The following is a 72089-nucleotide window of genomic DNA, read 5'->3' as shown; positions in this document are numbered from 1 at the left end:
CTTTTAAAATCATTCCCTCACTAGAATGTAGAGTTCGACCTCATAAAGTTCATTCTGATTATTTATTTTTATTAACCTTTTAAAAATATTTCTTTATTTCTATATTTATATTACACATATTTTATATTTATTTCTTTTTAGTGACTGTTTTTAAATTAAAAAGGTAAAAGAGGTCTCTATTTCATTTTTTCCTACTTGTAGTATTATATTCTGATTTCCTCTTTTGAAATATTCCCTTCCACATTATTCATGTGCAATAAAGCTGGTAAGTTTTTTGTGATCCTGGTTATGCTTCCTCAATATTTGAATTCTTTATTTGTGGATGCTTTACCTTTTTTTTTTTTTTTGGACTATTTTTCTGGAAACACTGAATTTTAGTAATGATATTCTGTGAAGTTTTAATTTGGGACTTTCTTTTAAGAGGGTAATTCATGGATTCTTTCTGTTTTCAAAATATTTCTTATTCTAATATGCCTGTTTAATTTTGTTTAAAGATTTCATTCAGAGTAACTAGGTAGCACAGTGTATAGAGTATCAGTCCTGAAGTCAAGAGGATCTGAGTTCAAATCTGATCTCAGACACAACACTTCCTGGCTGTGTGACCTTGAGCAAGTCACTTAATCCCAATTGCCTCAGGAAAAAAAAAATCAATATAATATCCAGGTTCTTGTGCTTGTTGTTCATAGTTTCAAGTTTGTTTCCTACTTGTTACCTCTCCTTTATCTCTTCTCTGGATTAATTGTGTTTAAATGAGAAATTTTGTTTTCTTCTTTTATTCATTTTTTTTACTTTGTTTTAAGAATTTTTATTGTCACCAGAGTTCATTAATTTCTCTTTCTTCTCTTCTGTTTTTAAAAATATTTTCTTTTTTCTTTTACAAAGGGTAAGATTTGGTACCTCTTTTGATAAGCTATTGATTCTCCTTTCAAGTTTTTCTCCCATTGCTCTCATTTCTTATATCATTTTTTTCAAAATGATCTAATTTCAATAGTTCTTGTAAGTCAGCTATTTTTCTTTCCTATGAGGTTTTGATTATCGATATTGTTTAGTTATTCTCCTCTTCTAAGAATAATTTTCCTTATTCATAGAAAACCTCTGCATCACAAAAATCCTTAATTTTTGTTGCTTTTTACTCTTTTTTAAAAAAAGCCTTTCAGGAGTTGATTTTTAATTCTCACATAGTTTGTAAATCACATCAAGTTGAAGACTTATCCTTTGTTATGGAGGTATTTCTTTCAGGATAACCAGGATAACCCTTTCAATGGCTTGGGTTCCAATCCATGGGCTGTGCTTCCTAAAGGAAACCAAAGTTCTCCTTTCTTATAATCAATTTTAGTTGAAGCACATTTTCTTTTGGAAAAACTCTTTTTTTCTTTTATCCTTAGTTAAATCTATAGTTCTTTTCCTCTGGGGGAACATACCTATTTCAGGATTTTACTTGAAGGAGTAAAGGAGAAAAGAAGAATCTTTCTATTTACTTCGGTATGGTAAGATCCTTTTTTCCCTCAATGGGCTAATTTATCCTCCTTCCTTCCCTTCCTCCTTCCCCTTTTTCTCCCCTCTAAAAGCAAGACCTATAAGGAGATTTTTTTTAAAATCCATACTGAAGTAAGCACCAATACCACCAGGTCTCCCTTAGTACACAGATTTTTTTCAAGTGAATAGGATTTTATTTCATTTTTTTTACCTTGATACTGGTCTTTCATTTTCATTTTAGTCCTTTCTTAATTCTCTTTGATTCTAATGCCTTCATTTTGTTAATTATTTTGAATTTATCTTGTATATGACTTGCAGATATATATATATATATGTAGTTATTTGCATATTGTCTTTCCTTTATACTATAAGTTTCTTGGGAAGGGTGCCTGCTTTTTTCCTTCTTTTGTATCCTTATCACTTACCATCATACTTGGCACATTGATGCTTAATATTCAACTGACTAATCCCTCAAAGTTCTTTTTTCTTTCACTTTCATTTCTTAAGGCATCTGGGAAATATTTTCTTCTTTCTTAAGGGGGCGAATATTTGGTAATAAAATTATTTATCAGTAGGATAGACCTGAACTTCCCCATTTCCTTTCTACTCTGCCATCTTGGTTCAGTTCATACAAGTCTTTCTAGTTTTTCCTCAGAAGCTTTTCCTTCATCATTTCTTATAGCTTAACAATATATAACATATCATTCACATTATTGTTTGTCCTTTGTTCTCAAATAGAAACATGATGTCAAGGAAGTGATGCCATAACATGCAAGTGAATTGAATTTAAGTGAGGGAGGACTGTGCAAGGTCATCTGCCTCACTTTTCCCTCATCAGGGTCCAGTGGCAAGATATAGATCAAGACAACTGGAGATGGATGGCCCTAAATGAAGTGGAAGACCTTGGCCTTTTTACAATAAGGTCTTCAACAGATCTCAATTTGACTCAAACCATACCCATTCAATGATTAAGGCTAGATAACAATTGAGGCAAGAATCTCCTCTTTAGCTAAGTTCCCAAAATCCTAGCACCTTCTGATTTTCTTTCCATTATCCTGCTCCTCTCATTGAAGGAAAAAAAAAAAACAAAAAAACCATCCATATAGATTATTTTGTATTTACCTTTGTGAAGAATTAACTGGAGAATTTGATCATTCTACATGTTGCTCTTTCGAGACATTTTCTAATTGTATACATTGCTAGTCAATGAAATTGCTAGCACTAAGAATCACTGAAAATAAAATCTGTTTATGAACACTTAAAGGTAAATTGCCCAAACTATGTAGTTGGATTGTTATTTCAACAGTACATATATCTTGGTCAGATATGTAAAATATCTGAACAATGAACTAAGCCCTGAGGCTTTCATCCCCTGCTGAGTGCAGTTGTCCTCTGAAGAAAGCCTATCAGAAGCTAAGTTAGGTGCCTTCCATCTGTCCCAAAGCATTTGTCCTTTATCTGTACTAGCACAAACCATCTTCCACCTCCTGCAGGCAGCCCAATCTCCCAAGTAACATGTAGAAAAACCACAATGCAAAAACAAATGACCTTTGCCTTGATTTCAGGACTCCTATCTCCTACTTTATCTGTCCTTTAGGGCAGAAAAATGATGCTCTCCACTCAATGATGAACATCCTCATACTTGATTATTCCATTCAGATTTCACTATTTTAGAACTCCTCACTCACTAACACCTGATTCTTCATTCCAATTCCCCTCAACTGCCCCACCAAATAGTTTCATTCTAACTTCACCTAGATCTTTCACTACGCTCTCTGGAATGCCTATACCAAAGGAAACAAACTTCCTTCAATTTTAACCTTTTCTGTACACATTCTTTTCAATTTCTAGTTCTTACTGAAACCTATCTTCTCTCTGATGATAGCTTCCCTTCTGACTTTTTCCAATATTGACTGCATATTCACTTACTCTCCTCAACTCAATATTGGTCAACGTGACAGAGTTAGAATAGTCTATGCTGCTCATTGCCACTTTCAAGAGCTCCTCCTTCCTTTATTTTCAGTAATCTCTCTTCTTTTGAAATTCATGCTCTTCATATCTATCATTAATCGGCATACACTTTCTCCCAGATTACTCTCCTTTCTTCCTCGATGAGTAATAATGATTTAAATTTTTCTCTTCAAAAGCTTTTGGCAAATATAGGATTCATTCCTATCAAAAAAAATAATAAAAAGCATAGAAATAAATGTAGTTTTCCTTAAAATGATAACCAATATCATATGCAATGAGAAGAAACTAGATGCACTCCCAGTTAGATCAGGGTGAAACAAGGATGCCCATTATCATCATTATTATTCAACATTGTACTAGAAATGTTAGCTTTAGCAATAAGAGAAGAAAAGGAAATGAAAATAATTAGAGTAAGCAACGGGAAATAAAACCATCATTGTTTGCAGATGATATGCTGATATATTTAAAGAATCATAGGGAATCTGTTTAAAAGCTATTTAAAACAAAAATTGCAGAATGTAAAATAAAGTCAAACAAATAACTGGCATTTCTATGTTACCAATAAAGCCCAACAGATGGAAAGAGATAGAAAGAGAAATCCCATTTAAAATAACTATATTCAAAATCAAATAGTTGGGAGTCTATTTGCCAAGATAAACCCAGAGACTATATGAACACAATTACAAAACACTTTTCACACAAATGAAGTCATACCTAAACAATTGGAAAAATATCAAATGCTCGTGGATAGGCCAATTTACTATAATAAAAAGGACAATTCTACCTAAATTAAGTTATTTACTCAGTGCTATACCCATCAAACTGCCAAAAAATATTTTATGCAGTCAGAAAAATAATAAGAAAATAATCTGGAAGAACAAAAGATCAAGAATGTCAAGGGAATTAATCAAAAAAATTACAAAGGAAGATCATCTAAAACTGTATTATAACATGGCACTCATCAAAACCATTTGATATTAGCTAAGAAATAGTGATGGATCAATGGAATACATTAAGTACACAAGACACAATAATCAATGACTATAGTAATTTACTGTTTGATAAACTCAGACTCCAGCTTCTGGGACAAGAACTCACTATTTGCCAAAAATTTCTAGGAACACTAGAAAATAGTAAGAAACTAGGCATAGACCAACAATTCACTCCCTATACCAAGATAAGATCAAAATGTGTACACAATTTAGGTTTAAAAGATGATACCATAAGCAAATTACAAAAGCAAGGGATAGTTAGTTACCTGTCACTTCTTTGGAGAAGGGAGGAATTTGTCACCAAACGAAAATTATAGAACATTGTGAAATGCAAAATGGACAATTTTGATTACATTAAATTAAAAAGTTCTTGCACACACAAAGCCAATGGAGCCAAAATGAGAAGGGAAATAGAAAGCTGAGAAACAATTTTTATAGCCAGTGTTTCCTAATAAAGGTTTCATTTCTCAAATGTATAGAGAAGTGATCAAATTTGTAAAAATATAAGTCATTTCCCAATTGATAAATGGTCAAAGAATATGAACAATTTTCAGATGAAGAAATTAAAGCCATCTAAAGTCATATGGAAAAATGCTCTAAAGCACTGTCAACTAGAGAAATGCAAATTACAATGATTATGAGATATCACCTCACACCTCCCAGATTGATTAAGATGATGATAATGATAAAAAGCTAATGATAAATGTTGGAGAGAATGTAGGAAAACTAGAACACTAATGCATTGTTGATGGAATTGTGGAGAGCAATTTGGAATTGTGCCCAAAGGGTTATAAAAATGTGCAACCCCTCTGATCTAGTGGTGCTACTACTGGGTCTGTATCCCAAAGAAATCACAAAAAGGGGGAAAGGATCCACATGTACAAAAATGTTTGAAGCAGCTCTATTTGTGGTGGCAAAGAATTGGAAAATGAGTTGCTACCCATCAATTGGGGAATGGCTGAAAAAATTGCAGTATATGAATTAATGGAATATCATTAACAGGCTAAATTCAGAAAAGCCTAGAAAGACTTACATAAACTGATCCTCTTTTCAGTAATTCAGTGATCTAAGACAATTCCCTTAAACTTTGGATGAAAAATGCCATCTATACCAAGAGAAAACTAGACAGACTGAATGCAGATGTTTTGGATGAAAAATGCCATCTATACCGAGAGAAAACTAGACAGACTGAATGCAGATGTTTTCATCTCTTTTTTCTGTTTTTTTTTTCTCTTTTGGCTTTTCCTTTTTGTTCTGATTTTTCTCTCCTAACATGACTCATATGAAAATATGTAAAAAAAAAAAAAATGAATGCACACATGTAACCTAAAAAATAAAATTTAAAAAATGCTCTTTCTTCCTCAACTTTTGCTCTATTATTAGGCACTTCAACATACATATATATTCCCTTACAAGTACCCTCAGTTTCTCAGCCCCCTTCTCAATTCCCTTAAGCTCTCCCTCCACTTCACCTTACCCATCTACAAAGACAATAATACCTTGGTTTTGCCATTATTATCTCTATGTTCAAAATTTCTGAAATCTCCTTATTCCTGTTGGCTTTTTATCATCCCCTCTAGTATCCCTTACAAATTTGATTCTTTATCAATATCATAATTTGATCCCTTGATCCCTCAATTCTCTTCCAGGTCATCTTTCTTGCTTTAGCCACTCTTCTTTTTCCCATCTTGACCCTTAGTGAGCTCATTCAATTTTGTACTCTCCTCTCTTGAAATTCTATCCACTTTACCATGTATTTGATTATTCCTAGCCAAGATACAGTTTTAGACATTGCTATCATCCATGATATGGTGCTTCTGAATGAATGTGAAGAAAATCATGAAACCTTTTTGACTACAAATTTACATTATATAATCTCAACTGGGCCTTCACTACTTTTAGGGATGCTACTATATAAGGTATATCAACTCATTATCACATTCTCAATAGAAACTCTTTCAAAGTTTGTCCTCATTTAAATCTCCCATACACAGCTCTTCTTTTAGCTGACAACTCTGCCTCATGTTTTACCAAAAAAATGAAGCAATTCATTGTGAGTATCATCTTCTTCCTTTTCCTTATCTCCTCTCACTCAGTGCCTCCTGGCACTTTCTCCCTCTTCACCCTTGTTTCATATGGCAAAATAGTCTTATTCCTTACCAAAGTTATCTTCTTTACTTGTTTAAATGATTCCATTCCATCCCATCGTATCTCTCCACTGAGGTAATTAGGTTAAGTGACTTGCCAGGGTCATACAGCTAGGAAATGTTAAGTGTCTGTGGTCAGATTTGAACTCAGGGCCTCCTGACTTCAGGGCTAGTGCCCTAACTACTGCACCACCTACCTGCCCCTCCATCTCATTTTCTCAAATAAAATGCCCCCTATCACTCCAGTTCCATCAACTATTTTCGGTCTCTCCCTCTCTACTAGTTTATTTCTTATTGCTTACAAATATGTTCATGTTTTTCTTATTCTGAAAAAAAAAAAACTCGCTTGATCTTTCCATTCCTTGAAAGTATCATCTTATATATATTCTGACCTTTATATCTAAATTCCTCAAAAAAGCTATGTATAATAGATACCTCCACTTTCTCTTTTCTCCCTCCCTTTTTAACTTCTTATTGTCTAGTTTTTTATCTCATTCCACCAAAACTATTCTCTCTAAAGGCACTAATGATCTTTTTAAGTTCCCAATTCCAATAGACTTTTCTGAATCCCCAATAATACCACATATATTCTTACCCAGAAACAAATATAAAACACTTTTTTGATATTCAAAAAAAATCTGTGACATATACTCTTCAATTTAGTGACACTGCCCTCCTATCTATACCATGAACAAGACACTTCATCTCTTATTTTAGACATTTTCTCTGACAAGTCCCTATAATTGGATTACCCATTTTTATGTGTTCTGACTATTAACCTCCCCAGATTCCTATTAGCTACAACTATCTTTTATAGGAAACCTTCTCCAACCTCCCTTAATTTCAGCACTTTCTTTCTGTTAATTATTCCCTATTTATGATATATATGTGTATATAAATATACATGTGTATGTTTATACCTTCTTCATTATGTTCCAAGCTTTTTGAAGCTAGAGAACGTCTTTTGTCTCTTTGTATCCCTAGGGCTCAGCACAATGACTAATATGTATAGGACACAATAAAAATTGATTGACTGATAATTAACTTCAAAAATAAAGAGGAAAAGAATGGGATGTTTCACATTTGAGAAACTGCAATAATCCCAAACTGTATCTTCACACACACACACACACACACACACACACACAATCTTTTAAGAACAATATTCTTCTAGTAATGGTGTATACATAGAGGGAAATAATATTCAATAAAACTGGAAAGGTAGAGAGAAACCAGTGTGTAAAGAAAGGATTTTGCATTCCAAATAGAGCTCTTCATATTTTATCCTAGAAGTAACAGAGAGTTGCTATTGACAGAATAGAGGTATAAAACAGCTTTCCCAAGATCACATAGCTATTAAGTGTCTGAAGCAGGATCCTAATTCACATCTTTTAACTCCAAGCTTAGAACTCAATCTGTTCTTAAATTCTTAAAAACTAACTTCTTCAGATTTTTGCTTCAGGAAAATTACTTTGACAGATTTATGAAGGATGAATTAGAGAGGGGAGAAGTATATCAAGGAAATCCATTAGGAAGTTGTTGCAATGATTCACCCAAGAGTTTATAAAGCCTAAACTAAAAAAAAAAAAAAAAAAACTCTGTTCATGAAGAAATGGAGATAGTTATGAGAGATCTTTTGGATTTAGAATTGACAAGATTTGGCAACTGATTGGATATGCACTATTGAGAAGATCTCTCAGATATGAACCTATGTAACTATGGAAGGATTGGTGTTTTTAAAAAAATGTGTGCAAAAAAGGATCTTGTTAATAAAATGGTTTTGATTTAAGATAGTTCAGTTTTTTAACATAAGGAGTTGTAGATAGTTATAGGACATCTGACTCAAAATGTCTATAGATATTTGACAATCTGGAGCTAGAAAGGCCAGTGAAATCAGAAGCCAGATTGTGGAGAGTTTAGTGAGAAGAAATATAGACACTGAGCATAAATATCTTTTTAGAAAACTTGGCTGAGAATTATAAAAGATGAATTGGATTATAAAGATGATAGGATATGGGGGTGGGGGGGAGTTTCCTCTAAAGAAAGCAAAAATTTGGATGTATGAAACAGGAAAGGAAGAATTGATAAGAAGAGTTTAGGAATAAATAGACAAAAAGTGATAATAGAAGCAATATGCTTAAGACCTACATTGTCAAAGGTTTGGATATCAACAAATGAGGCTTGACTGGGTTGGACTTATCTCAGAACAACTCCATAGAGACCACCAGTCTTGGCCCACATCTGCTGCTGGTGATGTGACACCTCTACAAACACTCTAGCTCATGCTGTGAAAAGTAAGTCACAAATCAACATGTAACTGACTATATGTTGGACCCCAGGACATGCCAAATAATTCAGCTAATTTAATCCTGATCACCAATAGTACAAAATTCAATAGGTTGGGTTTTATATTCTTACTGGAAGGAGCAGTAATTAAATCATGCTCATCACCCAAGGGCTTATTATAAACTATAAAATATTTAAATAGAATATACTTTTTTTTAAAAAATCTTCTTAGAATTGGTTGTATTTGAAAGCTAAAGTGTACTTACTATTCGTATCATTTATAAAATATATTAGAGCTAGCCATTATGCTTCATATCTAAGAATGGCATCATAGAGAAAAATAACTTGTTATGAGCCAGAATCAATCTTATATCCCTGTTCGGGCACCAAAATGTAATGTTCTCTTCTTTTTTTATAATATATGATCATTTTCTCTGGGAGCAGGTTTCTTAGGGGAGGTTCTCTGGAGGCAGCCTTAGTTTCAGTTCAATGTAATAATCACTTCAAATGCAGCCAACTGATAAAATCCAAACATTTATTTTCTCCTTCCAAGTCTTATCTCTTTCCTTGGGCCTGGTTAGCTTTCTTGGTGGCCTATCTCTCTGCTTGGTTCCAAGAGCTCTTGCAGCTTGTGCTTCTAGCTTAACTCCAACTCGTGGATTCTTAATCTCCAACTGATGCTCCCCTCTCCATCTTTTCAACTGACCCTGCTGACTGAGCTCAGCTGTTTTTATGCTTTCTCAAAGGTTGACTCTTCCTCTGAGAGTGGGATTATGGGAGATGTGAATTCACAAAGTTACAAAGTTAACTTTGTGAATCTCCCATACTTGTGAACTCCAATGTGTGACCTCTAATGTGTAAACTCTTAAAGGTGGAAACCCAAGCACACAAGCATTGCTTCCATCAATTCCATTGAGTTATCACCTTGTTTCAAGTTCTGGCTCATAACATCTCCTGCTTTCTTTTGATTTAAACATAAGGTGGTCATGACTTCCCTGACTTCTCAAGGAGGTGAGAACCCCAAAAAGAAGGTGATTATGCCTTCCCTGATTGCTCAAAAAAGAAGTGAAAACTCCATAAAAAGAAGGTGATCACACCCTCCCTGACATCTCAGAAAGGAAGATGAAGACACCAAAGGAAATGGGAAATCAAATCAGATTAGCAGGTTTCTAAAGGGGCTCATTCGAAACACGTATACATAAATCCATCAATATGGGAGGCATTACACATAATTAAGCACATAGCAATATAACACAGGCTAGTAGTAATGTAACAAATAACATGAATCAACATGAGAATTTATACATGTCCATAAGTTCTAGAAATAGTCCAAAAGGAATTCATTGTCCATTAGTTCATGTGCCATGCAACCAATAATTCCTGAAAGCTTTGAAGTACTGCAATAGTCTCATCAACAATTTTTCATCTCAAGAAATCCAATGATTCTTGCTAGTTTTCTACAATTGAAATAGTCTCATCTTGTGTTAGGGAATCCAATGATTCCTGAAGATTTTCAAGTTCTTTAAACAGTCTCATTGTCAGCCATGCTCTTTCAGTGTCAGATGTTTCTTAAATCTTCTCCTTTGTTTCCAGATTTTTCTCTTTTTCTGTTTCTCTGTGATGGACAAGGCAAATACGGCTCGTTGGCACCCATCTGATTCCTTTTCCATCTGTAGAAATACAAGCAAACCTTCTTCCCCAAGCAGTTAACTTATCTGGTACCTTCCATTTACCACTTTCTGGATCTCTCCACATCACTTGGTGGTTATCTAAGAATAGTGGAGCTGCTCGCACTGGATATTGCTCTTCTGATGGGTTATAAAACCTGTCTTCTGGAGTCAGTGCATCTTTATCAAAAATTAAAAAATTAATGGTATAGAGAACTAAATTTAGAAGTTCTCTAGGGTTACCCACGGCTCCCCCTTTCTTTTGTTTTTGAAGGAGTGTCTTAATGTCTCTGTTTCTTCTCTCTAGGATTGCTTAACCTTGAGAATTAAAGGGTATGTCAGTAGTGTGTAAAATCTTATACTCCTCTGAGAAACCTGGTCCCAGAGAAAACGATCATATATTATAAAAAAGAAGAGAACATTACAATAACTCTCCTGGTTCTCTTTTGGAAGAAGAGAGAGAGAGAAGGAGGGAAGGAAGGAAAAAGGGAGGAAGAATGTTTCCAGTCCTTTTAGTGTAGATTTTAATCTAATTTGTGGGTGTCACAATGGTCAGAAAATCTCTCTTTCTCTCTCTCTTTCTGTCTCTCTTCTCTCTCTCTCTCTCTCTCTCTCTCTCTCTCTCTCTCTTTCTCTCTCTCCTTATCTCTCTCATAGCTCTCTCTCTGACATGTGGATTAAATGACATTTTTCTTCACTATAAATGTGATTTGTCTGCTTGTTGCTTCCTAGCAACCAGTAACTGTATCTTCAAGATGTGCTTTATGGTGTCCTTCATAGCATATCATTTCTGTAGTCCATGGCTGCCCTTCTTCATCTTACCATCCTTATAAAGATAAGTTTAGTTAAAAGCACTTTGTTATTATCGAGCATAGTGATTATAACAATGATATAGTCTAGGGATTGTTATAATGCTATGATGAGGTCTGCCAGAGTTAGCAAAAATAATTCAAGAAGAGAAAAAAAAGAAATTCATATCTTTTACTTCATCAACTGATTCACACAGGCAAAAGCTGGAGAAGTGATGTTGTTGGAATTGTCCCTATAATTGTATAATCTTCCTTTTCCCTCATTATGTGTAATTTGGACTTTCAGGTTTATTCCCCTTTGTCTGATGGCAGAACTCCCAACCCAGTGATTGGAATTGGATGTCCCATAGGATAGTAAGTATCCCCATCAATACAATATTCTTCCATAACATAATGTGGAATTCATTTCAATTTTTAGGTAATTTGAGTGAAAGAAATCTGTAGTAAAAGTCTATTCTTTCAATTACTCAAGTCTCCTAATTGAATATTGATGCAACTTGGAGAGAAAAATATTTATTCAGAAATGGAATGTGTGCTGCTGAAATTAACAAAAAATTATTTTAAACAAGAATGGAATGGGTTCCTAAAAATAGACTGAGGGAGTATTGTTCCTTAGTAGAAGTGGAAATTAAGACAAAATCAAAACATAGATTAGCTCTAACTGCAAATATTTATTTACTTACTTGGCAGAGGAATTGTTCTTTCAGTAGCTTATAGAGTAATGCTTTAAAAAATCATCAGTGCCCACCAGAATCTGCTCTGTGATGTCTATTATTAGATAGTTTCCTGAAGAACAGAAAAGTTAAGTAACTTCCCTAATCACACTGCTAGTAAGTGTCTGAAAAATCAAACCAAGGTCCTGTTGACTAAATGTAGCTCTTCATTCGCTGTGCTATGACCAACTTTCAATCCATAAATTGATAACATTTTAATATAAGCCTCAATTATAGTTTCTTTTCTCCTCTGAAATGTATCCTCATGCAATATATATTTTTATTACCCTTCCCCTAATAACTCAAAACTAACAGCATGGGGAGAACTAAATCAAATTGAAATGTTGATATCAAAAAGGAATAGTATTTCCCTTGATTGAGCAGATAGGTAATACAGTAAATGTTGTTTGTTCTTCATTCTTGAAGAAGACAATAACATTAGGGAGGTGATGTATGACATGCAAGTGAATTGGATTTATGTGAGGGAGGGCTGTTTGAGGTTACCTGCTTCACTTTCCCCTCCAGAGCCATCTGGGGCCAGTGGCCAAATATAGATCAAGACAACTGAAGGTGGCCTTGGATGAAATGGGAGACCTTGGAAAGTGGTAGAAAAAGAGTCAGGAAGACATCACTTTAAATCCTGCTTAAACTTTTTCTTGAGTAACACTTGGAAAATCAATTAATCTCTGTTTGCCTTAGAGACAGCTCAATGGCTCAGTGAATAGAGTGCCCAGAGTTAGGAAGCCCTGAGTTCAAATGTGACCTCAGACCCTGGGTAAATCATGTAATCTTTATATGCCTTAATCCACTGGAGAAGGAAATGGCAAATTACTATAGTATGTTTGCCAAGAAAACAATATGAACAGCATTGGCATGCTATAGTCTATGGGGTCATGAAGAGTCAAATATGAATCACAACCATCTTTTAGACTCATTTTTTTTCTTCAAAGATTCACTCAGGTTTCCCCCTGTTTTATCTCCTATCTGGGACCTCTCTTCCTTCATCATATTACCTTTTAATATTACTTATCAGTTTATATATTGTATTCCCTAGTAGAATACAAACGCTAAGGGCAGGGACCATTTCTCATTTTTGTCTTTATGTCCTCACTGCCCAACATAGTATCTTGCCTATAGCAAATGCTTATAGATCTTTTGCTGTGAAGATTTGAAATAATATCCATCTAATTCACAAAAGAAAGCTATTTCTTTTGTTTTTCTGAGGTACCTGGGATTAAGTAACTTGCCCAGGGTCATGCAGCTAGGAAGTGTTAAGTGTCTGAGACCAGATTTGAACTCAGGTCCTCCTGACTTCAGGACTGGTACTCTACCTACTGCCCCACCTAGCTGCCCCAAAACCCATTCCTTAAAACCCAGTCTATCAAAAACATTCAAGGCTCACAGGATATTAGGATACATGGTAGGGAATGCATAGTGATTATCCAGTCCAGTCCCCTCATTTGATAGATAAAGAAACTGAAACCCAGAAAAGTGAAATAACTTACCTAAGTCACAAAGTAGTTAGTGGCAAAGTCAGGATTATTATCCTCATCTTGAGACTTTTCAGACTGCACATTCTCTACTACATGAGGCTATCTCTCTTCAAAAATATTGTTGCTGTTATTGTTCAGTCATATCTGATCCTTTATATAACCCCATGGCCTAGAGTATGGCAGACCATTCTGTGCTTCACTATGTCGTGAAGTCTGTCCAAGTTCATGAGTGTTGATTCTGTAATAGTATCCATCTCATGCTCTGAAATCCTTTCTCTTTTAGCTTTCAATCTTGGGAGTTGGAAAAGGGTATTCATCAATAATGTTTAAGAATATAAAGATGCCATAAGATCAAAGTTTTAGAATTGCTGCCTCAGCCATATCTTTGAGGCTCAGTTTCTTCATTGGTAAAATGAGAGCGCACAGGAAATATACATGTGGAAGAAAGCAAGATATAAAGTTTTGTAGACCATTCTAATCTTGTGTTTAACTTAAAGAGTACTATAATTATAACATATTAGATCCCAAAATAATTTATATTGTTCAATCTTAACATCACAGTCAGGAAAATAGAATTTTAACACCAACACCCCCATAATATTTATGCTTCTATAAAAATTATCTTCAGTTATTTCAGAAATATGCAGTGCTGCCACATATTAATGATCAAAATTTAGACTAGATATATGAGATGGTAAGGTCATCATTAGTCCCAATGTTTCTTCTGACTGTATTCTAATTAAATCTTTTGAATTTAGGACCCATCTAGACATTTATCACTCATAAGTTCTCTCTCTTTCCCCTGACCCATTCAGTTGGCACAGTCTTAATAATTATTTAAAGTATGTTTTTCATCAGAAAAAAAAAACAAAAATTAAAATGAAATTATTTTATTTTTACAAAATGTATTCTATATTTTCCCTGGTCCCACTTAGAAACTATGAACTCATTGAATTCAGAGTCTCGGAAGTTTTTTTTTTTCTTTTTAATATCTCCCTAGCATGTAACTCAGGACTTTGTACATGGCTTATGTTAAACCATATGTTATTTGTTTAAATAAATGAAGACTGACACTTATCTGATGGGTGTACACATATGTATGTATATATGCATATGTGTTTATATATGTACACATTGTGTGTATGTATGTTTGCATGTGCACATACATCAGATTTCAGATAAACTAGGAAGCAGCTAGAATTGTGAAAAAAGCACCTATAATTAGTTATAAGGAATTTAAATATTCTTTCATTATCCAAGCAAAATGAGACTATAGATTTTTAAAAATGAAAATCTAGCAGGATATATTTTATCTAGCTTGGGGGGGAGGGAGTAATTTGACATGACCTGGTGTTTCAGTGACTCATTTCTTCCACCATAGTCACAGCTTCCAAAAATTGTCTCTTGAATCCATACATGAACAATGAAAGATTATTAGGAAATAAATATTATCTTTGTTATAACTTACTTCATGATTTTTTTACAAGTATGTTATGGTCCCTCTCTACTTAGAAATCTACCCATTTAAATTCAAAGAACCTTTTAAGAAGATGTAAAACAAACTGAAATATTTATATTTCATAAGAAGTCAATAAGTAATGCAAATGTTTTTACAAGGAAAATAAATAAATATTACTGGGTCATTGTAAGATAGTCTATTTTTAAATGGATTATTGATTAGATACTTTTTTATTAAAACTTTTTATTTACAAAGCATATGCATGGGTAATCTTTCCAATATTGACCCTTGCAAAACCTTTTGTTCCAAATTTCCCCCCGCCTTCCCTCCACCCCTCTCCTAGCTGGCAGGTAGTCCAATACATGTTAAATATGTTGAAATATATGTTAAATCCAATATATGTATACATATTTAGACAGTTGTTTGCTGCACAAGAAAAATCAGATCAAGAAGGAAGAAAAAGAAAAACTGAGAAAGAAAACAAAATTCAAGCAAACAACAACAGAAAGAATGAAAATGCTATGTTGTGTGCCACACAGTTCCCAAAGTCCTCTACCTGGGTATAGATGTCTCTCTTCATCATTAAACAAGTGGAACTGATTTGAATCATCTCATTGTTGAAGAAAGCCACGTCCATCAGAATTGATCGCCATATAATCTTGTTGTTGATGTGTATAATGATCTCCTGCTTCTGCTCATTTCACTTAGCATCAGTTCATGTAAGTCTCTCCAAGCCTCTCTGAAATCATCCTGCTGGCTATTTCTTATAGAACAATAGTATTTCATAGTATTCATATATCATATTTATTCAGCCATTCTCCAATTGATGGGCATCCACTCAGATTCTAGTATCTTGCCACTACCAAGAGGGCTGCCACAAACATTTTTTCACATGTGGGTCCCTTTCCCTCCTTTAAGATATCTTTGGGATATAATCTCAGTAAAAACACTTTTCATAGTCATGGAACAGGCAGCTTCCTCCTAGTATTCTCTGTTTAGAACTAATATCACTAACGACTCTGATGGTATTCTAATTAATTCTCTGAATTTAGGACCCATCTAGACATCCATCACTTATTAGCTATCTCTCCTTCCCCCGTCCCATTCGATTAAAGCAATTATTCATTTCTTAGAGTATGTTGCTCAACAAGATAACAAAATTCATCCTATATTTTGCCTTGATCCCTGTCACTTAAATATATACATAAAGATGACAGATGTATGTACTAATTTATGCTTCAATCAAGAACAAAGGTTCTTAATTTTCACATGTGTGTCATAGACCACTGTAGTCATTCATTGAAAACTAATTTTTTCCTCTTAAAATCTTCATTTATGCAGATATTTTTCATTTACAAAATAAAATACATAGCATTACAAATAATGATAATTATATTTAAATATGTGTGTATATCACAGACCCCAGATTAAAAATCTTCTTTTTGTATGATAGAATGGAGAGATAGAGGGGCTTTAGAGATCACAAAGTCCAACTTCATTGTTTTATAAGGTGTAGTCAGAGTGAAATAACTGGCTGATGATCACAACAGAGTAAAAGGAAGAGTCTGGACTTGAACCCATGTCACCTGACTCTGAAGCCAATACATTTATATTCTTTACTATGCTCTCAGAAAAGTAATCTGAATGTATATAAAATGTATGTACATATGTATATATGCATATATATGTGTGTACACACAGTTAAAATGAAGCATTAAGTGACCGTGACAATGAAATTCAGTTATCATCAAAAAAGTTTTTTTTAATCTAGTGTTTTACCCTTTAAATGAGAGATCAAGACAAGTAAAGGAAGAGTCTGGGTGCTCATGAGAGTATATTGAACTGTAATTCAATGTGCTGCAAAAACTTCATATAGTTCATATAGATTCATGCATACACATATAAGGAAAGTTGGAATTCAATACAACATGGGGTAAACCTCAAGGGAACTTGATCCATACTAGTATGGCATGAAACACTCTTTTAATGCCAATAAGTTAACTTAATTCATTTCCCTATCTTGCAATAACTTGCTAGTTTGATTGAATGATATTAAAGAAAAAAAAACTATCATTTTGTAGTGTGGACAGCAATGGAAAAGCACTATCTGTGAGGAATCAGGAGCAGAAATCAAAATAGCAAAAGCAAGGCTGCTATTAAGGCAAGTCTTAGCAGGTAAAAGAAGTCAGCTAAGACCAAAAAGCTGAAGGATGGAAGGTGAGAAGGAATATAACAAATACACACACATATATGTATTGTATTATGCATCTCTGTGTGTATCATGTAAAACGGGTTTTTACTTACTTCTTCTTCCTCATCTTCCAAATCAGTTAACTAAAAATACTAAAAATCATGTCTTTACATGTCATTTGAAATTCTATACACACACACACGCCAGCCAGCTTTGGAAAAGGGAACATTTCAGATCAAGTCCTATCTATGACACATACTAACCATATCACTGTAGACATTAAGACTCTCAGTATTACAGGCACTCTCTAAATCTATGAATTACAAATGAATGAGATCCCTCAGTGAAGGGTGTTTGTTTGTCTGTTTTCCATATTACTATGAGTAGAGATTCAAGGAAACAATCAATTAACAAGCATTTGTTAAGCATCTACTATATAACAAGCGCAGCTAGATGGCACAGTGGATAGAGCATCAAACTTGGAATCAGAAAGACTCATGAATTCAAATCTAGTATCAGACACTTGTTGCATAACCCTAGGCAAGGCACTTAACTGTTTTTTCCTCAGTTTTCTCATCTGTAAAATGAACTAAAGAAGGGATGGCAAACTACTCCAGTGTTTTTGCCAAGAAACCCCAATGAGATCACAAAAAATCATTACTGAACAACTGAACAACTATATAATAGGTACCATCCTAACTGTTAGAGATACAAATCCAAATAACAATAACATTAGCTATTCTTTATAAAGCATTTTAAGGTTTGTAAAGCACTCTGTACAAATATATTAACTCATTTTATCCTTACATCAACCCTGACAATTAGACGTTATTAATATCTTCATTTTACAGAAGAGGAAACTGAGGCAGAAATTTAAAGGCCTTGCCCAAGGTCAGAAAGATAAGTAAACATGTGAGAGATAATCAAAACTGAGGTCTTCCTTACTCCCATCCCAGCACTTTATATATTTTACCATTCCATTGCCTCAAATAATGTCAAATCTCAAGAGGCTTTCAGTCTATCAGGTGTGTGTGTGTGTGTGTGTGTGTGTGTGTAATACAAAATAAATGCAAAGCAATTCTGGAAGGATGACACTATCCACGGGGAAGATCAGGACAGATTGTATATAGATACCTTGAATTTTCCTACATCTTGAAGGCAGAAAGGAATTCTATGAGAAAGATGGCAGGAAGCAGTATATTCCCAGTACAGGGAATAGATAGTGCAAAAAAAAAAAATGGAGATGAAAAATGGAGTTTTTTGTATGAGGCACAGAGAGAAAGTTAGTTTGGCTGGATCGTAGAGTGTGGCAAAAGAAGCAATGTATTTAGACTAGGAAACTAAAGTTGTGATAGACCACAAAGTTTGAAAAGTGAAATAAGTGTATATGTAATTCTACTTACAAATGGGAGCCACTGAAAATTAGGGAAGTAACATGGTAAGATCTTGTTCTTAAGGAAAAGCACTTGAGCAGCTGTGTTGAGGACAGATTGGAGTGGAGAAAGGCTGGATACAGACATCCATCATAAGACCATTGCAACAGAATACTTGAGAGATACAGAGGACCTGAACTGTAGTTGTGGCCATATAAGTAGAGAGAAGGGGTCAGATGCATGAAATATGGTAGAGCTTGAAATGATAAGAATTGGTACTTGATTGCAAATGTACTATGAAGATGAGTGAGAAGTTGATAAATCCAAGATTACAAGCTTGAAGGACCAGAAGTAGGATGGTCCCTTGTATAGAAAGTTTGAAAGAAATATGGGATTTGTTGGGGAAATATAATGAGTGAAAGATAAAAAAGACTAAACTATCATATATTTAGCACTTATGTTCCAGATACTATGTAAAAGTAACTTAGCATATCATTTTTTTTCATTCAGCTTTTTTAATGACAAATTTTGACTACTAACTCTTTTCATAGTGGAGAGTTCAAATTAAAATGTCAGCTTTGATTCAATGAAGATACTTTTCTTTCAAAATATTTAAGGAAAATATTTTCATTAATACCAAGATGATTGGAGGTTAGAGTATATAAATGTCATGATAAGTTCCTTCATCCAGTTAAAAGATTTTAGACTTCATTATATCCTAGTCAAATATTGAAACATAAAATATATTTAAAGTTTAGTCTCATTTTTGAAAAATCAAATTCATATATATTTAAAACACATGGAGAAAGTTGGAGTTCACTGTGCTATGCTTTATGGAGTATAGTATGACAAAAAAAAATTGAATCTATTGATAAATGTCCTTAAAACTAACATTTGCTGTCAATCATAAATAGTCAAAAGTAGCAGCACTGAACTTGTTGAGTTTTCATCCCTGAATCTCTAAATATTGATTTGGATACATTCTTCCCAAGTACACTGGTTGATTTGATTGGTATTAATAACAATATTAGCTAGATTTATGTAGTTTTTCCTATATGCCATGTACTATATGCTAAGTGCTTTACTTAATTTACTTATTTCATGTAATCCTCACAACAATCCTTCAACATAAGTGCTTATATCCCTATTTTACTGAGGAGAAAACTGAGGGAAAATAAGATTAAATTCCTTGTTTGAGCTCTCACAGCTACTTAATTTCTGACATTGGATTTGAATTCAGCTCTTCCTGTCTCCAGACCCAGTATTCTATTCACCTGTCTGCTTCCTATTAATCTCTTTCAATTTTCCACAGTGGATTGTTAGGTATTAAGTGGCTACTTTACAAGCAGCTAGGTATCAGAGTGGATAGAGCACTTAGCTTAGAATCTGGAAGACTCATCTTCATGAGTTTAAATCTGGTCTCAGATATTTAGTAGCCATGTGATCCTGGGCAAGTCATTTACCCCTGTTTGCTTCAGTTCCTCATCTATAAAATTCAGTAATTCCAGAAATTACTTCATGTCCAGAAAAACTGGACATGCCTGAGAAATGACTGAACAACATATGACAGGAACTCTGCTAAACTTTTAATGTACACAAACAAAAGTAAAATAAACCTTGCCCTCAATGATCTATGATCATTCATCCTGTTATGTAAGACAAGTATATATATATATATATATATATATATGCATATTCAAAATAAATATAAAGATTGTTTTTAGGAAAGCAGGAATGTGCTAGTAAAATTTTAACAACTAACCCTTGGGGGAGAAAATGTAGTTATGTTTTTTTTTTAATTTAATTAGAATTATTAAAACTTTCTCCATCATTTTCTTAAATTTTAATGATCCACAAAACAATAAATCAATCTCTAATTTGTAACATTTGCTGATTTCTGAAGTGTAAATGTGTGAACTGGCACTGGGATACTTCTAGGAGAAACATTAAATGGGGAATCAGGAAAGTTCTCACATTGAAAGTAGCACCTGAGTTGAGGTATGTAGGAAACTAGAGATCGTAAGAAATAGAAGTGAAATGGAAGGCTTGGAAAGGCATGAAAACAAGATATGAAAAATATGTATTAGTAACAGCAAGAAGACCACTTTGGCTCAAAAAGAGAGTGTGTAAAGATGAGGAATGTTTAGTGAATCATGAAAAGTAAACCAGGGCCAGGTCATGAAGCATTTCGAACATCAAACAGGAATTTATTTTTAATTATAAAAATGATGGAGAGCAACAGGTTTTTTGAGTGGAGAAGTGACATAAAATTGCAGTTAAGGAAAATCATTTTTGTAGCTATTTGTAAAATAGATCAGAGATTCAGGGAAACCAATTAGGTGACTATTCAGTGGTCCAGACAGAGATGATGACTGCCTAAATTAGAATGGTGGATGTTTAGATGGAAAGATGTGGTTGAAATAAAAATGACAAAAATTGGTCATTGATTGATTGTGGCATATGAGAGAGATGACTCAAGGTAAACCCCAAGATTGTAAAATTGAGTGATTTTGTGGTTCGTTCTACTTTAAATGGCAGTCTTCAGAGAAAATTAACACTATTAGAAACATGCATTTACCTGGACAAGTCTAGATTTTAGTCCAAAGATAAGAAAAGTTCTGGATTTTCAGAAATAATATATAATGTTCAAAGCTTAGAAAGAATCTTTTCATTTGAATTGAGTCTAGTGCAAGTCAGATAAAATGATCTCCAAAATGTAAATTAAGGAAGAAGCCTCTAAACACAATTTTCATACTCGATGCTAAAGCATGGGATTTAACCTCTTTTTAGTCAGATTGCCTGCCTCTCTTCTCACCTCCACTTCTAAAGTGAAACATCTTGAAACTTTCACTAGGGATTATATTGGAGAGAAGTCCAACTACTTCCAATCTCCTGGTCTGAAACTAGAATTATAAATAAGGTCCTATTCTTTCCACTCTTTGTTCTCAAAATGCTAAGTCCGGGATCATCTGGAATCACATCAAGACCAGAGGCAATGGAAAGGAAAGAGAGGGAGGAGTGACAATGCTGTTTATCTCTTACCTTTTCCTTTCAATGCTCTCATTCTTAATTCCCTCCATCTTCTTCACAAATATCCTGCCCCCTCCCCTGAGATTTTCTCCCAAGCAGGAGTGGTCCTACCTGCAGGGAATAGCCACTCAAAAGCACAATTTCTGATTAGGCATAGACTCACACTTAATACCATATACCAAGAGAAGATCAAAATGGGTCCATGGTTTAGGCATAAAGAACAGGATCATAAATAAATTAGAGGAGCATAGGATAGTTTACCTCTCAGACTTGTGGAGGAGGAAGAAATTTGTGACCAAAGAAGAACTAGATATCATTATTGATTACAAAATAGAAAATTTTGATTACATCAAATTAAAAGGCCTTTGTACTAACAAAACTAATGCAAACAAAATTAGAAGGGAAGCAACAAACTGGGAAAACATTTTTGCAGTTAAAGGTTCTGATAAAGGCCTCATTTCCAAAATATATGGAGAATTGACTCTAATTTATAAGAAATCAATCCATTCTCCAATTGATAAATGGTCAAAGGATATGAACAGACAATTTTCAGATGATGAAATTGAAATTATTTCCACTCATATGAAAGAGTGTCCAAATCACTATTGATCAAAGAAATGCAAATTAAGACAACTCTGAGATACCACTACACATCTGTCAGAGTGGCTAAGATGACAGGAAATATAATGATGAATGTTGGAAGGGATGCGGGAAAACTGAGACACTGATGCATTATTGGTGGATTTATAAACGAATCCAGCCATTCTGGAGAGCAATCTGGAATTATATCCCAAAAGTTATCAAACTGTGCATACCCTTTGATCCAGCAGTGCTACTACTGGGCTTTTACCCCAAAGATATACTAAAGAAGGGAAAGGGACCTGTATGTGCCAAAATGTTTGTGGTAGCCGTTTTTGTGGTGACCAGAAACAGAAAATGAATGCATTCTCCATCAATTGGAGAATGGTTGGGTAAATTGTGGTATATGAATGTTATGGAATATTATTGTTCTGTAAGAAATGACCAGCAGGATGAAAACAGAGAGGCTTGGAGAGACTTACATGAACTGATACTAAGTGAAATGAGCAGAACCAGGAGATCATTATATACTTCAACAACGATACTGTATGAGGATGTATTCTGATGGAAGTAGATATCTTAAACAAAGAGAAGATCTAACTCAGTTCCAATTGATCAATGACAGACAGAAGCAGCTACACCCAGAGAAGGAACACTGGGAAATGAGTGTGAACTATTTGCATTTTGGTTTTTCTTCTCAGGTTATTTTTATCTTCTGAATCCAATTCTCCCTGTGCAACAAGAGAACTGTTCACTTCTGCACACATATATTGTTTCTAGGATATACTGTGACATATTTAACATGTATAAGACTGCTTGCTATTGAGGGGAGGGAGTGGAGGAAGGGAAGGGAAAAGTCGGAATAGAAGTGAGTGCAAGGGATAATGTTGTAAAAAAATTACCCAAGCATATGTTCTGTCAATAAAAAGTTATTTTTAAAAAAGCACGATTTCTGTAATGAGGATATACAATGATGCTTCCATCCTCTGTACTAATTGACAACTGTGATGAATAAATTAATTATTGTTTGCATTGTCTCTTGGGTTTTTCTGGTACCCCTTATGCACTGTAAAATGCCTGTCATCAACCAAGGTCAATTTATATCTTAGAACCCATGTTAGGTCTACAAAGAGAAAGTGATATATTGTTGTGTGTGTGTGTTTTTTAATTTTATTTTATTTAATAATAACTTTATATTGACAGAATCCATGCCAGGGTAATTTTTTACAACATTATCCCTTGCACTCGCTTCTGTTTCGATTTTTCCCCTCCCTCCCTCCACCCCATCCCCTAGATGGCAAGCAGTCCTATATATGTTAGATACGTTGCAGTATGATATATTGTTTTTAAACTAATCAGTAACCAGTAATTGTACTGGATTAAATTAGATGTTATCCCCAAATGTATTTGAGTTGAAATAATCATAATCAAGTTGTAGAAGATCCAGTGGACAATCTGGGGGAAATCTTTCCTTAAAACAAATATTAATATACTTATTTTGGGGATGCACCTATTTGAATCTTCAATTAAGAGACATCCAGTAAATGTCTACTGGATGCCCAGGATTATATTGAGCATTGTGAGAGAATACAAGACAAGTATGAATGAATGAAAAGCACTTATTTAATAGTCACTACATTCAAAGCCACTAAGACAATTCTTTCCCTCAATGAGTCTATATTAGATAGACAAGCCTAATACAAGTCAAATATTTATAGAAGATACAACAAAAATTATACATAATTAAAATTCTGTGATGCATATTGTAAATTAGGAGAAATCACTATGGATTAGAGTCATGGGAAAGTTTTCAAAATTGAGACCATCTGGTGCACAAAAAAAAGGTGGCTATGGAAGAAGAGGATTTGGGTTCAAGTCACAGGTGTACCACTTAATGTTGTTTATCCTTTGTTTTCAAAGGACATGGAATGATGTCTTGATCTTCAAATTAATTGAATTTAAGTGAGGCAGAATGGCACAAGGTCATCAACCTGACATTATCTTCCAGTGTCATTGAAGTTAAGTTACAGAACAAAATTCAGGGTGAGTGATCTTGACCCAAGATGCTGTGGATGACCTTGGGTTCAAACTCTATGCAAGGGTTCTCAAACTACAGCCCATGGGCCAGATGTGACATCTGAGGATGTTTATCCCCCTCACCAAGGGTAATGAAGTTTCTTTATTTAAAGGCCCACAAAACAAAGTTCTTGTTTTTACTATAGTCCGGCCCTCCAACAGTTTAAGGGCCAATTCACTGTCCCCCATATTTAAAAAGTTTGAGGTCCCCTGCAAGGTCTCCACAGTACCCACTTCATCATCTTCCAGTTCTTTGGAACACTTTGTTCTCATCTACCCTTTCTGCTGGGGGTAGTCTTTACGTGCTTGAAGAAGACATCCCCTAACATACCAGTGGGTTTGAGGCCTCTTGATTACCTTCAACTTAGTTTAGCATGACTTTGAAAATGGTTTTACCAGAGTGTGCATACTGCAAATACTATAGTGTCTTGGAGCCACAGGTAAAAGTTGGATAATGAAAAACAAAACAAACAAACAAAACAAAACAAAAAAAAAAAACAAAAAAACAAAAAAAACAAAAAAAAACAAACAAAAAAAAAAGGATGAGCAGTCCTGCAAAGGATTCAGGAAGCTCTCATAGCAGAGGCATTACTCCTCCCTGAATACTCCACTTATTATTTAATGCTCAGTGTGACCATAGGTGGGTCGCTCAATCTCCTTAGATCTTAGTTTCTTCATCTATAAAATAAAGAAATAAGATTAGTTGACCTCTAACATTCCTTCCAATTTTAAAGTTATGATCCCATCGTCTAGGAGCTTGAGCTAATCCTTACAAAGTATGGACAAAATTGAGAAGAAAATATTTCTTTTTTAAAAAATAAAAGGATTAGGGCAGCTAGGTGACACAGTGGATAGAGCACCAGCTCTGAAGTCAGGAGGACCTGAGTTCAAATGTGGTCTTAGACATAAACATTTCCTAGCTGTGTGATCCTGGGCAAGTCACTTAAACCTAATTGCCTCAGCCCAAAAAAAAAAAAAAAAAAAAAAAAAAAAAAAAAAAAAAAAAAAAAGGATTTCTTTTTATATAATAGCTTTTTATTTTTCCAAATACATGTAAAGAATTTTCACCATTCACCTTTGCAAAACCTTATGTTCCAAAATTTTCTCCCTCCCTCTTCTCCTCCCCCTTCCCCTAGACAGTAAGCAACCCAGTATAGGTTAAATGAGTGCAAGTTCTTCTAAACATATTTCCATATCTGTCATGCTACACAAGAAAAACAGATCAAAAAGGAAAAAAAATAAGAAAGAAAAAATAAACAAGGAAAACAACAATAAAAAGGTGAAAATACTATACTTTGATCCACATCCACTCTCCATAGTTCTATCTCTGGAGGCAGATGGCTTTTTCCATCACAAATCAACTGGTGAAGCAATATCAATATTAAATGTAGAGTGGTGTAGCACCTAAATTCTTAAAAGAGAAATTAAGAGAGTTGCAAGAAGAAATAGACAGCAAAACTATAATAGTGGGAGATCTCAATCTTGCACTCTCAGAATTAGATAAATCAAACCACAAAATAAATAAGAAAGAAGTCAGAGAGGTAAATAGAATACTAGAAAAGTTAGATATGATAGATCTCTGGAGAAAACTAAATGGAGACAGAAAGGAGTACACTTTCTTTTCAGCAGTTCATGGAACCTATACAAAAATTGACTATATATTAGGACATAAAAACTTCAAACTCAAATGCAGTAAGGCAGAAGTAGTAAATGCATCCTTTTCAGACCATGATGCAATGAAAATTACATTCAACAAAAAGCCAGGGGAAAGTAGACCAAAAAATAATTGGAAACTACATAATCTCATACTAAAGAATGATTGGGTGAAACAGCAAATCATAGACATAATTAATAACTTCACCCAAGAAAATGACAATAATGAGACATCATACCCAAATGTGTGGGATGCAGCCAAAGCAGTAATAAGGGGAAATTTTATATCTCTAGAGGCCTACTTGCATAAAATAGAGAAAGAGAAGGTCAATGGCTTGCAACTAAAAATGCTAGAAAAGGAACAAATTAAAAGCCCGTCAAACACTAAACTTGAAATTCTAAAAATAAAAGGAGAGATCAATAAAATTGAAAGTAAAAAAACCATTGAATTAATTAATAAAACTAAGAGTTGGTTCTATGAAAAAAACAGCAAAATAGACAAACTCTTAGTAAATCTGATTTAAAAAAGGAAAGAGGAAAATCAAATTGTTAGTCCTAAAAATGAAAAGGGAGACCTCACCACTAATGAAGAGGAAATTAGAGCAACAATTAGGGGTTACTTTGCCCAATTTTATGCCAATAAATTCGACAGCTTAAATGAAATGGAAGAATACCTTCAAAAATATAGCTTGCCCAGATTAACAGAGGAAGAAGTAAATATCCTAAACAGTCCCATTTTAGAAAAAGATATAGAACGAGCTATTAACCAACTCCCTAAGAAAAAAATCCCCAGAACCAGATGGATTTACATGTGAATTCGTAAAGAATAATTAACTCCAATGCTATATAAACTATTTGAAAAAATAGGGATTGAAGTAGTCCTACCACTCCTTTTATGATACAGACATGGTACTGATATCTAAACCAGGTAGGTTGAAAACAGAGAAAGAAAATTATAGGCCAATCTCCCTAATGAATATTGATCCTAAAATCTTAAATAAAACATTAGCAAAAAGATTACAGAAAATCATCCCCAGGATAATATACTATGACCAAGTAGGATATACTATGACCAAGTAGGATTCATACCAGGAATGCAGGACTGGTTCCATATTAGGAAAACTATTAGCATAATTGACTATATCAATAACCAAACTAACAAAAACCATATGATCATCTCAATAGATGCAGAAAAAACATTTGATAAAATCCAACATCCATTCCTAATAAAAACACTTGAGAGGATAGGAATAAATGGATTTTTCCTTAAAATAGTCAGGAGCATATATTTAAAACTGTCAGTAAGCATCATATGCAATGGAGAAAAACTGGAACCTTTCCCAGTAAGCTCTGGAATGAAGCAAGGTTGCCCACTATCACCATTATTATTCAATATTGTATTAGAAACGCTAGCCTTGGCAGGCAATAAGAGTGGAGAAAGAGATTAAAGGAATTAGAGTAGTCAATAAGGTAACCAAATTATCACTCTTTGCAGATGATATGATGGTATACTTAGAGAACCCCAGAGATTCTACTAAAAATCTATTAGAAATAATTCATAACTTTAGCAAAGTTGCAGGATACAAAATAAATCCCCATAAATCATCAGCATTTTTATACAACACCAACAAAATCCAACAGCAAGAGATACAAAGAGAAATTCCATTCAAAATAACTGTCGACAGCATAAAATATTTGGGAATCTTTCTACCAAAGGAAAGTCAGGAATTATATGAGCAAAATTACAAAAAACTTTCCACACAAATAAAGTCAAGACTTAAATAATTGGAAAAATATTAAGTGCTCTTGGATAGACTAAGTAAATATAATAAAGATGACAATACTCCCTAAACTAATCTATTTATTTAGCGCTATACCAATCAGACTTCCAAGAAAATATTTTAATGCTCTAGAAAAAATAACAACAAAATTCAAATGGAAGAACAAAAGATCTAGAATCTTAAGGTAATTAATGAAAAAAAAATCAAATGAAGGTGGCCTAGCTGTACCTGATCCTAGCTGTACCTGATTTATCAACTGGAGAATGGCTTGATTTCTTATAAATTAGAGTCAATTCTCTATATAAATGGTCAAAGAATATGAACAGACAATTTTCAGAGGATGAAATTGAAACTATTTCCACTCATATGAAAGAGTGTTCCAAATCACTATTGATCAGAGAAATGCAAATTAAGACAACTCTGAGATACCACTACACACTTGTCAGATTGGCTAAGATGACAGGAAAAAATAATGATGAATGTTGGAGGGGATACAGGAAAACTGGGACACTGATGCATTATTGGTGGATTTTTGAATGAATCCAACCATTCTGGAGAGCAATCTGGAATTATGCCCCAAAAGTTATCAAACTGCGCATACCCTTTGATCCAGCAGTGCTACTACTGGGCTTTTACCCCAAAGATATACTAAAGAAGGGAAAGGGACCTGTATGTGCCAAAATGTTGGTGGTAGCCGTTTTTGTGGTGGCCAAAAACTGGAAAACGAATGCATACCCATCAATTGGAGAATGGTTGGGTAAATTGTGGTATATGAATATTATGGAGTATTATTGTTCTGTAAGAAATGACCAGCAGGATAAATACAGAGAGGCTTGGAGAGACTTATATGAACTGGTGCTAAGTAAAATGAGCAGAACCAGGAGATCATTATATACTTCAACAATACCATATGAGGATGTATTCTGATGGAAGTGGATTTCTTTGACAAAGAGATCTAACTCAGTTTCAATTGATCAATGATGGACAGAAGCAGCTACACCCAAAGAAGGAACACTTGGAAATGAATGTAAACTGTTTGCATTTTTTGTTTTTCTTCCCGGGTTATTTCTACTTTCTGAATCCAATTCTCCCCGTGCAACAAGAGAACTCTTCGGTTCTGCACACTTTTATTGTATCTAGGATATACTGTGACATATTTAATATGTATAGGACTGCTTGCCATCTGGGGGAGGGAGTGGAGGGAGGAAGAGGAAAAGTTGAAACAGAAGTAAGTGCAAGGGATAGTGTTGCAAAAAATTACCCAGGCATTTGTTTTGTCGATAAAAAGTTATTTTAAAAAAATCAACTGGAATTGCCTTGAATCACCTTATTGTTGAAAAGAGTCAAGATCATTACATAATCTTGTTGTTATTGTTTACAATATTCTCTTGGTAATACAAACTTCACTTAACATCAGTCCACTTAAGTCTTTCCATACTTTTCTGAAATCAGCCTGCTCATCATTTTCTGATAGAACAATAATATTGCATTCCATTCATATAGCATAACTTATTAAGCCATTCTCCAACTGATGGACATCCATTCAATTTCCAGTTCCTGGAAGAGAAAGTATTTCAAGTAGAAATATAAGCCACAAAGCTGAGATGGAAACAAATATGATATTTCTAAAAGGCTGGAGTCAAAAGGCAGAAAGATTATCTGATTTCTTCCCTCTTCTTGGGGGCTTTGAGAATATTCATTTAATAGCTTCTTTTCCTATATTAACTTTCTCCATCACTACCTCTTGTTCTTTCTCCTCCAAGCCCTCAAAGCTTCTGCTGGCTTCCAGAAATTTCCCCTCTAAAAGGCAGAGACAGAAAATCACAGCCCAATACAAGTGAGTTTTAGTCATTGTTCCTTAGCATTTTTAAACAGCTGCAAAAGTCTAACTTCTTTTTAAATAAGCTGCTTAATAATAAGCAGTTCTAAACAGAAATTTGCATAAATGACAAATACAGTTTAAGAAAAATCTCAATTTAATTTTTTTTGCTCACAATGTCTTTGTGCAATATTGACTATAACCAAAGTTATATATCCAAAAATAATACATGTGTATTATTTTTAAATATGCAAGTAAACTTTTTTATATATGAATGCATCAGTAATGGTAGGATGAGATTGGATTAGATGATGCCTGAAGTCCATTCCCTATTTCAGATCTATGAATTCTATGATGCTGCACTAACTCTATCCTCAATATTCTTCTTTTCCCTTGATACTTTGTACCTTGGAGTAAAAAGGCAATCTCAACTTGTTAATTTTCATTCATTTTCTTTTCTAAAGATAGTTTTCAAAAAGGAGTTTCTGCATTACCAACTGCCAGTTCTACATATCTACCAGGATGTCCCTTGAAGACTTCAGTCATAATTCATCTTCTTTCTTTCCATCACTAAACCTGCTTCTCTTAAATTCCTTCTATTTGCTAATGGCATAAGTTTCCTTCCAGTCCCTCAGGCATAAAACTATGGAGTCATCTTTTTCCTTCCATTCTCTTTTTTGACCCTTCCATTTACTTATCCAATCAGTTAACAAGGCTTGAATATTTGACTTCTACAGTCTTTCTGATATTTACCTTCTCTTTTCTACTCACACTACATCCAGCTAGTTCAAGCCTTATTAGCTTTCACTGGAACTATTGTCATAGTCTTCTAACTAGCTTCCCTGCCTCCAATTTCTCCCCTCTCAGAGTTCTTCTACCACAAGTCTAACCACATTACTTCATGACTCAAAAAGCTTCACTAATTACCTCCTTCTTAGAACGATAGTCACCAAATATTTTTGATTGTACACTCATCAATTAAAAAATGTCTTTGAGCAAGTGTTATATTTCCTGATGTGTATTTTTACATATTCATATTTGTACATATGTTTTGTGTAAATATGCATGTATATATGTATGTACACATATGTTTTAGCAATTACATGCTTACACTATAGTAATACATTTTATATCATAAAACATAAATCGAAAAATTTAAGTTGTGAGATAACAATAAAATAATATTTTAAATTATTTTATCTTATTTGTTTTACTGAAAACATAATGATAAAATTTTATGAGAGTAATGTGATTTGTTATTTTCAAAATTCTTGGTTCAATTCTTTGTGATATAATGATGTTGAGATTTAATCTTATTTCAGTTTATTTTTACTCTTAGTTTTAATAGTTTTCAAAACTAAAAAACATACTTCACAAAGTTAAATATATTCAGACAAAAGGCATCATTGACTATTTATTGAATCATGTTATTCCTTTTATTTATCCCATCCACCATTTATGCAAAAGCTTTTATTTAAATTTTCCTCATTGTTTTCATAGTTCTTGATATTGATTAATTGTTCCTGCAAACTTGTTAGAAGGCATTACATTTAAATTTTTTTCAACTAATTCAAAACTCACTAAGACTCCTTTTGTAGAAGTTTAAACAAGTAAGGATACTCAGTCCCCAATTTGGTAGTAGGGAGGAGGAGTTAATTTAAACAGCAGATATGACAGTTTCTCTAAGATAGAAGTTTCAAACTCATGGTCAGGACCTCATTCAGTCCATATTTTATAACTCCCAAATAGATTAAAATGTAGTTGAGACATGTTTAACAAAATAAATCAAAATAAAATACAATATAGGTAATGTTATTTTGTGGTTTTCTAAGCCAATATGTGGCCCACAGGCATGAATTTCCATTTCTGTTTAAACCCACTGCTTTAGATGACATATCATGTTAAGCACCAAAAGCTTAGTTTTTAATCATCTTATCATGAAGGCTTTGTATTTTCATTAACTGATATCTCAAGGAACACTTTAGCCCAAGTTGATCATTAGTAATAGTAGACATAAATCCCCATTTCAAGAAATCTTCTTGATGAAAAATTTTGGAGAGCTGACTTCATCAAATTTCATGTGATCACCATTGTGTTTAAATTTATAAGTGGCTGACAAAGTTCAGACACAGAATAGGAGAAATGTCAGTTCTGCCATTGTCTTGTTTGCTTGTAGTCACATTGTTAGTCTGATCTTTAATCCTTGGTTTCTTTGTAGGAATCTTTTTAAGCCATATGTCCACTTTGTGAAAGTTGGTTTAGTTAAAATGATACAATAAAATCTGTAAATCCACTTAACCAAGCACACTTAAACTGCAATGGGTCAAAATACACTCAAAACAAATTAACAAGAGAGGAATTATTCCTTCCTATACTGGGGCAGTCCTACTTTTCTTTCAGAACAACCATACACTATAGGTAACACAGGATATGTAGTTAAGTGAGCATACCAATCTCGATGCATATATTAAATATTAATAAAGCTTAATTTCTTCTTTTCCTTACAAAATAAAAGTAGATACTGTTCTTTTTTCTCTCAACATCCCAATGGATCACCTTTTGTACTACTTGCTATGTCTGCATCTCACTAGCTTAGAAATCAGCTTAATACTTCTTAGCTCGATATTGAAGACCTTCCACAGCCTGGCTCTCATTTATCTTTGCAGCCCTATGTGACCTACTCTTTTGGTCATACATTTGGCTCTACATTTAAGCCAAACAGTTTTATTATTTGTTCACTGATCTTGCCTAACACTCTCTCACTTGAATGCCTCATAACAGATTATTCCTTTTGCTTGGAATATGCTCTTTCTTCATCTCCAACTGTTGAAATTCTTTCCTCTTTTTTTTAAAGATGCAACCAAAGTACAATGACTTTCTCAAAGCTTTCCCTAATCTCCATTTCCTGTTCCCTCATTTGAAAGTGATCTCTCTCTTCTCAAATTGTCTGTTGAGAGTTCTCTTTTGTTCTTCTCACCCTCCACCTTGCATCAAACTTAATTTTCCCATGTTTTGCTTATCTTCCCTCTATTAGGATACAGAACTTTCCCTGGGCAAAGGAAAGAAGGAAAAAAGCTCTCTCTCTCTCTCTGTCTCTGTCTCTCTCTGTCTCTCTGTCTCTCTGTCTCTCTCTGTCTCTCTCTCTCTCTCTCTCTCTCTTTCTCTCTCTCTCTCTCTTTTACCTGGTATTAGTACAATGCCTGTCTAATAAATGTTTGTTGATTTATTGTTTGTCCTTCATTCTTGAAGAGGACTGTGACATCAGGGAGTGATGCTATGATATGCAAATGAATTGAATTTAAATGAAGGAGGGCTATGCAAGGTCACCTGCCTCATTTTCCCCTCCAGAGTCATCTGGGTCCAGTGGCAAGACATAGATCAAGATGACTGGAGATGGCCCTGAAGGGAATGGAAGATCTTGGCCTGTGATGGAGAGAGCCTTCTGCATCCAGAGAAAGGACTTTGGGGGCAATGAGAATCAAAACATAATATTTTCACGTGTTTTGTTATTGTTTGCTTGCTTTTTTTTCTCATTTTCTTCCACATTGATGTGTTGTTTCTTGTGCAGCATGATAAATGTGGAAATGTTTAGAAAAATGTTATTGGATTGCTTGTGGTCTAGGAGAGGAAGGAGGAGAAAGGGAGGGAGAAAAGTCTGGAATACAAGGTTTTAAAGGGTAAATGCTGAAAGCTATGTTTGCATATATTTTGAAAATAAAAATCTATAATAGCTTTTTTAAATTTTTTGTTAAAAATTAATTAGGTTCAATCTAGGACTCTGAAATACCAGCTGTGCGACCTTGGGTCTGTCACTCTCAGTGCCTCTGACAAATCTTTAACATGCTAATTAGTAGAATTGCCAATAGAAATAATTTGTAATCCAAATGAGGGTTTGGGGATGCATTCTTGCATTTGTAGATGGTTCTTTATTTTTTTCAAAAAAAAAAAATTCTAAAAAGAGTCACCTATGCCAATTAAATCAAAATTCTGAAAGCAACAACTAAATCTAACTAATTATTGCACTATGCTTATTTTTTTTTCTAAATAATTACCTTTGCTCTCTAGATGCTGAACTTAGTTGTTTCTATATGACTGAAGGACTGAAAGTAATGTCAATGCCCTGTAGCCACACTTTCACTGTTCCTTACATTCACCAATTCTTTCCTTTATTTCAACATTGTTAAAGAATCTTCCTTCTGACAGAGTTCAGGTTCAGAAATGGGAAAAGGCAGCATAGGAAAAGTCATCTACTGCTAGTCTCTCATGCTTCTGTTCTTAATTTGACTGCTTGGTCGCTGCATCCATTTCACACATATACCCACCCAACCCACCATCCCCACTTCCTTATTTGAAGATTGAGGGTAGTCTGGTTGGCAAACCCTTATGGCTCTTAATTTCCAAAGAAAGTGAAAATAAACGTGTCCAAAAGAGTCTGGCCTCAGAGTTAAACTGTCTAGTGTTACTAGTACCTATAGAGAGAGAACTTTTGGCCATAACATCACAGGGACCTCTCAATGATGAGATAAAATCCTGATTTTGTAGGAAATATAGGCTACATTTTGCATCATTTGGTTAGTCCTGGAAATTATTGCCATTACTTATAGTACGGTCTTTATCTAAAAAATGTAGTTCCCATTTTTTAAATTGAGGTATGCAGACATGTGCTTTGCTAATAATATTTCTAGTGCTATGTGTCTGACATTATGCTAAAGTTTTGCAATAATCATCTTATTTGATCTTCACAATTCTGTAAAAATAGACACTATTATTTTTCCCATTTTACAGATGAGACCTAAGGCAAATTGAGGTTAAGTGATTTGTTTGAGATCATTCAACTAGTAAGTGAGAATAGATTTGAACTCAAATATTTCTGATTCTAGGCCCTACCTCTATTCCTATTGCTTATCATAAAATTGCATATCAAATATGAGTTTTGCAGGTATGATGACCTGAGAGATGTTCTTGTTTCCTGAGAATCCTAAGGAATAAATTGTCCCACTTTTCTGACACTGAATCGGAAATTAGAAGTATATAACTGAAACTCCAAATATGTTTAAAAACAAAAGCCATACTTAAATCACTTTTGCAAAGGAATTCAGAATCCCGAGTTTTAACCATTTTAGCTCCCACTCTTCTGCTGATAATAATTCTCTCTGTCAGAGAGCCAATATTCAGAGACAACAGTCTGAGAATTAGGGGAAGAAAACTACATTTGTAATCAAAGGACCTGTGTTGGAATCCCAACTCTGGTATTTCTTAAATGTGTGATCTTAAAAAGTCATTTTATATCTGTATTCCCTCAGTTTCTTCAACTGTAAAGAATATCAGCATAGATTTGATCCTAAATCTTTCCTACTCTTAACATTTATGATTCTAGGATATTTTTTCTTCTGTAGACTCTTTTCAAATATTCAAATCACCCCAAGTGATCTTTAAGTTTATTGATAGGGTTTTTCTTTCCAAGGATATATAGATTGCAACCTGCCTTTGTCTATGTATCCTATACTATTCTTGTTCAAATCTTCCTACAAATTCATCACAGGGAAACCACCTAGATGTTAAATCACAGAAATTATTTTATTTGGACAAAATTCACCAAGGGTTAGAAATGAAAATCATAAATTTAACAATAAAGGTGATTTAAGTTATTCCATTGACTTAAATATAATTCAGGTAATATAAATATGATATGAAATATATTCTGGCTACATAGTATAAAATAGTATGTTTATTCCTCATTTTTTTCAGAAGCATTCTGTATACTTATGAGATTAAACCCTATGAAGTTTTATCACTCTCCAAAATTATTTTGGCAGTCTCTTTAGCTATCTAAGTATTTTTTACAGTTAGAATTAAAAACCCAATTCTAACATTAGTTCCCTTCTAAATCCTTGGTTTAAAAAAAAAAAATACCAAGTAAAATCTAGAGAAAATATTTTCTTATATAGAGTGTTATATAGATCAGGAAAAATAAGAATAAAATGAAATATGCACCTTAGCAAATTGTATCCCTTTCCTAAATTCTGAAGAAGAGGAGACTATATAAACAAAATTTGTTCAATCCAAACTAGGAAGTTACCTTTTCTTCAATATCTCAGTATCATTTTGTAATGGTTCCAGAAAACTATTACTGAAATCCTGAATGGTTCAAAAAATCAGTGGTCAAATTTATCTCCTGAAAGAATCCTTCTGATTAAACTCCATGAGAGCTGAAGCATTCTAGATTCCCTGTGGAAAATGGTCATGATAAGGCAAAAAAGATAATTATCCTATGTTATTACTGTCATTAATTCTATCAGTTTGGGGAGCCCTACCACAGCATTTTTAAGTTAGTTTGTGAAGCAAGTCTGGGGCTTCTTGCCTCTTGTAGCAGGCACTGATTTTGTGCCAGGTATGATCATAATACCTAACATTTTAGAAATGGGAAATACTAGGCTCTTAAAGTTACCGCAAGCTTATTTCTTTCATACTGGAAAAAGTTAACAATGACACCTCAGAAAATAAAACTATAGCCTACTGATGGCTGCAATAGTCCTTTAGCTGAGGTAGTACTTCAAAGAGAGATGTTCTACCCTCATGTAACTATTTACAAGGAAATTATAATGGGCTATTTCTATCATATGAAGAACTAGGTGGAGCAGGGCATAGAGTGGTGGGCCTGGAGATAGGAAGACCTGAGTTCAAATCTGGCCTCAAACACTGACTAGCTGTGTGACTTTGGAACAAGTCACTTAACCCTGTTTGCCTCAGTCTTCCCATCTGTAAAATGAGCAGGATAAGGAAATGGTGAACCATTCTAGTCTCTTTGCCAAATGGGGTCACAAAGAATAGGGCAGAATGAACAATTTCTACCATGTTACCCAGGAAGCTACTTTATTGTTTACAATAACAACAACAAAACAGATTAAAAAGTGATGCCATAAGAAATAACAATAAAATAATAAAACATGCAGTGACATGATAATTTGACACTTATGACAGTGGCTGATTGGAATCATTTGATCACCAATAAAATGGAACAAAATGCAGATAAGGGATACTTGATTTTGTATCAGAAAAACTGGGTTCAAATCTCAATTCTTATCTTGATTCTTTACAAGTGACCCTGGGTCAGTCATTTTACTTCTCTGTCCCTCAGTTTCCTCATTCAGAAATAAGAAGATTGGGCTAATTCTGGGGATCACATATCAAAAACTAGAAGAGACCTGAAAGCACATCTGGTCTGATTCTTTTAAAATGAGCTCTCAGGTCTGATCCAGATTTAAATCTATAAATCTTATGAATGTAACATTTAAAAGTGTCTTCAAAATCGGTCAAAATGGTATAAAATAGTTATCACAGTAATCAAAATAACAAAAGAGAAAAGGAAGGGGGAAAGAAGAATGTGCAAATAATATTGGTCAAAGAGTTTGACTCAGGGCAAAGTGAAGCTGAAATGCTTTAAGATGGACTACTGACAGTTTAATGACAACTATGAAACAGTCTGAAAAGGATCCAGAGGGCAAAATTTCTTTTGCAAGTAAATGTTCATTGTATATGCATAAACCATTTATAATAAGGCATATCAAAAGCTGTAAGTAGGTAAATGAGCATTGTAGGCACTCAACTTTAGAAATTTTAGAAAGAAATGTAGAAGCAACAAGGAGTAAACTTGAAGTACATTCTGAGTTCACAAAAGAGGGATATAGAATCATAGATTTATTGTTGGAAAAGACCTTAGAAATCATGTAATCCATATAAAATACTTCCTTCTTATAGGTAAAGTCCATTTTTATTTGAAATTAAGTAAATTATTCAAGACCACAAAGGCAGTGATAGAACTAGGTCCTCTAATTTCAATCCATTATTCCTTCCACTACTTGGGAAGCTTACTTAAACAAGTGGACAGTTATTAATAAAAGGATCCAAATGGGTCTGCCATTACTATTGAATTATCTGATAAAGCTCCCAAGTACCACATTGTTCAGAAATACACTATGAGAAGATCCACAGCATGCAACAAAATATGATTTATGATAACAAAACTTTTTCTCATTTCCTTAACTTCCAATTTGCCTTTTCCTCTCCTTCAAACATTCTTTGGTTAAGTCTCCATTCTAAAACAACCTTCTCCTGTTTTCTTTCCCCAACTTCCTTTTATCATGTACTATACAGATTTCTTAATTTAATGTTAGGTCCTGCCCAATAATTAAGACTAATAGATTGACCTTCTGCCCTAACAAGACAATTCTAGTCTTTGAAAATCTATTCTGAATATCTTAATTTTCAAGGAACTACTCTTGAAGACAAAGTTAAGAGAATTTTGAACACAGTCAAAATAATTGTGAATTAGGATCTTATTTTGTCAATAAGCCTTGCTGAATAATATTATGATATAGAAGTTTACAAGTAGTTCAGAAAGATTCACAGTGATGATAATAGAGTGACAGTCTTTTTCTATGTTCTGAACCCCCCGAAATTCCAAGGAACTAGAAATGCAAAGAATGCATTTGAGGGAATTTAGAGAAGAGAAAAGAACAGGCTTTTCTCTGATTATAGGAATGGTCACTGACCACTACTACAAATGTCAGTTTCCACCTGGGAACTATAGTGAAAGGGAACAAACTGAATCCTTTTTTTTTAACCCTCCCTCTTGACTTCCTATGGTCCTGATTCTGACCTCTCCTCTAAAATCATAATCAGGAGGATTGGAAATATGGTCATCCTGCTATTAGCAAAAGAGAAGATTTAATTACAATTTAAAAGTTTTATCACTTGCTTTTTAAAGATGTTTCTCTGCATGGATGGTGGATATGATCAGGTTCCTTCTGCTGCATTTTATACTTCCCAATTAATTGTAATGGGGGAGTGGAGGAAGGAAAGAAGTATCTTTCCAGTGATAGTCTTTTACATATCCATTCAACTCTTGGGTGGGGGGAAAAGAGAGAAGGAGGAGGAGAAATGTATGCATGAAATCTTTTAAAGTTTAATCTTTATTAGGAACATTTTATCCATCCCTTTCTTGTATAAAAATCAGCAAAATGATAAATCTTGCCCTGATTTGTAGTGTTTACCAATTTCTGAGGTAGAAATATTTATAGGGATTTTGTTTGAAAAGTCTCTAGTATACCTCCGAGTCTAGTATATAAGCATAAGATGACATCATAAGCTTGCTATATTCTTGGAATCTCTCCTTTTGGAAGATATTAAGGAAATGAATGACTTGTTGGATAGTCATGACAATATGTAAGGAAGGTATTCAAAAGAAACTTTGGAGCATGAATAGATATGATGAAATGGTTCTTGTTAGTCAACTATACAGTCAGGAAGAAGTTTTATTGATTGGCTACATAGATTGGACTGTTCACCTCGTCCAAAAGGTCTGTTACTTTCAGCTGCTTCCTCTCATCTTCATTCAAGTCTGAATGACTTTCGCTCATGATGTCACATGAAATATCATCAGATATAAGGAAAGACCTGAAGGTCTTACACTCTTTGAAACTGGGTGTCTTCCATGAAATATGTCTCAATTCTGGGCCTAAATTTTGTTCATTCTTTTTTTTTTTTTTATTCTAAATAAAGCAAGTGGTGTATCCATCCTTCTTTGGAAGAGAAAGTCACAAGAATCTGGTATCCTGAGTGGTTTGTGATGTCTCTTTTCTAAGCCATGAATCTGAACTTTTACTAGCTATGCTAGCCCCATTTCTTAGGGGCCAATAATTAGTACCCAGTTCCATTTAATACCTTAACATAGATAGCTCTTACAAAAAATATTTACTTTAAAAATACATACATGCATACACACACATACACATATAAGCAAAGTACAAATTTTTCCTCAATCCCAAACTGTCATACTCTCCCATAAACCACTTTAGTAACTTGGTATTGGGGGAAAAGAAGAAGATAAGATTCATAATTTGGCTCAGTTTCTACAAAGGATTGATCCCACCAAATTTATCCTAAAAAAAGCATGACTGTCAAATGACTCTTTCTTCTTGGTTATTGAAGTTACTGAAACATTTCCTTTCTTTTCTGAAAATTATTGCTATGTGGCTGCCAAATCTGACCTGGATTGCAATTCCTAGATTTCTGTGGCTCATTCTTCTGACCAAAGCTAGAAATTTCACTCCCCTCACCTGGAATAGTAAAAGAAGGAATGGAAAAGAACTCGGATTTAGGCTTCTTTCTTGGCAGTTATGTGACCTTAAAGAAGAGAAGCTTTAAAGTCATTTCTGTTACCTCAACTTCCTCCATTGAATGTAGTCAGTGAAAGAGGTTCTGTATTCCCCCAGGCTTGAATAATGTAAATAAGGAGTAGATGAGGCTGACAGGCATTTAGGAAGATGTTGACAGTATGGTCTAAATAAGCAATTGAGAGGAGGGAAAAAAAAAAAAAAATCTCCTGCCAGACATTTTAGCAAGAAGAATACGTTTCAGAATGTCTATGCATACTCCACAATCTTTCCAAAACATTTATCTTACATATTATCACAATTTTTCTATAAGCCAACTCTCTAGAATGTTCCACATGGAGAAATTTCATCAGCCAAGCAAACGTAAAGGGTCTGCCCATGAGTCAGACTCCCTTTAAACAAGGTCTACATGATAATAATTAGCAATAGAGATGCTTCCTGAGTCCATTTCAGCATTCATTAAACCTTCAAGGGTGAGTGTTGTATTGTGTTTTTGGCATTAGGGAAGGGAACATGAGTCTTCTTAGTAACACGGCCATAGTGTCTAGCCACAAAACTGCAGCACATCTTATCTGACACCCAATTGACTGTCATTTAGCCAGTATAAAATTGCTGAACAGTACACATGAATTAATGCAGTTGGACTGGGAATTGGGCTCACAAGTGAATTAGAAGACCTATTGCATTTGGAAAATTGAGCAATGATTTCAAAGATCCCACTTTTGTTTTTTGTTTTGTTTTGTTTTTTGTTTGTTTGTTTTGTTTTTTACAAAAATTCATCTTATTAACAACAAGACAAAGCCATTGATAAAAGATCATAAAATCTCTAGGAATACATATTCATTTCATGGAGAAAGGAGAGGTTCTCTATCATTACAGTTTCCTAATCAACATTTTTTTTTCTTTGAAAAATAAGTTACTAAATATTTCCCAGTGATTAAACTCATTACACATGTTGATTTCTACACCATCTTTAAATAATGATTTGGGTCTGATCTGTATTTAAGGAGGTAGGTTTGGCAGGCACAGTTGCCACTTCATTGAAAGTCAAGGACTCCATGGCAGGAATGAAAAACATTTTTATCTTCCAAAACTGAAGCCCAGAATACAATCTTTCCTTATTTCTGTAAGTATTGGAATAAATAATACCTTCATGACACAAAGAGCTATAGGGAGCTACTTTCATTTCACAGCTTCATCTTCAATTTCAACATAATCCTGGATTTTGGTCTAAAAAGAAAATTAGAGTTAATGTTATATCGGGAAAGGATTTCAAAGCAATAGTCATATTTAGACATAGAGAATGAAGACAGCATATTTATTTTCCACAACCCTTATTTTGTGTTTTCTTTTTTTTTGTCTTCAACTACTTTCCCCAACTATTCTTTAACACATTCATCCATTCTATGTGTTGAGTTCTTTCTTTCCCCCATCTTCAACTGGTTGCTAAAAATCTTCAAGTAAGACATTTTAAATCCTTCTCTTAGTCTCAATCCTATTCCTACAAGAGAATAGCTATGCTATTTGGATTAGCTCTCTTTCCATTGAGGAGAATCTATACATATCAACCAGTTTGGGGGAAAGTAAGCAAAGGTAAATAGATAAATTAGCCAAACAAAAAATAGTCCTCCATAAACTTCATCAAACTGCCAAGGGGATGTATGGTCCCCCTCCCCCCCCCCCAAAAAAAGTTAAGAACTCCTTTTTAGAGCCTGAGTTCCCTTGTCTGAAAAATGAGAGTAATAATATTTATATTACTCAACTTGTATGGGGGGAGCTGCTATTTGTAAACAAAGCTTTTAAAATTCTTTAGAAATATGTTACTATTTTTACTTATCTGTTTCTTACTGTGGGGTATTATTTTAAATACCCAAGGTATTTAAAGAGAGTACTCTCTCTTCTTGGGTATTGTTTTTAAAAGTGGTATTGTGATTTCCATGTTCTTTTCAGATGTGTGTTGCATTAATATGATATCTACATAACAATTAACATTATATTTTTCCTAAAAAAAAAAAATAATCTAATGTAAATATGGCTGGAGCTTATTCTATCAATTCTATACTTTCCCTACAAATATTTTCCCTAAAAAATAGAGAAGGCTATTGTTAACCAATTCCCATTAATTTCTAACAATTGCCCTCTGGCCAATGTTGCTTGGGGCCTGGGGCAGTAAAAGTCTAATCTATTTGTTTTGCTAAAATGGTGAATTTTCTGGCTCCACTCTAATTCAGCAAAATTATATGGATGGAATGGGGTTCAGTTTTAGTTAGTTCTCTGTCCCATTTCATAGTTCCACAAAAGCTTGCAGTTTCTGTGCATTCACCAGTCATGTTAATCAGCCCCACTGATTCATTAGCTTGTCCTCTTAAAGAACCCTCAATCAATGCCTGGTGACAATGGTAAGAATTTAAGGAAGCTATGTTTAAAATATTTCCCCTAATTCCCCACTAAACCTGCCTTCCATCCTCTCTCATTCCTCCTAAAGTAATCCATGACTTTCATTCAGCCAAGTTCAAAGGCTTTTTTTCTCTCTCTTTATCTCCCTTGATCTTTCTGATGTGTGTGTGGCACAGCTTTCCCTATCTGCCTGCTGAAGAGTTTTGCCTTCATTTCCTGGGAGACTTCTATTGTCTTTTATGATCCCCATCACCCCAATAATTGCTTCTCCTAGTCCTCATATTTCTGATTATCTTCTATTTTTCTAAAGCCTATCTCATTACCTTTGTCAACTTCTGTATTTCTGGACTTTCTTCTTACCTTTATTTGCAAGTATCTCACATGCCTCAATCTTTGCTCATATTCCATATTCTTTATCTGCCCTTATGATTTTTTAAAACAAATATGTCTGCATATATCACATAGAGATGAAACACATGTATATATACATATATATATTTATATACATATATATAACAAATCTCTGTCCCTCACTCTAATTCTGTATCTCTTCTTGTTCACAAATCATCAAAGTCCTAATGCCCAACTACAACATAATGCTGAACATAATAAAGAAATATTGATAAAGAAAATAGGAACAGGAAGTAAAAATGAGAAAAGTAAGTGTAAAATGCAATAGGAAATTGTGTAATGGAAAATATAAGTTAGGAAAGACCCAAGATATAATACTGCTCTTGACACTTACCAGTTGTGTGATCATAGTTAAGTCTTATACACTCTCTAAATCTGTTTCCTAATATTTAAAATGAAATAATAATACCTACAATATAATCTCACAAAGGTTATTTTAAATTTCAATTGAGATAATATATACAAAAATGCTACATATTTAAGTTATTAAATGACTTGCTAAAAACAAGTAGAATTAAGATTTGAATTTAGGTTTTCTAACTCCAAGGATAGCAATGCAATCTACTCTCAGGTTCACTTAATAAATGCTTACTGACTGGGCTGTAAAGGCACCAAATATAATTATGATTAAAGACTGGATCGTTAAAAACCTATATGAACATAATGTTAATTTGGGATGGAATATTCCTGGAAGCAATAAAATTTCCCCATAATCCATTTAAAAATCCATGCATTTTAGCATATAGCATATAAGAGCTCTCTTATCTTATAGAGATTATGTCAGTTTCCCATAGATACTCATAATTTTTACACAACCATGGGTATAGTATAAAAGAACTAGAAAAAAACCATGGGCAATAAACTTCACTGCAGGAGACCCAGTATATAACAAAGGATACACATTTCCTGTTACATGATAACTATATAATCAAGTCTCATAGAAAACAAAACAAAACAAAACAAAACTATCCTCTCGCACTCTAGCTTCTGGACTAATTTGACTTTTCACTGATCCTAAGTAGATATTGGGAAAGAAAAATCCCTAATATGAGAAGTGAAAAGAAGACTGCAATTATTTTTGTTCCTAGAAGTGCTATCACCACCACCACGCAAAAAATCTACAAAACAACTTTCAATTTCCCATCTGCTGAAGCTGTGATTGTGTTTGTCAATATCTGCAATATTCCATTACCCAAAATCAAAGATTAGAGCTGCCAGGGACCTAAAACACTTAATTCAATATATACATTTTAAAGAAAGAAGGAGACTGAGACCCAACTACCTATAAGGGATTTGCCCCCAGTCACAAGTGGCAGTAGTAGTAACAGCAGTAGTGGTAGTAGGAGCAGCAAGGGCAGTATTTACATAGTACTTTGAGGTCTCCATATATCACTTCATTTTATTCTCACAATAGTCCTAAGAAATAGGTACTATTATTATCTCCATTTCACAGATGTCCAGACATGGACAGGAGTTTTTGACTTGTCTGGGGTCACATAATTAATAAGTATCTCTAGGCTAGATTTGAATTATTGTCTTCCTGGTTCAGGGTCTCAGTCTAGCTCCTCACCATAGTACCACCTAGCAAGCTTTAGAGGTGGGATTTGCATCCAGCTCCTCTGGACCTAGGGCCTTCATTCAGCCTGCTATCACACTTAAGTTCAAGTTCTCTCCCTCCTGGATTCTCCAAAGAAAATACTCCTCTTGATGCCTTTGATTTCTTGATTTTTTTTTTTAACACATCCAAGGAAAAGGCAAGAGAACTGGAAGCTGGGCTGACAAACAGGTACAGCGTTCATTTACATGATGGCTCTGCCAGGTTCATGCATAACTAATGATAGTAAAGTGCTTCACAAATAGGAAAGTGTTATGTCACTGCTAAAATAACCATTATGCACCTTCTGCTCTTGAAGAGGTTGACATATCACTCTTCTACTGATGATCACTGAGCCATCGTTAGTAAAAACCTGGACACTCAGAGCATAGCTAGCTTGTATTGCTTTCTAAATCCTAACTCTGATAAATCCATAAATCATACAAGGGGATGGCCTCTCAGCTCTATAATCAGGCCAAGGTTGCAGATTTCATCCCAAGACCAGTCACTTAGCTTACAAATGAGAACCCTGTCCCAAGCCAAGGGCTGCACTCTGAATTTCAGCCAACCTGCTCACAAATGCATACATTTGGTCAGAAGGGCAGGGTGAAGTGTGACTAGCTCCTTAAAATCCATCAGCACTGTTTAAAATAGCGATAACAATAACAAAAATCCAATATAACAGTAGGTCAGGAGGAACAACTTCCCCATAGGAAGAGTAGATACAGAATTGAAATGAGAGTCATAGCTGCATTTCCCTAGACTACATCCATCAGGGAAACTTCCTATTTCTACCTTCATGACAACTATTGGTTCTTTGCTAGCAGCTAACATAGCCCCCTTTATCCTGACCTTCACTAAGTGTGAAAAATATAAACTGAACTATAAAATTAGTGGGGTTTTTGATTCATTACTTTTAGCATGAATTTCAAACAGTGTATTATTATGTATTTCTTTTCAAACTGTGTTAGGTTCACCTGTAAGACTGATGTTTTGTCTAGGACTAGATGAGTGAGCAAATTTGTCCTATGAGTATGATATGTTGTAGTGAGTTCAATGGATGGTCACAGCTGGGTGAATTGTTTGAAACTCCTTCTGCAGGAGTAGTTCCCATTAACACTAATGGGAGAGATAAGTCCCTATTGATGAGACAATAGAATTGGAGGGTAAGTTTTATTGGCCATAGAGTATCCTTAATACATGTCTGCAACTCCTAGTGACCAAAATGGAAATTCAGACACAACTAGAAAACAATGGCATATCTCTCTAGCTCTAAAAGTCCTCAATATTTAGTTAAAATTTGAGGCATGTCAATGGTACCTGGATGAACTAACAAGATTGTAAGTACTTTTTACCACAATTTTGGATAGTCACTGAGAATAGTGTTGATTTAGTTCAGGCTTTAAACAATATTCACAAAAGAGTGGGAAACAGTAGTAAAACCTTATATTCTGTAGTTTTTACTTTTTAACAAATTAGCTTCTAATTGTTGGTGAAAGAATATATAAGGCATCATTTTGAATTTATTTAATTTTATAATTTAAAAGCATTTTAAAAGCTAAGTTTTTAAAAAGTCACTTCCCTGTTTTTGTTTTGTTTTGTTTTGTTTTCTCCGAGGTACTTCTTTTCAAAGAATAATTTCAAATTTCATTTTATATTGAACTGTTTGTATAAAATCTATTGATATACAAACAGTATTTGAAATTTAAGCCAATTATATCTATTAAGAATTTGAATTTGTGAAAATATTTGCTACTCAGTATTGTTACAAATATGTATTATATCTATATACAAATATGTATTATGTATATAGTCCTCTTTTGTAAACTTAATAGTTCTTTTATGAAACAAAGATATTTCTCCTGGTTCTCCTTTTCATTCAGAATCAAGTATAAATTGTTCAACTAAAAATGGAAATATAAAATATTTCTACTTTTAAAAGTTTCTTACCTTACTAAATAATCACTGAATTTTGAGACAGATAGTTTTGTTTTGTTTTGGTTTGTTGTTGTTGTTGTTGTTGTTGTTTTTACAAGGGAGAACTAACTGTTCAATCAGAGAAAATGAAAAACCATACAGGTTAAAAATCTAAAAGGATCAACTTACATAAAATAAAGTACAGAATGGTAACCAAGTGAATAATATATTATGAATTACTATAAACTATTTCTACTGAATACTGGAGCAGACCCTTGTTTAGAATTATGGAAAGTTATAGAGATTATAGAAAGTTATCCTTTTGTAGAAATATTAAGTTGTACTGAGGGGAGGATAAAAAGCTTCTTGGCCTTTTAAAGATAATTCCCACCATATTTTACTTTATCATGTTCAGTGGCCTGTCTAGTATTATCTCAATATACCTGCTAAGTTTAACACGTTTCAAACAACACATTGTATTTGTGACAGGTCAAAATAAACAGCTACTCTTACTCATGAGAAAAGGGGAAGAAAAATCAGTGCCCAAATTACAACGAAGGATTCCTTTCTGGGAAAGGAACTCCCTACAAGAACTTTTCTTGTCTTTTTTAAAATTCTGAAACAGGGAAAGTCAGAGTTTGGAGGGGAGACAGAGGTATAGAACTAGGACTATAGTAGATGTCATATTCAAAAGCACAAATGATTAAATTCAAAGCCAAAAAGATCTCTTACAGTTTGGGGATTAATTTTCATGTATAAAAGAGGAAGTAATAATGAATAAGGCTCTACCTATGTCTCATAAATTTGTTGTGCTCAAATGAGATAATCCACGCAAATTATTTTGCAAACTCTAAAGCATTATATCGAATGGAATTTTCATAATTATTTCCCAATAGCTATCAGGCAACATAATCATATAATTTATAAATACAGATATATTCATATAGAATATATTACCTACTAGACAACAAATAGAAATTTAGAATGAAGAGTTTTTTTTTTTTTTTTTCCTTTTGGAAGGATAAGGGTAGAATTACTCTTAGGAATAGATGGCCAAATACTAGCCATTCCAAATCTGCACAATACAAATGTGTATTCTCAGCAGTAAATTGTTTTGTTGTTTTTGTTTTTGTTTTTGGGGGGATGGCAGCTGCGGAAGGAGGCGGGATTTTAGTAGAGGAGTTGAGTATTACGTTGATATGTATTGTCTCTGAGTTCTCTGCACAAAGAACAGGGAAGGATGAAAAGTATATATAGGAAAAGTGTCCTCTGTGCAAATTAGCATATCGCAACCTAAGGTCTGTCACAAACAGCCAATAGCACTCTTCCTTCCTTCAACTGAAAATGTTGTTTAATTACTGAACTAAATACTTTTATTGATTATTCCTGCATCTGGGACTGGGGGGAACCTACAATACCCTCCAGCCTCAAGGATTAGCAATTTTCAGATATCAAAAGAAGATGAGTTAAACACCCTCCGAATGCATAGCTTCCTCCGTCCTTTTTTCTCCATTTTCACCCCCTTCTCTCCCCCCCCCAAAAAAAAAAAAAAAACAACCCACGGCAAGTTTTCAGGAGTACAGATTTTTTTTAAATGTTGAAGCAATTGGTCTCTCTCCCCAAACTCTCTTCCTAAACAGGACAAGATCCGGGAAGATGGAGATTGGGGGTGCAGTTCCCTTTCAGCTGAAACCAGGGGCTCTGTCCAGTTCGAGATGGCCACGAAAATCCCCAAGAGTGTCTCTGCGACACCCAATTTCTGGGGTCTGGAAGGGCGGAGGGAGCGACGATAGATTGTCCGGTATGCTAAGCTAAAAAGACAAATGAATGTTTTAAAACATTCACCATTAAAACAATAAAGTGTGCTAAGGAAGCCTCCAGGTGGTGTATTTGTTGTTCTGTCTGCGAGGTGGAGTAAGCTGCTGGCCTGGCAGATCCCGGAGCTGCTGTGGGCATTAAGAAAGCCTCTTTCCACTGATCCCAAAGCAAGATAAGGAGCCGCCTACCCACCAGCTCTGTCTAGACTTCGGACCTCACAAGTCAAACGGGTTGTTTGGATTAGTCTTCAAGATCTACCAACCTGATCAGTCCCCGAAAGTACAGGACACAGTAACACCCTATTTTCCTCTTTCCAGGGCCATGATTATTGCTTTTCCAAAGGCTCAAGGAGTGACTAAGGCCCGGGAGCCAGCCTAGGAGCTGGTTTGACCACCGTGCGTCTCCGTGCCTCTCTCAAACCCCACTCCCTTATCCCCGCCCCCCAGGGGTAGAGAAGATCTCTGTCGGGTTTGCTTTGTCTTGGTAAATCTATCCGAGAGAAGGCAGACTAGAGAAGGGTTGGGGTGGGGTAGGGGAAATTGGAGGAGGGAATCCAAGGTAGACCGTTTTGTCCCATAAGGAATAAAACAGTCCCAGTCTGGACACACAAATCAACCTAAACTGAAGCTGGCGCGGAGGAGGGGGACAAACATTTCTTGCAAAGAAAGAGAATCTGAAGCTTCTGACATCTGTCGGAAGCTCTCCCCCTGCCCCCCCCCAAAAAAATTTAGAACAATAACAAAAATCACATCGTCTGAATTCCTTGTTTCAAAAATGAGACGCTCTCCTTTGAAATTATGTCCTCTTTGGTGGTCACAAAGGATTGGCCAGTCAGAACGATACAGTAGCTCCCAAATGCTAATTCGAAGAAACTGGTTTCTCTGAACGTAAAGAAACTGTAGCTTCTCGAAGTGGGCTGAGAAGGGGCGGGGGGAGGGGGACGGAGGGGGAGCACAGAGGACCCTATAAAAACCCAAAGATGGGATTGCACACAATGGCCAGAGCAAACATTGAGTCTAGCCTTCCGCCCTGCCCCACCCCCTCCTCTCCTCGAGAACCAGCTCCTCTGTCTACACTTCAGAAGTCTCTGGGAGGTGTGGAGAGATCCTCCATCACAAACTGGGACATTGTTGGCTGTTAAGTTTATGTTTGTGGCGCCTGGACTCAAACAGCCATTCAGTGGCTCGCTCTCTTATCGAGAAAACAACAATCAGAAAAGATCAGTAAATAGTCTCTATTGCCAGTGCCCTGTATTAACTACTTGCATCTTAGTTTAAAAAAAAAAAAATCTCCACTGCATCCTTTCCTTACTTTTGTTGTCGCCATTATTATTGCTATCATTATCATTATTAATAAAATGAATCATTTCAATGTTGTTCCAAGAATTAGGATTACAGTGAAAACTAAAGTATTCAAATTTAGAAGCGGTTAAAAAAAAATCCCCAATCCCTTCCTCCTCCACCCCCACCCCCACTCCAGAACCTGACTTTCTTATTGCTTTGTGATGTATTCTGTAATTGTTGATTAGGAGAGAGGAAGCCAATAACTGTTAGTGAATAGAATGCATGCATAGATAGGGATTATAAATCTCTTCTACTTTCCTTATAGGTGACAGCTTTAAAATGTACGTATTTGAAACTTAAATACTTACGGCTTAGATATTTGGCTTGTGTAAAGGATGAGAATCATTTCTCACTGAAATCGACTGTTTCATCTACACACCGCCTTGGCTATTTGGATCTCGATTAACTGGTTAATACAGAAAAAAAGAAAGAAAAAAGAAAGGGTGACTATCAATGCAGAGTAAAAACATTTATATTCCTATTAAATCTTATACCGTAAATAAAAAAAGAAAGAAAGAAAGAAAAAGATTCTGGTAAAAACAGGACTCATAGATATCCCGAAATATGTAGCTTCTCGTTTACCATAGCGATAACAGTGAAATGGAGTAGTAGTCGAAGTGGGTTTGACAAGATGACGTATGCGAATAACCCAATTATTGCGTTCTTATTATGATTGCTGTTGATAATTATAATAGTTTACAGTACAATAGAGTACAAGGCTTCTCAATGACAGTGCCAGCACACTTTTCTCCCAATAACTTAAGGACAAGAATTCCCACGTTAGTTCGCACATATTCACTCACCATCATGGGGATTTCCTTTGGACCTGGACTGAATTTTCAAAGAGTAGAAAACCTAAGACGATTTAACTAGTCAACTTTCCCAAATGCTAAAAAATCAACATTCCCAAAGGCAGGACAAAGCAAGCCACTTGTTTGCTAAGAGGTTAAAAAGAAGGACAATTGACTAAAGGAGTTTGCCTTTACTCTGAGACAATAGAATTTCTGCGAGAGTGTCGATACAGATATTTATTACCTGAGTCCATGTCTTATAGTGGGCATTCTACAGTCTCTAGTCGCTTTAAATTTTAGCAACAGAAGCTGGAGGAAATGAGTCATAATGTCCAGAAGGAAGAATTCAGAGCAACTAAGGGAGGGAGGATAAAGAATAATAGCAAACAGGAGGAGTTTTATTAGAAGAGGACTCCAGGTTCTCTATCTACAGAGGTTGAACAAGGAGAAAGTGCTCCTGGATACTTCCCAGGAACTACTATGGAAATTAAATAATCAGAAACTCAGAAATTCAATTGGATTACCGATTTCAGAAAACTAGTTGGAAAATCTAATAAACCGGGTTATTTTTAAAAAAAATAATAAATAGTAGAGTACTAGAATACTATAGAACTAAATTCCTAGTCTGTCATCCTACAATATTTGTAATACTGTAAAAGAACTACGTTCTCTAACCTCACCCCAATCCTCTTCAAACTTGTGGAGGAGCAGATAATAGGAATAGAAACACCTTGTATACCAAACACCCTTTTTCTATTTTTTAAAAGTACAGAAAAGAGCCAGAAGCATCACCAAGATCTGAATAGGTCCTCTAAATCTGCCCAGTTCCCTTGAATTGTCCGCAGGGCCTGAATTCCTGATCATACGACCTCATTGTCTCTGAACATTGCACCACGGACTCCAAATTTCAGCATCTAAGGGCTGGAAAGAGGAAAGAAATCGCTACCTAGGTTTTTCTGGTTATGTTTCCCACACTGGCTTCAATGACTGGAGTCTTTTCAGACTTGCAGTCAATATCCACAATCAGATTGTGCAAAATGTATCTGCTTATTTAGTCCATAAATAAAGCTAGAGGATGGAGGGGAAAAAAGGCGTAAAAAGAGGTCACTAGAAACACCGTGGAAACCAGGCAAAAAGATCAGGAGGAGGAGAGGCAAAGCTGATGAAAAGAAAAGGTGAACAGTCAGTTCGGGGGATGGGGAGCAGGCAGGGAGAAAGGAAGAAAAGAACCTTCCTAGAGATGATCCACGTTGAGATACGACATAACTCCTAGTTTGTTTTGTTTTGTTTTGTTTTGTTGTTTTTCCTCCTCAATAGAATCCTACAAGCCATTATTACTGTCGGCCATATTATTACCCCTCTGTCAAGAATTAGACACAACAATCAAGGTAATCAACGGGCCTGTCTAAAGCACTGTAACATTTTCAATGCAAAGTTTGTTTTCTTTGTGCCCCGCGTTAGAGCCTGTAATTAACCCGTTATGTAGAACCAAGCCAAACAAAAGGCTAATTGAAGCTCGCTTCCCCCCTAGAAGCAGGTTTAGACACTGTGGGAGCTACTTTAGAGAGATAGGGGACTAACGCAACCTAGACTAAAGCGTCTTTAGCTCCCACCCCCACCCACTCCCAGAGTTACGAACGCAAAGCAAAAGTCCATTTCTGAGAATGGGTTTCTGGTCACACACGCACTAAAGAGTAAGGTAGAATTCATATTTATTGAAAGAGTTGTCAAATATTCCAAAAGGCATTACAGTCGCGCATACAAAAATGAATCTAGTTTCCAACGAATTGAAAATCGTGAAGGGGCTTCGGAGAAGGGGGGGAAGGGGGAGGGTGGAGCCTTGCTTCGCTTGTGTTGGCGCAGATGAGTTCTACCTAGCCAGATAAAACAGAAAAGAAACTGGGGAGGAAGGGGGAAGAGAAAAGAGAGGGAGAAATGGAAATGGATAGGAAGCGGGCTGCCTTTGCATAATTCTTCGTATCTAGCTCCTAGCAGACGGCAGTTTCGGATCTGGCTAAAAATTCAGTTGGGGGAGGAAGAGGGGAGATAGAGGGAAAGCTGTGTCAAAAAGATCACAAGCCAATTGCCCCCTGCCATGATAGGAGCTGGTAAATCTCGAATTTGGATACCCTGGGGTGCAGGCGGTTCTTCCCCAAGAGGGAGACTTTCTGCCGCCCCACCCCCAAATTATTCCTCTTTTGACAATTATTATGGGGACGAGGGGGAGAAATTAAGGAAGAAAAAAAGCAAGAGGCAAGAAAACACACTGCTCCTTGTTTGCAGAAAAGATACTTCCTTGCTCTGTTCCCCCAAACCAGGGATACAACATTTCTCAATCGACTGATAGCAGCCACTGATACATAATGCCCATACCTGACTTGCCAAGCAAAATGCATCTCTTAGCAAGAAATTATACTTGAAATACTGGTCACTTCAACAGACTGAAGCAGGAGCGTTTGGTATACAGCAATTACTTAAAATAATAGTTCAAGGCCCTTTCTGAGCACTCTCCCACCTGTGTTTTTTTTTTTTTTTGGGGGGGGGGGAGAAGAGATATTGAAGGAAAAAGGAAGGGAAGGGGGCAGGTAGGGAGCAGGGCAAGAGAGCAGCATCTCATTTTTCGAAAACCTGTAATATCACAGCTGAGTGCTAACGGCTTCCAACCAGCTTTGATCCAACTATTGAAACCGAAATTTACAAGCTGCACATTAACTACTTGCAATAAAATATCACACTTACTGTACTTTGTCAGGACCTGCATCGCATGCAATCTTTTATTTCCGGGTGCTTAGCTGCTAACGTGTAAACATATAAAAAGAGAAACCCTGAATCGGAACACTGATTTCTTTTTCTATGCCAAACGTTTATTAGTGAAATTGTCCTGAAGATATAATTCTACATATGGCGCTTTTATTTCACATAATATTTAAGAAAAATGACAGAACACATAAGAATTAGACATAATTCAAAGACCACGGTACAACCTTTTTCTCTTTTTCTTTTTTTACTTCAGCAAACAAAAAAATTAATCAAATGACATGAAAAGTGGCAAGTCTTCCGACAATAAATAATAAATTACTTTATAATTTTTGCAATGCAAGAGCAAACAAACAAAAAAAAAAGTTCCTTTTTTCCTCTTTATTTCCAGAGAGAGAAAACAGTCGTTTTAACCAATATCTATACACATCTTTGGGGGGAAAAGTTCTTGGACAGACACAAGTCAAACACAGTCCCGAGACGCTTGTGGCAAAATAGAGGTAACCTTGTTGCAATGCTTTATAAATTGGTTTTTAAATATGAATTCAAAAACCTTTAAAGTCGTTTCAGACTTCTTGTTAGAGGATGGATCTCAAAAAAAAAAAAAAAAAAAGAGGAAGAAGAAAAAGAAAATAAAAGAAACCAGCTACAGGACATGCTAAGAGACCCAGGTTTCAAACAACTTCTTGCTAAAGTCAACTAAAAACACTGCAAACCAATGCAGCTCCACCTTCCTGCAATGAATCTTTCAGCCAAAAAGGCCCGTTTCTCTTCGAGATCTTTTGAAATCTCCTGGAGCTCTTGTTTGGCAAGGCAATGGATGACCAATATAGAAACAGCACCATTCGGGTTAGGATGGCCTAGAAAAATCTCTATTTTTGTTTAATTCTAGATGTATAGTGAAATAAAAAGGCTTTTTTTTTTTTTTGAGATCCTTGAATATAAATCCTCTACTTTTTAAAAATGTCTTTTTTTTCAGTACTCCTATGATCATTGGATATCATTTTGTTGTCATTTCTTAAATTGGTTTGTTTTTGTTTGTTTTAATTCTAGTAAAATCCCATGATTGTCTTCACAGTGTTGCTACCATATCACCTTGTCATTAAAACAGACTTCGTGCATTTCATGGAGCATCCATTCTTAGATTCAGTTTTCATTAGTTGGTTGTTAAATACTTTTGTTTTGGAGTCCAACATTATAATGTCCCACTTTCTCCAACAGGGAAAAAAATACACCTGAATGAATGTTCCTCATGCCTCAATAGGACTGGCTACCATGCTGTTTGGTGTATCTGGGAGCTGAGAGGACATTGATGCTACTTCACTTCCAGTGGAATTTGAACCTGGCCCACCTTCAGAAAAATTGACCTACAAAGAAAAGGAAGAACAAAAGAGGCTATTCTTGTGTTTATGGAAAGAGATCCGCATATGTACTTCTGAATAAATATATGCATATTCATAGGCACATATGCCTACTAACTATATTTGTGTGATATGTGATAAACACATCAAATAAACATATAAACATACACATACAAATGATTTATATGTTGAGAGCTGCATCTTCAGAGAGAAAATTCACAGTGATAAATTAAGCATTCATTTGGATTTATCTATATCTGCCCTTCACTAAAATGTGTTTTATATGTGTGTATACATACATCATACATACATATATTTATTAATATACGTTTATTATGTTTAGTAAAGTATCAGTTTTGAAACACCTGAAAATAAACTGAAAATTTTGTTTCTAGGACTTTTTCCAAATCATCTATAACTCACACTTATTGAGAGTTCCTTCTCTCCAAGACTATGTGAGATATTTCTAGTCATTATCATCTCTTAGGTACAAATGAAGAAAATGAAATCCAAAAGTAGAATTAGTTCAAAATTACACTCCAAGTAGAGGTGGGATTCAAATCAGTTCTTTGGACACATAGTACAATGTTTCTATTGCTACTACCAGAGTTTCCTTTGAGAGCTTTCTATCTAACACTAACTGAATTCCCAACATTATGTTGCATTAAATTATTAATGAGTAAATGTGTTTTCTGTAGTGAAACTGCATGGCAGTGTCTCCATGCATGTACACAATAAAATTACCCTGCCGGCTACATGTTACTCTGGGAGCAGCTAATGTCTTTCCTCTATGCATCAAAGCCTCTCCTATGAATTGAGAAATACACAATAGGAATTCAGGTCTGGTGAAGGAATACCCAGCACATAACCAAAGGGTTGAGACAAAATCCTAAAGAGGTCTCACTGGGTTTGCTTTCTATCCAATAGCACCTGGAGCTACCATTCATTCATTCATTCATTCATTTATTCATTTATTTTGTTTATATGTTTGTTTTTCATGTAAATGCTTGCTACAAATGTTAAGTTCATTGAATTGTAGAACAATTCAAAGGATCTTTAAGTAATGGGCTTTAAAACATTTCTGGATCAAATCTCTTCCCCTCTCCTATCTCCTACTGATCCCATCTCTTACCTAACTTGAAAAGATGGGTGGAAACATTGATATCCCTGGATTTCTGTTTTGCTTGATAATTAATCTGACCTGCCCTAAAATAGCTAGAGTTCTCTCAATCTTAATTTCAGGGACTTAAAAAATTTCAATCCATTAAAATCTTTGTAAAATCACAAGTTGCTTCTGTCCACGTATCTGATAATGAGATTGGCCCAGCCTAACAGGAAAAAAAAAATCAGGTTCTAGGTAGCCTATTTAACATTAATGGCTACTGGCCAATGGCCTACCTGCACAATGTGAAGTTTACATTCAGAGTTAGGAAGGCAACTTCCTTAGGGTAAGTGCTGTTGTCAAAAAGTTTCTTGTTGGAAAAATTGAACCTCCTTTTGGAATGAAAGGAGAAGTTTTTAAAAGTATTGGATTTTGTACATAATAATTATATGATATATTCTTCATTATTAAAGAAAACATATTATATATTTATCATATATCTACATGTGAAAACAAGTTTATCTAGCACAAGCACAACAATTTTTACAATAGTACTTTGAAGTATTATTCCCACTTTGCAGATAAAGGAAATGAAACTAAAGAAAGCAAATAACTTGCCCATTCTCATTGTTTTACAGCCCAGAATGATTATGGATCAACTGAGTAGAAGAGAAGTTTTTTTTTTCCCCCTACCTTACTATATTATTGCCTTTCCACAGTTAAGAAGATTACCTTATTCTCCCAAAGTCAGTGTCCTCAATACAGCTGCTGGATTAAAGTCCTTTCTTTCAACTCAAAGATCCCATGTTAAAATATTCAATTTCTTATAACCCAAAGAATTAAGGCTATATTCTTACTATTGCAGCTGAACTGTCACAGTCAGCAGAAATTCAATTAGGAAAAGTAAACTTCTTCAAACTAAGTAAAAACTCCCAGCATGCATGGATTAAGCATGCATCTCTTCTGTTTATTTACTTCTAATATGTAATTCATAAATGCATATTGAATTTGTATACATGTACTTGAAAATCTTTTGTGCATATCAAAATTATATTCCTTTTAGCTTTTAAGTTCATAACATAAAGTAGGTAAAATTAAACAATGTTTCTCTGTATATTTCACCCAGAAAGTTAAGATGCCTGCAACTGGTTCATATTATATTGCATTGATCATTTATTTAAAAAATCACTTATTTTAGTATTCAGATATATTACAATCTTGAAGCAAGAGTAGGAGAAATAACTTTATAAAAAGCAGATTAAGTGCTATAATGATCATAAGCAAAATACATCCTTCTCTGGTGAGGCATCAAACTGAGTTTAGTTCCCTAAACTAGACTTGAGTAATAGAGATATCAGTCAATCTATATCTTCAAATTACACAATGCTATATAAAACACCTATAGTAGTCAGTTTTTCATCTCCCTTATCCTCAAACCCCCTCCCATTTTCTCCTCCCTCTAACTCCAAGACAAAGCAAGCAACTGTCCTTTCTTTCTTCTTTCCTTCCTTCTCTCCAGTCTACCTCACAGTTGATCTCTGTCTCTGTCTCTCTCTCTGTCTCTCTGTCTCTCTCTCTCTGTCTCTCTCTCTCTCTCTCTCTCTGTCTCTCTCTCTCTCTGTCTCTCTCTCTTTTTCTCTGTCTTTCTCTCTCTCTCTCTCTCTCTCTCTCTCTGTCTCTCTCTCTCTCTCTCTGTCTCTCTCTCTTTCTCTCTCTCTCTCTCTCTCTCTCTCTCTCTCTCTCTCTCTCTCTCTCTCTCTCTTTTTCTCTCTCTCTCTCTTTTTCTGTCTCCCTCTCATTTCTATCTCAGGAATCCAGTCTCCTCAGACAGGGAGCTGACACTTACCAGTTGCTGAAAGGCAGGCTGATCGATGTCACTCTGCAAGGCGAAGTCACTCAGTACTTTCCAAGGAGGCTGGTAACTTTGCACCTCCACAGGGTTAGCCTGTAAACCTCCATCATGTCTCTCCGGGCTAGCAGCCACCATCGGAGTTCCTGTCATCCCCTGGATATTCTAGAAACAAGCCCCCCCACCCAGTCCCCACATGTTAATGAACTGGCCTACCTTCACAGTCCAGGACTGCTAAGCAAACAGGCCTGTGGACTATCTTATCTCTAGAGTTGCCTTTATTGACCCAGCTAATCTGCATTGAGCATAGATGGTAGCTGTATTTCAGTTTATCCTAATTTCCTTCACTGGAAGTATTCTGAAAGTAACTTCAGGTCTGGTTTGACCTTAAACTAAAAGTGTCTAGGGGTTTCTTTTCTCCTCTCTCACCAAGTAATTAAGCATCTATTTAAGCCTTTGCCCCGAAGTGCACACTCACACCAGACAGATAGAGAAATAAAAAGGAGAGTGGTCTCTTTTGACTTCCCAAATAGTGTTTTTCCTGGGGGGGGGGGGGGGGGGGGGGGAGGGGGGTTTGAGCTGGTTCCCATGACCTCTCTCCTCTAAGCCCCACCTATATTCAGGTTTCCTGCAAATTCTTATTTGAGGTTGGCTTCTATTGTGAACAAATGAAGGCCAGAGTAGCACAGGAGCTGGCCAACTAAGTTTAATAACAGCTGCAGAATTTAATGAATTCACAAATGGAATCATAGGAGTCAATGAAATTCCATAACCCATCCTCCCCACCCCCAGACCTGATCCCAAAACTAGGGTCTGGGGATCAGAGCTGCTTCCAAGATCCTGGGTTTGATTCCATTAAAATATAAACAAAAACAAATAATGAACCCTACTTATCTAAATGAAATCACCTTAGATCAACAATATATTTGTGTGTATGATGTTTCCCAGTGTCTATACTGTGCTCGTGTGGTAGCCTGACATATTACTGAACTGCAGAACACAACAGCAATATTATCTCTTCTTTCTCCTCTATTCACCTACATACATACATGTGATTCAGAATAAAGGATGAGTTAAGTATCCTAAAAAGCAGAGTCCCAGATCCCCTCATTCTTCTGAAAACCGATTACCTTTTTCTATTCCAGGCACTATAAAGTCTGAGGAAGAAATTCCTCACTGGTTCTTGGACAATTTTGTGAACAATGTCTAGTGTATCCCAGACTGCTAGAGAAACCAGAGGATCCTAAACCTCCATCAAAAAGAGGTTTCCAACAATCATACAATATCCCTGAAGAACACATGGGAGAATTGAATGCTGCAGCTCATCCACAGGTAACCATTTTGATATTTTTTCTGTACACAAAATCTATCCCACACTAACTGGAAACAAAGCTCCATATAAAGTTAGTTCAGGATTGCTTAGGGAATCTTTGTACTTCAGGCAGTTTCTCTACTCTCCCTGTAATACAGGCTTTCTGTACTCTTTCTTCTCCCTTCCTATGCTCCTCATCTTTTCTAATTCTCTTATCTCTAGGAAGGAAAATGGGGAAAGAGAGAAATAATAAGAATGGGGCCACTTACAGTTTTGTCATTAGGTTGCTGCTGCTGGAGCTGTTTCATCATGATGCTCCGCTTTTTGTCCTTACACCTCTTATTTTGAAACCAGACCCTGATCACTCGGGGGCTGAGGCCAGTCATTTCCACTAGTTGCTCCTTCATAAGAGCATCAGGTCTAGGGTTGGCAGCATAGCAGGTCCTCAAGGTGTGGAGCTGTTTTTCATTAAGAACCGTTCGGACTCGGGTGGTCTTCTCCGGTTGTTTGTGAACATGGGGCCGCAAAGCTGGCTGCCTGGCAGAGATGGGTTCTGCTGTAAAAGAAGAGGATTCTTATAGGCAAAGTAAGAAAGATTCCTGCAACCTGAGGTGGGATAACTGACGCTGGGGAAGGGATAGCAAGTAAAAAGCTGGGATTCACTTAATTAAGCTTTGCTAATAATTCCTCTTTTTTTTTTTTTTCAACGAAGGGGTTTATATGACAATTCTAATTTCTTTTCTGATCAGATGGATAATGAATGGGACAGGGTAAGATGGATGTGGAAATTGTTGAGGGAGGGGAAAGGGGAAATAAAATCTGTTTCTCTCCTAAACAAAGGTCAATGCTGAATAATCTGGGACAGTAAATATCAACCCTTGTTCCCAATCTGGATCATTGCATAGCATAAAAAAAGAAAAGAAAAGAAAAGAAAGAAAGAAAGAAAGAAAGAGACATTAAAAAAAATTCACTTCCCCTTGCAACCTCTAACCCAAGTATGCATATTTCAGTATTATTTCTCCATCTCCCCCTGAGTTTCTATTGAAATCCATTCTAAACATAATCCAGACCCCTCCTATAATATGCTTGTTCCCTACAGGTTTATGCTTTAGGGACAGAAAGACAAGGATAGTTGTCCTTGACATCTGGGGCTATCGGGTAACTATTTTTGAAGAGCCAGTCAAAAGAAGGCAAAGATTTGAAGGTGGCAAATCCTCAAAGAAATATACAACAAATTAATTCCAAAGAAAATTTCTCTGAGGAGATAGGAGGATTTTGCCAAAATGCCAAAAATTACTCTGGTAAATTAGGTGACACGCTGGCTATTCAAAAAAAAAAAAAAGTTGGTGTGTGTTATCTCCCGAGTACCTGAGTGTGTGTATGCTTCTGTTTCTAGTCCTGTTGTTGTTGTTGTTGTTGTTGTTTTACTCTAATGTTAAATATGTTCGAACATTTCAGAATTGTTTCACTCAAAGGAAAAGGAAACTAAAACTGTCTGCTCATTACATTGTCTGAACTCAAGATAAATAGCTGCTGTGAAGCCATGTGCCCTACGGCAAGATAATATTTTGTTCTCTTCTACTGTTTTCCACAAGAAAAGTATTTGCTGCATACAACACATGTTGCCACCCTTGTCTCTGCCCCTGTATAAGCTCCTTTCAAATCCCTGGCTACAACATGCACAAAGATCTCTGAGTGCTGCCCGAAGGCAGAGAGGGGAGGACAGTGGTTTTGTCACGTCCTGTGTTGTAGGTAGACTGACAATTAAAAACTATGAATACTTCAAGACAGGAAGGTTTGGTTTTGGAAAACATTCCTTTGCTTCATTGCCCATGGCCTCAGTTCCTGCCAACCTTTCTTTGTTCTAATCATCACCACCCCTTTCCTAGGAGAATCGCCCTACATTCTGCAAGCTACAAAATATTCTATACAATGCAAGGATTCAGTCCCCCACTCCCAACCTAGACTCAGTTAACTACCAAGTTAAGTCCAGTCTAAAGTGAACTATGCCATACTGAAGATGAAATTCTTGTCAAATCACATAAAAATGTTTCAGAGTCAGACCTGCTTTAAAAAGCAATTACTGCAGATTAGCTTGTTGACAGTTTTAAATTACAGCCCTGAATTCCGACCTGCAATTATTTAGTCTCTATCTTTTCGGTCACCCTTTTTTGTCAAAATGTTGAAAATAAAAACTTCCTTCCGATCTGGGGCTCAGAAGTCTCAATATCCACCAGCTTAGCTTTCTTCCTAACCTCTAACTTGGAAAAGGTGGAAGCTACAGAGCTAAGGATCTCAACCCCTCTAATTAGGCAGGCACAGGGAAATTACTAGGTGAGGCAGTGACGAGTGTTTGCAATAAAGCGTGCTTTGGAGAGTAAAAATAATCTGGAAGTTCTATAAACGTCATTTGCCTATGTATATGCACAGATTGTAAAGACATGCACTCATACATAGGTAAGTATACGCTGTGTGATTGATATAGATGTACTGTATATATATGTGTATGTATAAGTATAGATTAAGTTTATTTAGGGGGGTTATAGAAAGGAGGGAAAGAGATGGAGGAGAAGGAGAAGAGAGAGGCAGAGGGAGAGGAAAGGGGAAAGAAAAAAGGGGGGAGAGAGAGAGAGAGAGAGAGAGAGAGAGAGAGAGAGAGAGAGAGAGAGAGAGAGAGAGAAACAACAAAGTTTTTCTCTCCATTTAATTGCTGATCTGTTATGCTGCTGGTGGTACTGAAGCTATTGCAAGAAGCTTCGGTTTCTCCAAGGAGGTGGATAGGACTCAGGCCTTGTAGTTTCCGCTTTATTCATGCCATCCCCCGAGGATTGAGAAGTACCTGCCATTTGCAGCGGCCGCGCAGGATGAAGGGGACTCAGAGGGTCGCCGGCCCCTAGACTGGCTCTCTCTACTACATCGTGATCAGCCCGGCAAAAAAGGCCGTCTTCCCGCAGCGCAAACTCGTCCCCGGGGATGAGCTGACGGCTGCAGGCCACGCAGCGGAAACACTCGATGTGGTACACCTTGGAGCGAGCGCGCATCACAAAATCGTTCTTGCTGAATCCGATGCTGCACTTGGCGCACTTTATCCCGTATAACCTGAGCGGGCAACCGTATAGGAGAGAACAAGGTGGTGTAAAAAGGCTTTACTTCATTCATTTCCCCAGCTCACCAATCTCACCACTATTCTATCTACAATACTTTCCTAGCATTAGCATACAGAGGCCAAAAATGGAAAAGAAAGATAAAAGGATTCAGTTTTATCTTAAGGCAGAATCTCTTCTCTCTCTCTCTCTCTCTCTCTCTCTCTCTCTCTCTCTCTCTCTCTCTCTCTCTCTCTCTCTCACACACACACACACACACACACACACACACACACCCCAGAGGCACATATATATGTATGTGTGTATAATATTTTTTTTTCTTTTCGCGTCTTATTCTTCTCTTCCTTCTCACTTTTTACTATGCCTGCCTCTCTGCACACACTCACTGATCTCAGGACACCGTGGGAAATTTCTTGATATATTAGAAAACTCAGTTTACTCCCTAGTTCCAGAGTTATTCGGGAAGAGGCTGAACAGAGAGAAGAACCAGATTATGGGTCAATCCGGCTTGTCCAGCCTTCTCTTCTATTTCCTCCGTCCCCTCCCCCAATTTCGTCAAACCGGAACTTGTCTAAGGCTACAGCTAAGGGTGTCCCTCAAAGTAGAAAACAAAGGTTGAGAGGAGTGACTGTCAAGCATCTGCTCGCGCGCGGATATACACACAATCACTGAAGGACATCTCTGAGATGTTCTATATTCTCTTCAGCACAACATACAGCTCCGGGGACTTTCTGAAAGTTTTTCCTTAGGGATCACCATCAACAGAAAGTATCTTCTCCATCCTATTCTTTTTTAGTTATTTTGTTTCTGCTGCTCTGGCTGGTTTTTAAGTCACTGAAGCGTTTACCCAGACATCTTAGCTTGCACGAAAGCTAGGAGGCAACCGTAAAAACCGAAAAGAAAAGGCACCAAATAAAGACTTCCTCCCTGACATTTCAACACCAAGGGGCAAACAAACAAGTCACCTCGTTGGTTTAATCCTGGTTGCATATTCACATGACCTTCTGTCTCTCTAAAAGTAATGAGGGGAGGGCATTCACACCAGGAGAAAGAATGAAAGGGTGTGTGTGTAAGTGTGTGTATGTGTGTGTGTGTGTGTGTGTGTGTGTGTGTGTGATTCACACAAAGAAAGAAGGAAAACGCAAAGAAAAGAGAAAATATCTACTTAAACAACATATCTCTACTTTGTTCTCCAGTTCAACCTTTACCTTTGAACAGTTTATTCCAAAGGTACATCAACTTTAAGAAAGAAAAAATAAAAACATTTTTAACAGAGAAAGGGGGATGGGCGATGGGTAAGGTCCAGTAGTTTTGCAAATCTATGCGTCCAAAATTAGGCACACGTGTGTCTGAGAACAACTTGGGGGGGGGTGTCATATCTACACACTAAAGTACAGTGACTGAAAACTTCTGCTTGTGTTAAGTGAAAGATCACTCTCTAGACTCCTAAGTTCATGAACAAGACAATCGAGTAAACAAGAAAAATGGCTCAGTTGTCAAATGTTCCAAGGTCCAAAAGTTTGTTTCCCCGCCCCTGAGTGAACTTTTTTTTTTTTTTACTTTCCTATGAAGTTGATTTTTTTCTGAATTTAATCATACATCTCTTTTCCTATAAAATGTTAACATCTGTGGTCCTATTTTGACGACAAAATATATAAAAACTTTTTGACATTGAAATTCCCGTCACCCTCCCCCCTCCCCATTTTCCCTGTGGAGTTTTACTGGCTTTTGACACAATAGGTCCTATATATTTGGAAGGTGCATTTAGTTTTGTTTGTTTTTAGTCTGATGGGAAATACATCTTAAAAGACATACTACAATCATAGGGAAACTTTGAAATTATTTATAATTTTTACAAGAATCCTACAATTATGATAGACAATAAGACAATAAGAAATTTTTGGGACAAAAATTGGGATGGGGATAATAGAAACTTCGGAGACATACGATATACATTCTATTTTTAAATGCAATTTTCAAAAACTCTTTAGAAAGAAAAAAAAATTCCGCTTGTGTCTTTTTCTTTGTGGTTGCTACAGAAAGTTCTTTGCCACATAAATAGGTCAAGGGATACATTGTAGGTGAGCAACAACTTAATTTGGCAATCCAGCAAAAATTAAAAGCATAGGCGAAAGTTGGTTTTAGTTGTGTCAGTATTGGGCAGTCATTCATTTTATCAGTTACCAGATTTTAATGTGAAAAAGGAAGCAGTTCCATTATCTAAATATACCAATTGTTCCCGGACAGATGATGGGCAATTTGATCTGCTCTGTCTAATTCATCAGTACAGATAAGATAAGAAAGAGAAGACAGTCAGATGTCACCAAAGGGTTAATATTTAAAAAGATTAAATGTCAGAGTTTTTGTTGTTGTTGTTGTTGTTGTTGTTTTTCTTTTGGCAGAGAATATGTTGGGGTCCGTTGTTAAATATTCCAGGGCAAGAATATTCGCCATGTAGACAACGAGCAATTATCTTCACTTTGGGCTTTTAAAGTTAATCCTGAAATTTGGTTTCTTCCTCTCCCTCTATAAGAGCCTATTACAAGGCCACTAGACAGATCGTGGGGGGTTTTTTTTGGGGGGGGTGGGGTGAGGTGGGGGAGGACGTATTGTAACTTAAGAAATATAAACGTCTTAAAATTCAACTAAGTTGCCTGTATTTCAAAGCTTCCAATTATCTGCTCAGGAAAGTTGACTATATCTATTCTTTAAAAAAAAAAAAATGCTTGAGAGAGAAAAGGGGGTCTGTAGGAGCCACATATTATGGAATGCTTTTCTTAAAAAAAAAAAAAAAAATCACTGTGCACTTTTAAAAAGTTAAGCGAATGGCATTGCTTAATTCCTGGGATCTCTTTAAAGAGTAACTTTTCTCTTTGAACATCCACCGAGTAAACTCTATTGGGGGGAGGGGGGGGAGAGGTCATCTTTGCAGGGAGAGGGAAAGAGAAATCTAATAAAATAAGAAAGCAGTGAAAAAAGCGTACCTGATATAATCTCTTTTACAGTAGGTTTTACCATCCCTAACAAAGCATGTGCAGGTCTCGTCCAAATACTGATTACACTCCGCACATTTCAAACATGCCGCATGCCATTCCAAATCCGGAGAAACCCTCAGAATATACTGATCGTGAATTTGATTGCCGCAACCAACACATAGGGAAATCAGACGTTTTTCTGAAATGAAAATAAATACATGATTGACTAACCGTTTACTCTCCTACAGAGATAAACACACTTTTAGTGTCGTTCCCTTATAGGGCGTACTCGTTGAGCTTTTTTTTTTTTTTTTTCTTAAGCGTATTGCACTTTTGGATGGTAATTGAAGTGTGCCATCAAAACCTTGACTCATTTAAAAAGGAGGCGGAACATATGTAAAATGCAGATCTGAATAGTCTACATTCGTAAACCTAGCACGCAATCAAAACTATTCATTTTGTATTTATTTCCCCCCTTTGCAATAACCATTGGCAAAGCTTATGTATAAGTCAAGTCAAAGAAAAGGTTTTGACTGGAAGCGTTAAGTGAACGGGAGGGAATGTCTACACTTTCCATTAAGCACGCTCTTAAATATAACCCAGGACTCGATATTGTTAGCAAGATCAGACATCAATGCAGTTGTCACCCGCTCTCGTTTGCAAGTCTAATGCTAATTCACATCTCTGGGTATTGTATGAGCAGGCAGACCTTTGGAAGCTAACCTCCTAAAAGAGCTTGGATTCCCGTGGAGGGAAACCACCGCTTAGCACCCAAGAACGCCTGGAAGGAGGTAGTGGTGAGAAAACAGGCACACAAGAGTAATTCAAACCCTAGGTACGATCAGACTCCCCAAGATAAGAACCGATAGCAAGCATGCAGGCATGGAGACAAAGATAAAAAGCAGCTTTCCCTCAAGTCAACAACTCAAGTTCAGTAGAGCTACCCGGCACAATAACAGCACATTGATTCCAACAAGGTAAAATTTCCTCTTACTTTTTGGTGGATCTCCCATGTCTCCCATATCTGTAAGAGGGTGTAATGTCCACAGTGAAATGGTGGTTGTACAGTTGACTAAAAGACCCGAGAGGAAGTTGGAGCTGGTGCTAAGTGTGAAATATTGGTCACTGTTGTTGCAAGGGTGAGAAACGCTGCAGGCTTGTGCTGCACTCTAGCTGATCAGTCCAATTTAAGCCCCGAGTAGTTTGAGTAGAAGAGGCGCTGCTTCGTCGGACTCAGTGCGGCTCGGGCACCTCTCTTCCTTATCTCTTACTCAAACTTCTCAGCTCCAACTCAGCTCAATCTCCATTGGTCTGACGCAAAGCGCGGAGACGTCAACCCTGCTCCTCTCTCATTGGTCAAGAGGTGCACAGAGCAGCTGTTCTGATTATCATATTTCAGTTTCTCGCGTCCTGTGCGCCACTGGCCCGTCGGCGAGCCTGCAGGAGAGGATTAGGAATTCAGAGGCAACTTTCTCAGGGCTCTTGTCCATCTCCCTTGATACTTTATGCTGTGCGCTGCTCAGTCTCTCCCCCCTTTACCCCCTCCTTTTTCTCTCCCCTCCCCCCTTTCATTTCTATCGATGAATTTCCCTCTATTCCTCTCGCTTTCCTTTCTCCTTTCCTTCCTTCCCTTGATTCTCCACCGTTCCGGCGAGCCTCTTCGTGGCCCGCTTTTGTGCAGCTGGCGGCGAATGGCTGGTTGGTAGGTCTTCCCGTGGACGAGGTTCCATGTGTGTTAGGAAGGGGAGGGGGTGGGTTTTGGAACGGGAGGGTATGTTGGTTGGCTTCTCCCTTTCTTTTAACGCGTGGTCCCAGAGTCCGTCTCTGCTGGGTTACTAGGCAGGGGTGAATAGGGCTCTTCGTGGTAGTGGTACCAAGCCAAGAAGAAAAAAAAGAGGGTGGGGGGGTGGGGGGAGGCAAAGGGAGAACGGGAAGGGGTAGGCTCTAAAAGGGTTATTTGCACAGTAGTACCACGTTTACCTCCTTCTTCCCCCTTTCCCCAGCCACATCGCAAGCTTAAGGAAAGTAAGGTGATACCCTCTTTAGCTGAGAATCAGTGTGAAAATACACAGGTAAAAAATAAAGTTTTCACCTTGGACTGCTTCTCTCCCGTCCAGCCCTTCCAAAATGTCTGCTTGCATTTTAACTTTAGAAATAGATTAGACGTGGAAATGTGGAGTCCTAACTTCCTGATTGTCTAATACCAAACTAAACTATCTCGAAAAAAAACCCTATATATATATATATATATATATGCTATCACTTCTCTGTCTCCTGCTGTCGTATCTTTTATTTTAAAAACGTTTTTGTAATTAAGTGTAGCAAGTGCCAGTGTGTACATATCTGTGTATATATACATATATATACACATATATTTATATACCTAATGTATTGCTTGTGTATATAGGTATATGTACATGTACATGCGTATATGTACATGTACATGCGTATATATTTGTGTGTGTGTATATATGCACATATTCTTTGCCTTTTATTTTCAGTTAAAAAGGGTGTTCAGAGGGGACCTAATATTGAAGATTTGAGAAAAACCTATCCTATTTCATGAATTGTGAAAATCCTCAAATAATTTACTCTGTGGAAATTGCTTCCATTGAAAGAATCATTGGTAGGAAGTCACCGGTAAATTTTCAGTGATCTCTTAAATAAGAAACATTACAAGGCCAAGAAGCTTCGCCTCCCCCACTCCTCAAGATTAAGTAAACTTCGGAGTATTTGATTCCTACCCTGCCTGACAATTTTTCTTTAAAGAACCTCCAAATTCAAACTCTGGGAGGCGTTTACTCTAGTGTCTTATTGCCTCCAGAAAGTTTAGTATTTTGGGAAGTTCTTTTCTTTGTATCTTTTGCTTGATCTAGCCTTAGATAAGACCTCTGAGATCGGTAAACTGCTTCAGTTGCTTTGTATATGTGGTTAGGTCTTTCCTGGGCACAAACAGAAGTGGCAATTTCTCATCGAGTTGACTGAGGCTTCTCCAGTGTCTTCCCCGGACTTCTCTCCCTGTTGCTCTCAAATTTATGCCTAAACCGATCATCACATTTTTCAGTGTGTATGGTATATTTGAAATAGAAAGGGCAGAACTAAGTTTAAGAGATTACCAAATGGGAGAACAGCCATGGGAAATGATCATTAAAAAGCAATATTTGTTAAAACAAAACAAAACACCCTGCTTAGTTTCTTGTCCCTAGTGATATTAGATTAAATGAGTTTAAAAACAAAATTCACTTCCCACTATAAGGAAAGTCTTTCTATTAAAAGAGAATTGGGATTCCTATAAAGATAAACAATCTCACTATAGTTTTTTTTTTCTTCCTTAAGGCAGAAGGAAAGGATATGATTTATCACAACATATTCCATCATCCTGCCTAGTCACCATGGAAGTAAAGGTTAGAAAATCCAAGGTGTTGGATGACTTGGACCGGAGATTGACAGTGCTACTCCCCCCATCTCTCTAACCTCCCACCTCCTCCACACATAGTGTGGTGTTTTAGCTCTGTAAACCAATAAGCAATTACAAAGAATTATTGCTGATGATAGCAATTCCAAACAGACAAGCTGGCATGTGGCTGGGGGAAAACCTTTAGTAATGGCCAATTTCACCATAATGGTGGAAGACAACCTGTTTTCCTGTTGTCAACCCACGCTTATATTGTAAACAAATATTTTACTAATCATCCCCTAACCTGGAGGAGATCTGGAAATTGGTAGAGAATCTACTGGCAAAAGGAAAGCCTTGACGGACACCAATCCTTATTTTGCCTTTCAATGTATCTATTCAAAATCTATGGGAAAACTACTGCTAGGATTTTAACCACAAGAAAGTTAGGGTTGAATCTATCATATCTTAATCGCAAAATTCTTATAACTAAATTTAATTTGTACTTGAAATATGAATTTGGTTATTCACAATTCATTGTCTTTTCTCAACTCCGCTTTCTCTTGTAGTATAACAGTGTGTGTATACCCGTAAAAAAAAAAAATTATCTCCCTTAAAATATGCTTGTTGTAGAATAAATCAAGTGGCAATTAACAGTTTAGACAATTTTTTTTCCCTTTCGTACGTGATCGCAGGAGCGACCTCTTGTGTTCAAAGGAGGAATTAATCCTCTTGTTTTAAAAAAAATATTTTTCTGACTCCAGTGTATTCTGTTGGATAAAAAAAATAATAATGATAATCTTTTAAAATAGAGATATACGAAGAAAGAGAATACTATGAAGCTTTTCAGTGACATTATTTCCATCCCTAGTTTGGCCTTCCACACCTTAAAATAATTTGAAAATTTAATGTTCTGGATGTGTCTTATTATACCCTTTCAAAGACTAGATATCCAAAACCGTGAAAGTGTACATATATAGACACGACGCAAAAATGATACTCATATATCTGGAGTCCATGCTCTCACGCTTATCTTTATGCAATTGTTTTCCTCTATACTTCAAAGTGCAATATTCTCCAAGAAGCTTGATGTAAAGGGATGGATTCCTGAAGTTAGATTCCATTCTTAATCTCCCCGGCTTCAAAATAGTTAAATCAGTTTTAAATTCAACTCAGAAACAAGACAAAGCAAAACACACCACACAACAACGACAGCCACCTCCAACCTTCAAAGATGTGACTGAATTTTAAGCTGGATCTTTGGTAAATGAGGTGCAGTAAAGGAGAAACCTGTCTCCGCCCCAACAAGCTAGCATTGGGAAGAAAAGAAGGGCTTTGATCATGCTTTCTTTTTGCCACTGATTTGCTTACTGCATATTTCGGATTTTGTTCTTGAGAAGGCAAAGCTCTATATTTAGCCGGCGCCAGATTCGGGTTTGGGGGGGTGGAATAATGAGTGGGACTGCCAATTTCAGTGAGTAAGGTATTTAGAGAAAGACTGCAGAAGGACTTATATTTTCAGATATTAATATGCACAGAATTCAGAAAGTACAAAATAAGATATGTATATGTTTGGTTTATTTTGTAAAATCGAAATGAATGTTAACACATCCCATCCCTTGCCTTTTCTCCCCTTTTCTTTCTTTTTTGCTTTCTGGGTAATCTATCAGGTAGTATGGAACAACTAGCAATCAATATCTTTCATCACGTCTAGGGGTCAGGTGAAATTATGTGCGTTTAAAGAAAGCCACGATTAACTCTTTATGTATCACGACCAGGTATTTTCTATCTATTCTAGTGCTGGTCCGCGACTTCTAAAACCAAGATAACAGTCCTATCTAATTCAAAGGGGAAGAAGAAGTAGCAGTTTCTCCATGTGCGTCAGCGGGAGGCAAAGGATTATAATCGGCAATGGTAAATTATAATAAATGCAGTTGCTTAATAATTTTGCCCCGCATCAAGTTCCTTTTTCTGTGCTCTCATGCCACAGTACTGACTTGATCTGAGTCTTAGTTGCTTTCTAACCAGTTTAAGACAAAGGAAGACTTCAACAGGACTTTGCTTCTCAGTTTAACGCACCCTAATCAGACTTTCTGTGCCACCAGTCTCATTTCGAATTCTCTACCAAACGGAGCTGAGCAGTCTAAGAAGCTAAGTTAGGGTCCGTTAGACTATAACAAGATCGTATATTACTGAGGGATAAAGCGACGCTAGAACCTTGCTACACTTGAGGTAGGTTCGCCTACTCAGGTATCCTGAACCATCTGTCACCCTCGAGCATGGGGACACTGGTTTCCTGAAAATTCCCGAAGTCATTTGAAAACGGCTCCTCAACCTATCCGGATCTGTCGAATTGATTCCGAAATCTGAGAGAACATGTCCAAACTTATTTTAATTATATCAGGAACCCTGACAACAACCCACCGGTAAGTAAGGAGGAAGTAGGTTTGAAGTGCAATCTTTACATTTCAGGCTTCTTAGAAGAGAGGGAGTGAGAGATCCTTAATCTTCCAAGCCTTTGCCACTGAAAGTTCGAGAGGAACCAACTAGATCACTACTAAATCTATCCAGGCACTACCAGGTTTATTAGACAAAGCTACACGGGAGCCCCGAGCTCTTGCAGTTAATAATGCAATCCTATTTATTAAATCGCGCTGCTCCTTAAAAGAAGCAGCCCCGAATCCCGACGCCAGGCAGCCTCTCTGGCAGCGCTGGCCGCCCTTCCTCACCTATTAACCAGCTCACAATGAGAGTTCTAGATTTAATTAGGGAAAGGGGAGGTAGGACTGGGGGAACAGGAGGAATGCAGAAGTCAAACTCAGGAAAGTGGAAGCTATCCTCTTAAAATTCAAAGGAAAGAAGGTCACAAAGCGCTCGGGATTTCATGCTTTTCAAAGCACCTCTTGATTTGTAAAAAATCTCAGATCGAGCAATGAATGTGAAATCTGTGAGCAGTTAGTATCAATTCACCTCTTTACCAAAGTGAGACTGTTTGGATAACTTAACTTAGCGTGGGTGGGCGAGAATTTTTTGCAAAATCGATGCTTTGGAAGTCTGCAAGAAGATAAGGAGCTACAATGAAATAGAGAAATAATGATAGTGAAAGAATGCTGAGTTATCCACAAAAGCGCTCTCTCTCTCTCTCTCTCTCTCTCTCTCTCTCTCTCTCTCTCTCTCTCTCTCTCTCTCTCTCTCTCTTTCTCTCTCTCTCTCTCTTTCTCTCTCTGTCATTTTCTCTCCCTGTCTGTTTCTCTGTCTTTGTCTGTCTCTCTCTGTCTCTGTCTTTCTCTCATCTTCCTCTTTTTCCTTCAGTCCGTGTGTATAACGGACTTTAAGAATGTCCCTGACACTAAATAGTGTTAAAACTGATTATTTTGCTACTGAAAGCTTAACCCGTAACAAATGCGTCACACAGAAATTGCAGAAAGAAGACAATCCTCAAGTGCTTTCTCATTTCTTGAACAATTCCTAGAGAATGGATTTTCATTTCATTCCCTCCCTCCCCTCCCCCGCCCCCGTCCATTCTATCAATACCTCCACTTTCTCCATCCCAAGTCGTCGGGCCCGCACTAGTTTGAGAGGATTTATTTCATTTTTATTTTTTTTCCTGCTCCTATTCCAATCATCGCAGACTGTTTTTCCTTTGTATTTTTTGTTCTGGAGCCAGAGCTTCGTGAACTCTCCCCCCCCCCCCCCCTTTTAAAGTCACTTACTCTTGTCTCAGAATAATTGAGGTTTTTTTGTTTTTTTGTTTTGTTTTGTTTTGTTTTTTTTCCTTTTCAAGGCCCTCACTAACCCGCAGTGATCTGGAGAAGGTGGAAGGAAGTGTCCATATCTTTCTAACATTTCCTAGACTGAGTTCAGGAGGAAGGAAAGCTGGAAATAAGACTCCCCCATTCCTTCACATTCGTCTCCATCCTCTCTTTCTTCCAATTAAGTAAAAATAAAAATGTTCTTGGTCATTCCTTGTAGGATCATATTTAACACCCCCTCCTTTCCACCCCTTCCACTCTCCCTCCCCACCCCCCGGCACACTTTGTCGAAAAACTAGGGCAAACTACAACGGACACCACATAAAGGAAAAGTGAGCTACCGTTGTCCTTTACCTTTTTCTCCCTTTCACTAATTTCAATTTCTGATAGTTACACCTTGTTTCCAAACCAAAAATAATCTCACCTGTGTGGCCCTACAGGAAATAGGCTTGGTGATACCATTACCCTGAAGGAGCAGAGTAATGAGGGAAAAACTAAAGTGGAGAGTAGGAAGAACATCCT

At 36.1% G+C, this 72089-nt stretch overlaps 1 protein-coding gene and 1 long non-coding RNA gene across 2 annotated transcripts; one reads left to right on the top strand and one right to left on the bottom strand.

The window, feature by feature from the left end:
- Nucleotides 1-51658: 51658 nt before the first annotated feature.
- ISL1 (ISL LIM homeobox 1) lies at nt 51659-65741 on the bottom strand. The gene is made up of 6 exons (XM_051990618.1): nt 65416-65741; nt 64431-64620; nt 61182-61441; nt 58612-58898; nt 57028-57195; nt 51659-54085 (listed from the first exon to the last, which is right to left on the bottom strand). Exons 1-6 carry the CDS (start codon nt 65441-65443, stop codon nt 53969-53971), a joined length of 1050 nt encoding a protein of 349 aa, XP_051846578.1. The 5' UTR covers nt 65444-65741; the 3' UTR covers nt 51659-53968.
- Nucleotides 65742-65833: 92 nt separating this feature from the next.
- LOC127557215 (uncharacterized) lies at nt 65834-71889 on the top strand. Its single transcript, XR_007952589.1, has 4 exons — nt 65834-66123; nt 66425-66493; nt 69614-69729; nt 71600-71889. It is a non-coding gene; the product is annotated as an uncharacterized LOC127557215 (long non-coding RNA).
- Nucleotides 71890-72089: the final 200 nt, after the last annotated feature.

The sequence above is a fragment of the Antechinus flavipes genome, chromosome 1 (genome assembly GCF_016432865.1).
Source record: "Antechinus flavipes isolate AdamAnt ecotype Samford, QLD, Australia chromosome 1, AdamAnt_v2, whole genome shotgun sequence".
Lineage (NCBI taxonomy): Eukaryota > Metazoa > Chordata > Mammalia > Dasyuromorphia > Dasyuridae > Antechinus > Antechinus flavipes.
The sequence above is the reverse complement of the archived record's forward strand: the minus strand, read 5'-3'. Positions and strand labels throughout refer to the sequence as shown.

Bases quoted from the DNA above. Each gene is read 5' to 3' on its own strand.
- ISL1 (XM_051990618.1), bottom strand. From the start codon at position 65,443: ATGGGAGACATGGGAGATCCACCAAAAA. The intron at 61,442-64,430 runs GTACGCTTTTTT...TTGCCCGCTCAG, and splicing joins TGTAAAAGAGATTATATCAG to GTTATACGGGATAAAGTGCG. The intron at 58,899-61,181 runs GTACTTCTCAAT...CTTCTTTTACAG, and splicing joins GCGGCCGCTGCAAATGGCAG to CAGAACCCATCTCTGCCAGG.